The following is a 62,836-nucleotide window of genomic DNA, read 5'->3' on the forward strand; positions in this document are numbered from 1 at the left end:
ATATGTTTGTGTGTCTGTATTTGTCCCCCTAGCATTGCTTGACAACCGATGCTGGTGTGTTTACGTCCCGGTCACTTAGCGGTTCAGCAAAAGAGACCGATAGAATAAGTACTGGGCTTACAAAGAATAAGTCCCAGGGTCGATTTGCTCAACTAAAGGCGGTGCTCCAGCATGGCCATAGTCAAATGACTGAAACAAGTAAAAGAGTAAAAGAATAAGCGGCTGCAATGCTGTTGAAACTAAATGACAGTAATGGATCCTAATGTTTACTATATATAACTAGCATATATAACATGCTAGTTAGGTGTTTATATACATATATGCATACAAGGGAACTTCTATATAAAACCTTGCCAATGTAGCTATGACATCTTCAACAAAATGGTTACTATCTTTTTAAATGTAAGAATGGTTAGATATTAAATATTATTACAATCATCATTTAATTATTATATTCCATTCATTTTCATAAACATTAGCATGGGTAACATGTTGGTTGGTTGGTTGGGGCAATAGTTTCCACAGGTAATACAAATGTGTATCTGGATTTTTAAGAAACCATATAAGTGCAAGCATGGCTGTGTGGTAAGAAGGTTGCTTCCCAACCACATGATTCCAGGTTCAGTCCCACTGCATGGCAATTTAGGCAAGTGTCTTTTACTATAACCCCAGACTGACCATAGCCTTGTGAGTGGATTTAGTAGACAGAAACTGAAAGAAGTCCATTGTATATATACATATATGTGTGTGTGTCTGTGTTTATTCCAAAATCATCAGGAACATAAACACACTGTACTGGTGTGTTTATGTTCAAGTATAATCGGCCCTTGAATATAATACGCAGGGGATTTTTAGGGGGCTGTACTTCTAAAAAACTTAAACATTGTGTATAACATGCACCACTTCTCTAACTCGAGTCGTGCGTAATTAAGCAAGCAGCACCTAGTTGAACAAACACTTCCACGCATGCGTAATACAATAATGGTGATGTTCTTAACTGTTATATGGGAATGTAAATATGTCTGCAAATTGTTTTTGTTACATGTTATTCTGTGTTCTGAATAATTTTATTTTAATAAATGTTGCTTACTGCAAGTTATGGATGATTCTTTTGACTTCATTGCTTTCAGGCTTAGCTTAAGCTATTTTCGCACCCAACATCACAAAATGTGTTTAAATAAACATTGCCGGACAGCAAATAGCGACTCGGACATTGCTTAGAAAGTATTTTTCATTTTTAACCTCGTATATAATACGCACTAGGAATTTTGACCTTTAAATTTTGGGAAAAAAATGCAGATTATACTCGAGGATTTACGGTACTAATCAATCAAGCAATACTATGTATTCAGTTTCTAGGAACCTCACAACTACTGGCTATGTCCTTATAACAATGTATTAACCATGTTAATACTATAAGGTTGTCCCAAAAGTTCGTAGAAAGTCTTGGAAAATAATGGTCTTTATTTTGAGGAATAATTTTTGTTGTTTTTGTTAGTACTTGGCGAGTAAAAATTCAATTTTCACAAGTGTTTACGAACTTTTGGGACAACCTAATAATATAACTTTTTGTAGTAAATGCTAAAGTTAACTTAACCTATCTGTATGCATGTTTTATCACATAGAATAATTCTAGTTAGCTACTGGTAGTTTCCTACTTTCAGTATGTTAACACTAATAAAACTATTGTATTCAATGTTGAAAATAACCCTGCTTTGAAATGGTTGAAGTAATGAAACTGAAATTAATTCCTCACGAGAATATTATATGATTTTGAAATGATTTACAATCGCATACAAGAATCACAGTAAAAGAAATATTTAGGGCAAACTATAGAATTCCTCTTCCATTATCAATGCCACAGTTGGTTTAGAAAAAATAAATCTACTTGAAACTAAGTGTTTTAGCAATAAAATTTTATTGTTCCAAGAAAGTTTTTTTTTTATGAAACCATCTAAAATGAGATTTTATTATGTGTTAATACGAAAGAAGAGAAATGAGAAGAATTAGGACAATAACTGGTGGGTCAAGGATATATGTTTAGGTCAGAGATAGGGGACCAGGAATACAATAGAAATGTAGAAGCCAGAGATATAAAAAAACATAGGGACTAGTGATAGAGAACTAGGACACATAAGAAATCTAGAAACCAGAGATGGGATCAGAGCACCTAAGAATTATAGAGGCCAAAGACAGGGGACCAGGGCATATAAAAAATATAGGGGCCAAAGACAGGAAACCAAGACACATAAGAAATGTAGGGGCCAATGACAGGGTACCACTGCACAAAAAATGAGTCCAGAGACAGGAAACTAGGACACATAAGAAATGTAGGGGCCAATGACAGGGTACCACTGCACAAAAAATGAGTCCAGAGACAGGAAACCAGGATACATAAGAAATGTAGGGGCCAATGACAGGGTACCACTGCACAAAAAATGTTGAATCCAGAGACAGGAAACCAGGACACATAAGAAATGTAGGGGCCAATGACAGGGTACCACTGCACAAAAAATGTTGAATCCAGAGACAGGGAATCAGGGCACATAAAAAATAGAGGCCAGAAATAGGAGACCAAGACATACAAGAAATATGAAGGTTAGAGACAGTAGAGGTGTCATATTGGCAGAGTTGTTAGAGAATCAGATGAAATGTCTCACAGTATTCTAGTACCTTGAGTTTAGAGTTCAAAAATCTGCTGTCAGATTTGCCATTCATCTTCCCAGGGTAGTTAATTAAAGTAACATCCTAGGCAGCTGACTGGTTTTATTGTCAAAACATTGGATGGAATGCCTTGTGTTTATTTGTTCCAGGACTTTGCATTCTATGTTCAAATCTCAGCAAAGTCTGACTGGTTGGTAGACTTAATCTATCACTTGATTTAACACCATCACCTGCTGTCTTGGGTACCTTTAGTGGAGTCCATTCTGTTGTAACAACTATTTAGGCAGGCCTCAAAATCCTTCCTCCCACAAGTCTCAGAGACTTTGTAAAGGGCCATGCACAACTTTTCCACTGATTATACAGTAACAAGACAAAATGGACAGAAGGGGAAACTGTTTGACCAGCATTGGGCAGTTATTTTACTCTTTTGTTTAAAAAAAAAGGTCTTCTTATTTTGTTCCACAGGAGTGAATAATAAGCTTTTTTTTTTTTTTTTTTTTTTAGCAGATAAACATCTAAAGATCTAGCATCTGTCCATTAAGAAGTTTTAACAGCATTATCTTAATCAGTTTTACATTTAATGAGCATCACATTTCACAGAGAAATGTGAATGCTCTCTTAAGTATTCAGCTTTCTCTGTCAAATGTGACGCATATTTACTCACATTGGCCGATGCCAGCGCCGCCCCGACTGGCTTCTGTGCCGGTGGCACATAAAAAGCACCATCCGAATGTTGCCAGCGCCGCCGCCTTGGCTGGCTTCCGTGCCGCTGGCACGTTAAAAGCTCCAACCAATCGTGGCCGATGCCGGACCCCCCCCCCTGGCACCTCTGCATGTGGCACGTAAAAAGCACCCACTACACTCGCGGAGTGGTTGGCGTTAGGAAGGGCATCCAGCCGTAGAAACTCTGCCAGATAAGACTGGAGCCTGGAGCAGTCCCTGGCTTTCCAGACGCCGGTCGAACCGTCCAACCCGTGCTAGCGAGGAAAACGGACGTTAAATGATGATGATGATGATGATGATGATTGTGATGCTCCTTTACTCAAATGTGTTACCTTGTAGCATTGAAATTTCAATGGCATGATTGTGCTTTTTGTCTTTGTTTTTGTTTTTTGTTTTTTTTCAGAATGACATCACAGGTGTAAGAGGCCAGATCTGGCAGGTTTGAACATAAAATGGGTAAAATATTTGGGCTGGATATGGTCCTTTTAAATGCTAAAAATGCTAACACTACATTTGTTTCTTCTCTTCTTTCTTCCAATATTCTGTCATCTATCCACCCAAGTAGACCCCCTTGAGACACACGTAACACAATGACTTTTCTCTAATTTTTCCAATACAATGCTTATTGGTGTGACTTTTGAAGAAAGATTTTCATTAGAAAGCAACAACATTTTCAGGAAACTCTCTTTACTATTTTACTTGTTTCAGTCATTTGACTGCGGCCATGCTGGTGCACCGCCTTTAGTCGAGCAAATCGATCCCGGGACTTATTCTTTGTAAGCCCAGTACTTATTCTATCAGTCTCTTTTTGCCGAACCGCTAAGTGACGGGGACGTAAACACACCAGCATCGGTTGTCAAGCAATGCTAGTGGGACAAACACAGACACACAAACATACACGCACATACATATATATACATAAATACGACGGGCTTCTTTCAGTTTCCATCTACCAAATCCACTCACAAGGCTTTGGTCGGCCCGAGGCTATAGTAGAAGACACTTGCCCAAGGTGCCACGCAGTGGGACTGAACCCGGAACCATGTGGTTGGTAAAGAAGTTACTTACCACACAGCCACTCCTGCAGAAACTGTGCAGAAAACTTGAAAAGAATTTTGAATTTTCATTAGAGAGGCTGACACTACAACTTAACACAGTCTGAATATTCACATTACATTTATGCCATATCAAAACACGTAACATTTATATAATAGAGTCAATAATCCCTGGACTGAAATGTTAACTACTGATGGTGTATCAGATTTCAGAATGATTGTTTATTTGCATCTATAAAATAGGACAGCTTGTGAATAAAACCCAAGATTAAACGCTCTCTCTTTTACTTGTTTCAGTCATTTTGAATGCGGCCATGCTGGAGCACCGCCTTTAGTCAGGACTTATTCTTTGTAAGCCCAGTACTTATTCTATCGGTCTCTTATGCCGAACCGCTAAGTAACGGGGACATAAACACACCAGCATCGGTTGTCAAGCAATGCTAGGGGGACAAACACAGACACACAAACACACACACGCATACATATATACGACGGGCTTCTTTCAGTTTCCGTCTACCAAATCCACTCACAAGGCTTTGGTCGGCCCGAGGCTATAGTAGAAGACACTTGCCCAAGGTGCCACGCAGTGGGACTGAACACGGAACCATGTGGTTGGTAAACAAGCTACTTACCACACAGCCACTCCTGCGCCTATTTATTTACATTAAGATATAGATGTAAGTGCAACAGTGGAATTGAAAAGTTTGCTTCTATCTAACCATATATCAGCTCAGGTCCAGGTTCAGTCCCACTGCATGGCACCCTGGGCCAGTGTCTTCTACTACAGCCCAAGCAACCAAAGCCCTGAGTGGATTTGACAGATGGAAACTGAAAGAATCCCATTGTATATGGGTATGCATGTGTGCGCATATGAGTGTGAGTGAGTATGTTTGTATCTCCTTGTCCTGATTTCACATGACTATGGTAAGTGAATGTCATTCATCATCATCGTTTAGCGTCCGCTTTCCATGCTAGCATGGGTTGGACGGTTCAACTGGGGTCCGGGAAGCCAGAAGGCTGCACCAGGCTCCAGTCTTATCTGGCAATGTTTCTACGGCTGGATGCCCTTCCTAACGCCAACCACTCCGTGAGTGTAGTGGGTGCTTTTTACGTGCCACCCGCACAGGTGCCAGACGGAGCTGGCAAACGGCCACAGACAGAGGGTGCTTTTACGTGCCACCGGCACAGGACTAATCATTCATTTCCAATATTCTGTGAAAACATGTCTAACCATGGGAAGAAGTTACCTTGCTTGGAAATAGGTAAGGATTGGTAACAGAAAGAGCATCCTGCCATAGAAAATCTGGCTCAAACTCCATCTGATTCGTTTAAGTATAGAAAAGTGAATGTTAAAACAATGATGGTGATGTATGATTTTGCAATATAGCTTATACAAGCAATGTAGTTTATATAAATTTGGCTCTAGTTCAACATCATCATCGTTTAATGTCCGTTCTCCATGCTAGCATGGGTTGGACGGTTCGACCGGGGATCTGGGAAGCCAGAAGGCTGCACCAGGCTCCAGTCTTATCTGGCAGTGTTTCTACAGCTGGATGCTCTTCCTAATGCCAACCACTCCGTGAGTGTAGTGGGTGCTTTTTACGTGTAACAATTTCACATAAGAAACATTTCTTCATCATCAATAACATCCTTCAACATCCATGTTCCATGGCATCTTCAGTTTCACAGAATGAATCTGATGGACCCATCAACATGTTCCGGTGCCTGCTTTGGCATTCAAGTGTCATTTATTGCCTCTCCTGGCACCAACTATTTCACAGTGTGTACCAAGTGCTGCTTTCATTCCACCAGCACAAATGAGGTGACCATGCAGCTTGCAAGTCTATGAACCCCAAAAGGGGCAGCTTTACACTGGGAGATGAGGGGTAAAAATATGAGAAAACTGGCCGGAGCAGAATAGGTCCCTTGCAGTAGAGAAGCTACATGACTACTCACATTTTACAAACGAGGATGGGAGTGATTGGATAGGGCTAAAAAAAGACAAAAATAGTGGTGATGAGGTATCAGGGTGGATCCTCAGGGTACAAGTGGGTAAAAGTGAGTTAGGTAAAGGGGCCAGGAATGTAGGTAGGTGGAAGTTGCAAGAGAGTAAAGAGAAAGTAATAGATGAACAGAGGAGGGGAGGTAGTCTGCCACTGTAAAAATTGGATAGGGTTGAAGGATGGATTACTAATGATACATATGTTAAGAAAAGTAGGGTTGGAAGTAAGAGATGAATGACAGTGTGGAGCAGCAGAACAGTAATGACAATACAGTAGATAGGAGAAGGACAGGAGAAAGTTGACATGTGGTTGGGCAGTTTACCACCAAAACAAATTTTATACTTACACTTCAGCTTATCAACCATATTAAAATGGTTATAGGTGCAGGAGTGGCTGTGTGGTAAGTAGCTTGTTTACCAACCACATGGTTCTGGGTTCAGTCCCACTGCGTGGCACCTTGGGCAAGTGTCTTCTACAATAGCCTCGGGCCGACCAAAGCCTTGTGAGTGGATTTGGTAGACGGAAACTGAAAGAAGCCCGTCGTATATATGTATATATATATATATATACATGTGTGTGTGTTTGTGTGTCTGTGTTTGTCCCCCTAGCATTGCTTGACAACCGATGCTGGTGTGTTTATGTCCCCGTTACTTAGCGGTTCGGCAAAAAGAGACCGATAGAATAAGTACTGGGCTTACAAAAAGAATAAGTCCCAGGGTCGAGTTGCTCGATTAAAGGCGGTGCTCCAGCATGGCCGCAGTCAAATGACTGAATCAAGTAAAAGAGTAAAAGAGAATATCAGTTTTACTTTATATACTTTAATTCTATGCTTATCTACAACACCTCACTTTTTAAAAAAAACTTTTAACAAGTACTTTTGGAAAATTTTTCATTTGTGGTGCTATTCTCAAATATAAAATGTTTTTTAAATATGGAGGTTTGCGGATTTTGGAATTTCAAATAAGGGATTGTCAATTTATTTTTGATTGTGGAACTCAAAGTCGAGAAAGTTATAAATAATAACAGGAAAATACTGGCTTTAAAAAAAAAACCCTTTAGCTCGACAAAGTCAAAGGCTGTCCATGGGATGTAAACAAAGAATCATCAATTATAATCCTTTGTATGATAAGCAGAAGGCCTGAAATTTGGTGGGAGGGAGATGGCCAACTACATCGACCCCACTGCTAAACTGGTATTTATTTCATTGACCCTGAAAGGATGAAAGACAAAGTCGACATTGGCAGAATTTGAACTTAGAACATACAGTGTGCGGCTAAGCATTTTATCCGTTATGCTAATGATTCTGTCAGCACTAATCAACCCAGATTCATTATGAATCAAAATTTTTGTTTGTTAATTTGTTAATATCGTAGACTACTAGAGCAAAATTTTTAGTAATATTTAATTTTTTAACACTATCAAGACAAAATATATTTATGTTTCAAAATTGTAAACATTTTCAGACCACATGTTTAATAGTACTTAATCTTATAAACATTCATCATTATCATTACAATTTTTAACATCTGTTTACCATACTGGAATGGGTTGGACTGTTTGACAGCAGCTGGCAAGTCAGAAGACTGCACCAAGTCCTACTGTCTGGTTTAACATGGTTTCTACAACCAGATACACTTCCTGTGCCAACAACTTTACAGAGTGCACTAGGTGCTTTATATGTGGCACCAGTAGTATTGAGGTCACCAAATAACTCACAGGACAAAACCCTTGCCAAAGTGGGGGGTAGAGGTGGCTTTGTTCCAGGTGATGTGAGGTTTCAGTATGAATAAAGGGACAGTGTCTTGTAGTTAAGATACATGGCTAACCCAAGAGGAGAGAGAGAGAGGGGGGGGGAAGAGAAGATGGTGAAGATATGATAGAGATACACTTGAGTTAGAGGGAGGTGTCTACAAGTGAAGTGGGGCCAAGGACTTGTTAAGGAGTGGAGTGCACAGCAAAGTTCATGAGATGGTGAAAGGAAAGTGAGAGGAGAGAGAATGTTATTATCATCATCATTGTTTAGATGATAATAACATTCTCTCTCCTCTCACTTTCCTTTCACCATCTCATGAACTTTGCTGTGCACTCCACTCCTTAACAAGTCCTTGGCCCCACTTCACTTGTAGACACCTCCCTCCAGGAGAAAATGGCTTGTGTGATATTTTGTTGACCCTTTTTACATTCTGAGTTCCAATCTTGCAGAGATCAGCTTTGCTGTCATTATTCCAAAGTGGTTAATTTATAAAAGAAACAATCAAATGCTGGAATCATTTAATTCAAAGATAAGATCTAAAGAAACTGGTGAGAGTTTTCTTTGTTGGCAACAATTATTCCACAGGACAGTTATCAGAACAGTTTGATGAGATTTCTTCAAAAAAGTGAAGAATCTAAATTCACTTCTCCCAGCAATCAAACTCAACAATCTCTTGCAGGAACTGTCCCAGCAATGAAATCAATTTAGCTCTCTTTCAAGATGTTGGTTCCTGATTTAAATTAAACAAAAAATCAAACACACACTATAAAATGACATTCAGTTTACAAATAGATATTTTCTTTCTTTTTTTTTTTTTCAAATATATTCTTTTTAATCATCTGAAGAAAATAAATATCTGCTTTTAGGATCAAAAATTTATTTAAAAGTTTGAAGAATTGTATTTAAATCTATGTTTTGTGGATTTCTTTACTTGTGTCAAACAACAAGGATGATGAAGATGAAGGGACGGATCACTACAAAGTCAATTTGTCCATGCATAATTAGAGTAAAACATATTTTAGTTCACACTACACACTAAGCTCATGTGTGAAGATGAATTGCTGGTTTGACTGTCTAGCAATCTGTGAGGCAGTCTGTCTAAATGACTGTCTATCTGTTTGTCAATGTGATATCTATCTACACACTAATAGACATCTTTATATATAAGAGTGAAGTTGTGTGTCTGTCTCCTACGATTTAGATTCCTAACTACTCCCACATTTTGCGGTGCAGTTTAACCAAAAGCGGGTATCTTATAGTCGTGATTCATATCGAGCCCTTCTGGGTATTAGTGCGCGTCTACGATGAGTCTACGATTAAAAAAAAAATTTACCATCATTTTTTTCCATTTTAATGCATTTTTTCACTATTATATAAGGGAAGTAACTCTCTAAAAATGTCTACGATGAGTCAACGATTCTAAAAAAAATTTACCATTATTTTTTTTCCATTTTCAATGCATTTTTTTGCTATATTTTGGCTATAAGTCTCTAAAAATGCTTATATAGTTATTTCCCTTACAAACCCGAGCAACGTCAGGTGATACTGCTAGTCTTTATATATAAAAGTGAAGTTGTGTATCTGTCTCCTACGATTTAGATTCCTAACTACTCCCACATTTTGCGGTGCAGTTTAACCCAAAGCTGGTATCTTATAGTCGTGATTCATATCAAGCCCTTCTGGGTATTAGCGTGCGTCTACGATGAGTCTCCAATTTAAAAAAAAAATTTACCATCATTTTTTCCCATTTTTAATGCATTTTTTTGCTATTATATAAGGGAAGTAACTCTCTAAAAAATGCTTATATAGTTATTTCCCTTACAAACCCGAGGAACGCCGGGCGATACTGCTAGTATGTAGATAAATTACTTGTCTGACCATCAGTCAATACATCTCCCTATTTACTCACTAATAGATGTGAACAGACAAATTATATGTCTGTCTATCTGTCTATATGACTGTTAAAAAATCTGTCTAATGGACAGACACACTGTTTATCGGTCAGTCAATCAGTCTTCCTATCTACGCACTAACAGATGTGCATAAGCAAACATCTGTTTTTCTGTCCATCTAATAGAATTAAGTAAAAATATTTTACAAAAATAAACATTCCAACACTTGTGTACATGAGAACACACACACACACATTCTAATACATATATAATCACACACTTGTACACATATCCACACATCAACATATTCACATACACAAATATACACACATATATACAAACATTTACACACACACACCCTTAGATCTACATTTATCTTATGTGGAATAAAAGAAAAAGACAAAAAATAATAAAAATTTTCATAAAAGGATGGAGACAAATATGAAACCAGGTTAACCAGGTTCAATTCCAATTGGCACAAAAATGTCCCACTATCTGGGTTTCTTGCCTCTTTTAGGCTCTGTTGTTCCAAGTTGATTAAAGATTAAGAATAATGAAATATTGCAATGAATCAATGAGTGAGGTATCTAAATATTGGTAAGTTCATTTTGTTATTGGCATGGATCAAAAATAAATACAAAATAGCATTTCTGTAGTCATTTACCAATATAAATTGGCAAATAGTACCATTGTTTTAGATACTGAAATAACAAGTTCTAAAATAGTTTTGGATTCACTTTTAGGATCAGATCTGTTATGGAATAAAAATACAAATAAATATAATTACAAAGATAGAGAAATTATATGTAAAGGTATGAAAATACAAAGATAGTGAAGTATGTGAAAGGATGAAAATTGTTGGTAAAATATAAAATTATCCAAGATGAATAAGGTAATATGTTGGCTCTTGGTTTATTGTTGTTATTGTTGTATTAGGGTTAATTACATCATCGATAACTGTGACCAGAATCCACCCACATCCCTTCAGGGGATTGCTTGTAATAGCGGGGAAGTCCATTTTTGAAGAGAGATTTCATAGGTGTTGGATGTATTCTGATGTGAATAAAAGTATTTCGGAAGTCCTCAACAAAATTGGGTGGCTCTTGTTTAGGAGATGTGGAAAATTTCTGAAAAGAGATACATAAATAAATAAATAAGAGAAAATATAGTAAACAAATAAAGGAAATAGTAAGTAAACACTGAGGGAATTGGTTATTTTGAAGGGTTTCCCCAGTTAATGTCACAATGGTAAATACATTTAAGAAGAAAATACTAAAATCTTCAACTCATTTAAATATGAGAGTGAATCAGTAAAATTCCCATAACACAAGTGATTGTCTGTGTCAACAGTTAGTAATTACAGCTAATTGACATAGTGGAGTAAATTATTTTGCTCTCAGGAAGAAGGAAAGTCTGATGTTTTAAACATATCCTTTTGTTGGCAAGAGAAAGAGAAGTATTGTTTAGTAGATTGGCAAAGAAACAGAGTGAGGACTGATTTGTATACCATTGGATTTAAACATTTAATAAAGATGACTTTCATTGGGAAGAGAAGCAAAAAATTATGCAAGACAGAATGAAATAGTAAACTTGTAAAAATTGCATTAAAGGAGTCACTTTAAGCTTTTAACACTTTAACCCCCTGTCTAACAAAAATGCCTTTTTATCCACATTGTTATGAATCAATCATTTATTACCCTGTAGTTTTGAGATTTAGATAATGTGATAGTTTATTTTTAGGATGACAATGTATACATTGTATAGTAATGAGGACTTCTGAGTATTGCTGAGCGCATGAAACCTCTCTAGTGCTGGTGCCATGATAAAATGTACACTACAGAGTGACTGATAGTTTATTTTTAGGATGACAATGTAGATTAGATGTGAGAGGTCAGATATGGTTAATCAGAGATTAGATGTGAGAGGTCAGATATGGTTAATCAGAGATTAGATGCGAGAGGTCAGATATGGTTAATCAGAGATTAGATGCGAGAGGTCAGATATGGTTAATCAGAGATTAGATGTGAGAGGTCAGATATGGTTAATCAGAGATTAGATGTGAGAGGTCAGATATGGTTAATCAGAGATTAGAGGTGAGAGGTCAGATATGGTTAATCAGAGATTAGATGTGAGAGGTCAGATATGGTTAATCAGAGATTAGATGTGAGAGGTCAGATATGGTTAATCAGAGATTAGATGTGAGAGGTCAGATATGGTTAATCAGAGATTAGATGTGAGAGGTCAGATATGGTTAATCAGAGATTAGATTGAGAGGTCAGATATGGTTAATCAGAGATTAGATGCGAGAGGTCAGATATGGTTAATCAGAGATTAGATGTGAGAGGTCAGATATGGTTAATCAGAGATTAGATGTGAGAGGTCAGATATGGTTAATCAGAGATTAGATGTGAGAGGTCAGATATGGTTAATCAGAGATTAGATGTGAGAGGTCAGATATGGTTAATCAGAGATTAGATGCGAGAGGTCAGATATGGTTAATCAGAGATTAGATGTGAGAGGTCAGATATGGTTAATCAGAGATTAGATGTGAGAGGTCAGATATGGTTAATCAGAGATTAGATGTGAGAGGTCAGATATGGTTAATCAGAGATTAGATGTGAGAGGTCAGATATGTTAATCAGAGATTAGATGCGAGAGGTCAGATATGGTTAATCAGAGATTAGATGTGAGAGGTCAGATATGGTTAATCAGAGATAGATGTGAGAGGTCAGATATGGTTAATCAGAGATTAGATGTGAGAGGTCAATATGGTTAATCAGAGATTAGATGTGAGAGGTCAGATATGGTTAATCAGAGATTAGATGTGAGAGGTCAGATATGGTTAATCAAGATTAGATGTGAGAGGTCAGATATGGTTAATCAGAGATTAGATGCGAGAGGTCAGATATGGTTAATCAGAGATTAGATGTGAGAGGTCAGATATGGTTAATCAGAGATTAGATGTGAGAGGTCAGATATGGTTAATCAGAGATTAGATGTGAGAGGTCATATGGTTAATCAGAGATTAGATGTGAGAGGTCAGATTGGTTAATCAGAGATTAGATGCGAGAGGTCAGATATGGTTAATCAGAGATTAGATGTGAGAGGTCAGATATGGTTAATCAGAGATTAGATGTGAGAGGTCAGATATGGTTAATCAGAGATTAGATGTGAGAGGTCAGATATGGTTAATCAGAGATTAGAGTGAGAGGTCAGATATGGTTAATCAGAGATTAGATGTGAGAGGTCAGATTGGTTAATCAGAGATTAGATGTGAGAGGTCAGATATGGTTAATCAGAGATTAGATGCGAGAGGTCAGATATGGTTAATCAGAGATTAGATGTGAGAGGTCAGATATGGTTAATCAGAGATTAGATGTGAGAGGTCAGATATGGTTAATCAGAGATTAGATGTGAGAGGTCAGATATGGTTAATCAGAGATTAGATGTGAGAGGTCAGATATGGTTAATCAGAGATTAGATGTGAGAGGTCAGATATGGTTAATCAGAGATTAGAGGTGAGAGGTCAGATATGGTTAATCAGAGCATAAAATAGGTAGAATATTTGGGTCAAATATGGCTGGTTTAAATGGGAGAGAGGGAGAAAGACATCTTATAAGGGTTTCAAAGACCCTACTTAAGGGTCTGTCTCTAGAGAATAACTTTTAATCTTATAGATTTCACTCACAAAACCATGGTCAACCAGAAACTTTGGTAGAAGATACTTTACAGTAGGATTGAACTCAAAACTATGTAGTTGCAAAGTGAATTTCCTCACCACTGAACCATGCCAGATCCATTTTGAGTTTAATGGTCATTGATTATAATCAATGTTCTTATCTAGAAATGATTATCTCCTTAACAGTAACTGTTATCAGGACATACTATATGCTCAATATTCTAATATATTCTTGTTGTGTCTCCATCTACAACCTGCTTTGTATTTCTCTCATTTGCCATTTACCATTTCTTCTATTCCCTACCATGACATTTATGTAATAACGGCACTGGACTTGTCCATATTCACCCTTCTGCCATCACTGTTTGTCATTCAACCTCTCTTCTACCATCAGCCTTCATCACAGAACCTTCCTTCCATCATGACATCCATATTAGTGGAGGCACAATGGCCCAGTGGTTAGGGCAGCGGACTCGTGGTCATAGGATCGCAGTTTCAATTCCCATACCGGGCGTTGTGAGTGTTTATTGAGCGAAAACACCTAAAAGCTCCACGAGGCTCCGGCAGGGGATGGTGGTGATCCCTGCTGTACTCTTTCACCACAACTTTCTCTCACTCTTACTTCCTGTTTCTGTTGTACCTGTATTTCAAAGGGCCGGCCTTGTCACTCTCTGTGTCACGCTGAATATCCCCCGAGAACTACGTTAAGGGTGCACATGTCTGTGGAGTGCTCAGCCACTTACACGTTAATTTCACGAGCAGGCTGTTCCGTTGATTCGGATCAACCGGAACCCTCGTCGTCGTAACCGACGGAGTGCTTCCATCCATTGGCCTTCTTCCATTACTCCTTCTCCTACCACTCTCTCACTCCCGTCACTCTGTTTCCTTCCTCTATCACACCCTTTCTCTTCTATTCATACTCATCACATTTGTGTGGAATAAACAAGTACATTGTATAGTAGTGAGGACTTCTGAGTTTTGCTGAGCGCATGAAACCTCTCTAGTGCTGGTGCCATGATAAAATGTACCCTGTACACTCTGTAGAGTGACTGATGATAGGGAGGGTAGCCAGCAGGAGAAACCATGCCAAAAATGGAAAGATGATTCAGACATGGTTCCCAACCAATCTAGGAGAACAGTGGCTTTGAATAAGAACTGGATTGAACAAATACAAAGACATATTCCCTATCCGAGCATGATTGTTGCCAGAGCGGCTATCTGGCCTCCGTGCTGGTGGCACGTAAAAGACACCATTTGCAGCATCGCCTTACTGGCACCTGTGCCGGTGGCATGTGTAAAAGATTCGAGCGAGGTCATTGCCAGTACCGCCTGACTGGCCCCGTGCCAGTGGCACATAAAAGCACCCACTACACTCTCGGAGTGGTTGGTGTTAGGAAGGGCATCCAGCTGTAGAAACTCTGCCAGATCAAGATTGAAGCCTGGTGCAGCCATCTGGTTTGCCAGCCCTCAATCAATCGTCCAACCCATGCTAGCATGGAAAGCAGATGTTCAACGATGATGATGACACACAGTTATTACACTGATTCTGATTGAGGATTATATTAAGTGTACAGATTCCAGCCTCAAATATTCAGTCGCTTACATAATATTGCTTTTAAATTTTGGCACAAGGACAGCAAATTCATGGAAGGGGTAAGTACATTGCATCCACCCCAGTGCTTAACTGGTACTTATTTATATAAGGCGGCGAGCTGGCAGAAACATTAGCGTGCCGGGCGAAATGCTTAGCGGTATTTCGTCTGGCGCAACGTTGTGAGTTCAAATTCCGCTGAGGTCGACTTTGCCTTTCATCCTTTCGGGGTCGATAAATTAAGTACCAGTTACGCACTGGGGTCGATGTAATCGACTTAATACCTATGTCTGTCCTTGTTTGTCCCCTCTGTGTTTAGCTCCTTGTGGGTAATAAAGAAATAGGTACTTATTTTATTGACCCCAAAAGGATGAAAGGCAATGTTGACCTCTGCAGAATTTGAACTCAAAACATAAAGACAGATAAAATTTCACTAAGTCCTTTGCTCAGAGTGGTTACAATTCTGCCAGCTGGCTGCATTTCTTCTATTCAGCTTAATGCCATCCCTTCAAAAGTCATCAATAAGCACCTGGCCAAGGACAAGTAAGTGGCTCTTGAGCCCAGCTCCACAGCTGCACGTTTTCTCACAAAAATGACACTAAAAACGCAGCCCTGACCATGATGATGATGAAAATTACGTCTGGGTCAGACCACTTTGAGAATGTGGCTTGCATAGATGATAAATTTAATCCATTTCTCAGTTTAACATTATCACCTGGAACCTTGGTGCCTTTAGTGGAATCCACTCTGCTGAAAAAAATCAGGAGGGGCAAGTTGATTACATCAACCCCAGTGCTCAACTGGTATTTTATTATATCGACCCCAAAAGGATGGAAAGTAAAGTCGATCTTGGTGGAATTTGAACACAGAACAGATGAAATGCTACTAAGCATTTTGCCCAGTGTGCTTACACTTCTGCCAGCTCACAGCCTTAGTTACTTACATAGTAATAAAATGAGTATGTAGTTCAGTTGATTGGATCAGTTTCCCAACCTGCAGTTGCAAAGCTCAGGATAATTTGGAACTAAGTGGTGGGTACACACAACTATCATACTGTTTTTTCTAAATATTTTCTATTATTTTCTGTAATAAAAGAAACTGTGAGTAAACACAGAGGAAACTGATTATTTTGGAGGGTTTTCCCAGTTAATGTCACAATGGTAAATACATTGTAAGAAGAAAACACTAAAATCTTCAACTAATTTAAATATGAGAGTAAAACAGTAAAATTCCCATAACACAAGTGACTGTCTGTGTCAACAGTTAGTAATTACAGCTAATTGACATAGTGGAGTAAATGATTTTGCTCTGAGGAAGAAGGGAAGTCTGATATTTTGAACAGCCATTTGTTGGCAAGAGAAAGGGAAGTGGTGTTTAGTAGATTGGCAAAGAAACAGCATGAGGAGTGGTTCAAAACACACAAAAACATACACACAATGTATTTCCTACATCTCAAGTTCTGTTATGATAATAATAATAATAATAATAATAATAATAATAATGAAATTATTGTATACAGTGCTCAGGTGCACCACAACTTGTCAGACAGTGTGTATAAAGTATAAGCAGTAATGTACAAATGTCTGGAAAGCGAATAATCTATAAGCAACTCTTAGCATGAAAAAATGTTTCCAAAAGTCATGGGAGCTGTGCTGTTTTCTGACTTTGTAAATATGTCCACGGGTGTTAGACGGGTGGAGTTTGAAAAGGTGCTCAGAGTTATTGTTTGTAAGATGGTTAATAATTTTATGGGTGTCTGCCAAGTCAGCTGCCAGACGTCGGAGTTTCAATGTGTCCATGCCCAGGGAAGTAAGGCATTCAGAATATGGCAAATGCCGGATGGAGGGTATTCTTTTGGTTGCACGTCGCTGAACGGCTTCCAGACGATTAATATCCTGGGCAAGATAGGGGTTCCAGACAGTTTGATAATAATTTATTATTGATGAATAAAGTATCAAGTTGGCATTGGAAAGTCTTGTATTTAATTAAAATATCATATTACTACTTTGAATATCTAAGAACAATTTCTAAGGGTAATTGTTGAATTTTATAATGTCTCTGAATGATAAGCAGCTTGGAGAAAAAGTACAAGCCGCCAAAAGTGACGTATTCTACCTTTCAGATATATCCAAAACACTAAATTTGCTGATGAGCCAGCTACAAGTTAAAAATTAAAATCTTTAATTTGCAAGAGGGTTACTAGTGGTTTCTTTGGAAAACTTAATTACTCAGAGTAAATATTGGGCATATGGAGTTGATGCATCTTCCAACCCTTGCCACTATTGAGGAGTAACAGCAAGAGGATGATACTTTGGTGTATACTGAGGAGATAAAGAAATTGCATAATGATATAGAAATTAGGTTCAAAGATCTCTTGGAAATGAACATTCCAACTTGACCCAAATGGATAGACCCATTTGAGACAAAAGCAACTAATTTTGATAATAGACTACAAGAAAGTCTCATTGAGTTGCAATGTAATCAAACTGCTCAAGCTAAACGTAACCATGGGTTCATATTACAGAAAAATGGTGATATTTTGCATTTTTTTCCTTTTGCTAAAGGATTTTATCTTTGTGCTCAAAAAGTAATCATTTATAAAAAAAACAAAAAAAAACAATAAAAACATTGTGTACAGTGCTCAGGTGCACTACAACTCATCTAAAGTGTATGTATAATCAGGTGTAGTTTTGGCGGATTTCGGAAAGCATGAGGGCCTTAAAGGATGCAGTGTCATGGCAGTCAACAACTGACGCAGGCAGTTTGTTCCATGCTTCAGCAACTCTGAGCGTGAAAAAATGTTTCCGAAAGTCATGGGAGCCGTGTTATTTTCTGACTTTGTAGGCATGTCCACGTGTGAAGAAGTGAATAACTTTCTGAGTATCAATAGCAGTTTATTGTTATGCATGTTGTATCAGAAAGATAATATTTGATTATAAATAGTTGGTTTATTGAAGTCACAAAATATTTTTGGTTTCATTTTCATGAAACCAAACAATAGAGACTGTAAGTGCAAGTAAAAGACACTGATATTTTTATGGAGCTTATTACATAAATAGTAGAAAACAAGACACCTTTGAAAACAATTTTATCTTTAGTGTTTACTAGACTACCCATGATCCATTGGGTCACTGGGGAAGTCTGAGCTTCCCAGCAATGGAGTTTTGTTTCATGGGATTTTTTTTCTTTTCCATGTTTCGCATGCTTTCAACAAATGTGACATTGAAATCGCGCGTAAACGGCTCCTTTCCCCAGAAAAGGAAAGATTTGGTTGTTATTTCTTGCATGCTCTGCTACTACATAACAGGTATTTTGGGTTCTTTATCACAAATAGCTATTACTTAGTAGCAGGGAGTGCTAGAAATAGCAGCCAAATCTTTGGAGCTGAAATACGTTGAATGCACTTGAAAGAAAGCTATGGAAATGAACAGGTCTTTTACGAAATATTTACTGTATTTTTAAAGTCATTTTCACTTTAAAATATTTTGCCCATCATATTAAATGAATGTGACATTGAAATCATGCGTAAACAGCTCCTTTCCCCAGAAAAAGGAAAGATTTGGCTGCTATTTCTTGCATGCCTTCTACCACGTAATAGGTATTTCAGGTCCTTTATCACAAATAGCTGTAACATGGTGGCAGGGTGTGCTAGAAATAGCAGCCAAATCTTTGGAGGTGAGATACTCAAAAGAAACTTATGGAAAAAACTATTTCACATAAAGGTTACAAATGGGTCTTTTACAAAATATTTACCATATTTTTAAAGTAATTTTCACTTAAATATATTTTGCCCATCATGTGTCAAATGCAGTGGTTACCAATCGATTTTTGGCCATGCCCCAACAAATCATTTCTAAAATCCTGATGCCCTACTGTGATATTTAATTTTTGTTATTCAAAATTTGGTTAATGTTTACAATATTACCCGGAAACAAAATAAAAAAATATAGTGCAATGGATGTAAAAAAAATGTGTAGGAAACGAACATGAAAAAAACGTGTGGAAAGCAACGAGGGGAGGACTTCAGAAAATTCACAAGATCCGAGTTTTTCCCTCATAACTTTTAGGAAAATGTGTTTTTTTTTAAATGAAATTTTATATAAATACCAGTTGAAAACTGGCATAGATTACGATTATAAAGAAATTTGTGAGAAAATCTTTTCTGAGGGGTAGGGAGAGGACTTCAGAAAATTGACAAGATCGAGTTTTTCGCCCATAACTTGGTGACAGTTTATCGTGGATATCAGGTATAAATCCAAACTTTAAATTTTCTTCTGAACATTGACGAACTTTTTTTTACTTGCACTACTCATTTTATGTACTTTTAAATTGTCATAACTACAGATTTCTGCCCCACCAACTTTGGATGATCATAACTTTCAGAAAAATGGATGTTTTAATGAAATTGTCTACAAATAGGCGCAGGAGTGGCTGTATGGTAAGTAGCTTGTTTACCAACCACATTGTTCCGGGTTCAGTCCCACTGCGTGGCACCTTGGGCAAGTGTCTTCTACTATAGTCTCAGGCCGACCAAAGCCTTGTGAGAGGATTTGGTAGACGGAAACTGTTGTCCCCCTAGCATTGCTTGACAACCGATGCTGGTGTGTTTATGTCCCCGTTACTTAGCGGTTCGGCAAAAGAGACCGATAGAATAAGTACTGGGCTTACAAAAGAATAAGTCCCGAGGTCGATTTGCTCGAGTAAAGGCAGTGCTCCAGCATGGCCGCAGTCAAATGACTGAAACAAGTAAAAGAGTAAAAGAGAGTAAAGAGAATATGTAGATTCCGAATATACAAAATTTTTTGGGGGAAAGTGTTTTAGGAGGGATTGGGGTGGGGAATTTTGAAAATTTCACCAGAGTCCACTTCAATTCGTCTTAACTTTCAAGAAAATGGATATTTTTTTATGAAATTCTCTACAAATATACCTCAGTCTATGTAGATTCTGAGGATATAGGAACTTTGGAGGAAAACAATTGGGGGCTATTTCTGAGAATTGTTCCTCACTCATAGGTGTTTCTGAATAAGTCGTCCATATTTGTTTCATTTTCTTCATTTTGTGCGTTTGTGCATCCATAGATTTCCACCTCACACACACACACACACATATGTAATTAAAAATATTCAAACAAGGAATTATTCTATTCAATATCATGTTTGTTATAGAGAGAGGCGCAATGGCCCATTGGTTAGGGCAGTGGACTCGCGGTCGTAGGATCGCGATTTTGATTCCCAGACCGGGCGTTGTGAGTGTTTATTGAGCGAAAACACCTAAAGCTCCACGAGGCTCCAGCAGGGGATGGTGGTGATCCCTGCTGTACTCTTTCACCACAACTTTCTCTCACTCTTACTTCCTGTTTCTGTTGTACCTGTATTTCAAGGGGCCGGCCTTGTCACTCTCTGTGTCACGCTGAATATCCCCGAGAACTACGTTAAGGGTACACGTGTCTGTGGAGTGCTCAGCCACTTACACGTTAAATTCACGAGCAGGCTGTTCCGTTGATTCGGATCAACCGGAACCCTCGTCGTCGTAACCGACGGAGTGCTTCCATGTTATAGAGATTATGTAACAAATTATACTTTACACTTCTATATTTAACTGTGTGTGTATATTCCTTATTTTTGCTTCTGGTGTCTTCTGCCTTTCTGTTAAAATTATTTACCTAGGAATTTACTTAAAGTGAAAAAAAATCATAAGCAACGAATAAGTTGTCTTAATAACACATTTCTGTGTACCAGACTTTTAGCTGTTATTTTTCTGATGAGGGCTTTATTTGCCTTAATTGCCTGTTGCATCAGTAGAAATCTACAGATGCACAAAACAGAGAAAATCAAATAAATATGGACGACTTGTTCAGAAGCGCCTGCAAGTTTGGAGCAGTTCTCAAAAATAGCCCCCAATTGTTTTCCCCCAAAATTCTATGTCCTCGGAATCTACATAGTCTATGATATATTTGTAGAGAATTTCATTAAAAAGTAACCATTTTCTTGAAAGTTAAGATGAATTGAAGTGGACTCTGGTGAAATTTCTGAAATTCCCCACCCCAACCCCACCTAAAACACTTTCCCCACAAAATTTTGTATATTCGGAATCTACATAATATAACATATATTAGTAGACAATTTCATTAAAAAATATCCGTTTTTCTGAATGCTATGATCATCCAAAGTCGGAGGTGGGGGCAGAAATCTGTAGTTATGCCTTTCAATCAAACACAAAGGGATTTCAGTTCAAGCAAATTTTTTAAACACTTTCTTCAAAAAAATTTCAGTCTAAACTTTCGGAAAATATGCTCAAAAAGAAACAAAAAATATTCCATGAATCTTCTCAGTTGCAAAAGCCTTTGTATCAATGATGGAAGTCAGTTCATACCATTTTGCAGGATTCACAAACTGACTGGTGGGAATAAAATGACCTGTTAATTTTCATCTCTGTTCCTATATATATATGTGTGTGTATATGTGCATTACCAGTACCAGAAATCTCTCTCTTTCTCTCACTCTGTCTATCTATCTGTCTCCCCTCTCTCTTTCTCTTCCTTCACTGATGCCACCCCTTACTTCCACTCCATTTCAACCCATTTCACACCATTCAATTCTTTCATCCATCACCCCCAACGCCATTTATTGCCCTATCAACACTCTGCAGCACCACATTTTTCTTGTGTACCTAGATTTTTTTGTCACCAGAGATAAAAGAGTCAATATTCTTAGACACACCTGCACACATAAGTCTGTCTCCAGTTTATTTCTCCATAGGGAATTAAGATGGCATACTACATACACACATGCACACACAAACACACACATACATACACACTTGTAATTACCTACATACCACTTTAGTAACATCAGATCTTATGAATATGAGGAAAACGACCTGTTGTCTCTAAAGCGTCCAAAATTTGATAAATTTGTCCACAGAAAAGAATTTTATTTTTTTATAACTCATTCTCGAATTGCCCCCTTGCTCTATTGGTATACAAAACATTGTTGCATGACACACCAAAATATTACCATGCCCCACGTTGGGAATCATGTGTCTAATGGAAAAGTTAGAGTTTCTTCCCTTTCGCGGTTAAGTTATTTTCTGAGTGTTTTCCCAGTATGCACCATTTTGGGTATTTATACCCCAAAACCCTGAATATCTCAATAACTACGGGTTCGATTTATGTGAAACTTGTTTTATCCCATTCATATTCACATTTCAGGGGCACTTTACTTTCAAAGTATTCTCCCATTATGTGCCAGTTTGGCTGTGTAACATTGCATGCAAGCAAGATCGAACTTCACTTTTAATGTATTATAGATTTATTATTTATTTTTACTTGTGTCAGTCATTTGACTGCCTCAATGCTGGAGCACTACCTTGAAGGATGTTAGTTGAACAAATCAACCCCTGGACTGATTTTTTTAAAGCCTGGTACTTATTCTGTTGGTTTCTTTTGCCAAACCACTAAGTTACAGAGACATAAAGACACTAACACCAGTTGTCATGGAGTGGTGAGGGACAAACACAGAAATGAAGACACACACATAGATATGCATATATACAAGGGGCTTCATTCAGTTTCATCATCATCATCGTTTAACGTCCGTTTTCCATGCTAGCATGGGTTGGACAGTTCGACCGGGTTCTGGGAAGCAAGGAGGTGGCACCAGGCTCCAGTCTGATCTGGCAATGTTTCTACAGCCGATACCCTTCCTAACGCCAACCACTCCGTGAGTGTATTATTGGGTGCTTTTTACGTGCCACCGGCACAGGTGCCAGGGGAGGCTGGCAGCGGCCACAAATGGTTGGTGCTTTTTATGATCCACCGGCACGGAAGCCAGTCAAGGCGGCGCTGGCATCGGCCACGTTCGAATGGTGCTTTTTACATGCCACTGGCACAGGTATCATAACTACAATTTCCATTTATCAAATCCATTCACAACTACAACTTCCATCTATCAAATCCATTCACAAGGCTTTGGTCAGCCTGAGGCAATAGCAGAAAACACTTGCCCAAGGTGCCATACAGTGGGACTGAACCTAGAACCCTGTAGTCGAGAAACAAGCTTCTTACTACACAGCCATGTCTGCAACTATTATAAATTTTTGTCCAAAAATAATTTTCATTACAAATTATCAATTTTTAAACATTTCTAAAAATAAATTTCACAAAAAAATATAAAGATTTAAAGCAATCCATATTCAAAATTTCGCAGGTATTTAATCAATTTTACAAATTGTATTTTTATTAAAGTTTTTTCATATTTTTCAAGCGATTTGCTCCCATCAAACCGTTTATTGCAAAACTGAAGTGTATTTTTCACTAACAATGTCTAAGGAGACAAAGAAAAATTAAAGACCCCAAGGTGTCCACGCGTTAAAAAAAAGAAGCTGAGAACCTCTGGATTAGACAACTGGTACAATCATCATCGAAACTGTCATTGGAGGGATTCATTGGAGGGAATTATTTTTCGTTTTGTTTTGTGCTGTGTTATTTAACTTAATGCATTGAAAATGCTTTTATAGTTAAGTCATTAAAGGGAAGTAACTATATCGGAGAGTTACTTCCCTTTCTATATGAATTACCCAAGTACCAAACTACGTAATGATAGTGGGAAATACAGTTGATTAAAACTCCTGAAGGCAGAGTTCCAGCATGGCCAGAGTCAATTAATTAAATTTTGTGACGGAGTCAAATATAAAATATACTTGCTATAAAAGGAGTAAATTGGATCTTTTTGGTTTGAACGGCAGTTTTTTTTAAATAAATGTAAATAAATCCAATCTGTTTCTTAAACAAGGGACATATTCATACGGCACAGAATGTTTTTTCTACCTCAATGGACGTCATTGATTGGTTGAAATTGCAGAAATTGAAGAAAAAAAGCAACAAATATCTTACAAACAATAGAATTTTCTCAATAAAGCCAAGAGAAAAAATGTTTTATAAACACATTCTACCAGTATATGAAGTTTAAAATGTTTTAGTTACCTAGAAATTATGTTAAAAACTGCCATTCAAACCGAAAAGATCCCATCTTTTTCTCTTGGCTTTATTGAGAAAATTCTATAGTTTGTAAGATATTTGTTGCTTTTTTTCTTCAATTTCTGCAATTTCAACCAATCAATGATGTCTATTGAGGTGAAAAACATTCTGTGCCGTATGAATATATTCCTTGTTTAAGAAACAGATTGGGTTTATTTACATTTGTGAAGAAAAAGAGATACCCTTCCCCCTAACTAACCCTAACCCTAAAACAGATTGAAATGCAATAGATCGATACTAGGGTCATAATTATGGGTGACAATTTCATATGACACCGCTAGAAAAAACTACCGTTCAAACCGAAAAGATCCGTAAATCTTCAGTGGATTCTGAATGGAAACGATTTTATTTTATAGACAGGTTTAATAAAAAACACAAAACAATGCTCTAAAAAAACAATGGCTAAATGAAACAACTTACCATAAGAATTTCTTTATCAGTAAGGTTTATAAATTTATCAACACAGCTTACATCATCTACGCAGTAGTTGAAAGGCTGCACAACTATTCTTCGGAGATGAAAGTTATAGATACAAGGAAACTGAAAGTACATGTACAATACATACTAAGATCAAAATGTTACTTAAATATCAGTACAAGCTGTCTCATAACAATTCTTTCTACTATGGGCACAAGGCCTGATATTTTAGGGCATGGAGGTGGTGGGCAAGTCCATTACATTGACCCCCAGTGCTCAACTGGTATTTAAGGATGAATAGCAAAGTCAACCTCAGTAGAATTTGAACTCAAAACATAAAGACAGACAAGATGCTGCTAAGCATTTCACACATGTCTATGCAACAATCATAACAAGCAAACACAAGTCATGTAATAATAACAGGCGTAATGCATTTACACAAAAGTTGCAAAGCATCTACAAAGTAGTCATAGCATGTGTACACAACAGCCGGGTGGAGGTGCAATGGCCCAGTAGTTAGGGCAGCGGACTTGCGGTCATAGGATTGCGGTTTCGATTCCCAGACCGGGCGTTGTGAGTGTTTATTGAGCAAAAACACCTAAAGCTCCACGAGTCTCCAGCAGGGGATGGTGGTGATCCCTGCTGTACTCTTTCACCACAACTTTCTCTCACTCTTACTTCCTGTTTCTGTTGTACCTGTATTTCAAGGGGCCGGCCTTGTCACTCTCTGTGTCACGCTGAATATCCCCGAGAACTACGTTAAGGGTACACGTGTCTGTGGAGTGCTCAGCCACTTACACGTTAATTTCACGAGCAGGCTGTTCCGTTGATTCGGATCAACCGGAACCCTCGTCGTCGTAACCGACGGAGTGCTTCCATCCATCCACACAACAGTCATAACATGTCTTTACAACAATCATAAGTTGACATCAGACTATGTTAATTAAACCAAATGAGCAGTGTTCTGAGACCAGATGGTCAGGAAGGAAGCTTCTTAATCAAAGAGGTCACTTGTTGAAATCAATTTTTTTTTTTTTCAATTGAAGAAATTTGAACAATGCTTACTTGCATGAATGTGCCAGCTAACTGGCTTCTGTGCTGGTGGCATGTAAAAAGCACCATTCGAGTGTGATCATTACCAATGTCACCAAAACTAGCACTTGTGCCGGTGGCACATGAAAAAATATTCAAGCGAGGTCGTTGCCTGTGCCACTGGACTGGCTCCTGTGCAGGTGGCACGTAAAAAGCACCATTTGAGCATGGCCGTTGCCAGTACCACCTGACTGGCCCTTGTGCCGGTGGCACATAAAGGCACCCACTACATTCTCGGAGTGGTTGGTGTTAGGAAGGGCATCCAGCTGTAGAAACTCTGCCAGATCAAGACTGGAGCCTGGTGCAACCATCTGGTTCGCCGGCCCTCAGTCAAATCGTCCAACCCATGCTAGCATGGAAAGCGGACGTTAAACAATGATGATGATGATGACACCATATAAATGACAAAACTTGCACACAAATTTCTGCACACATCTACTGCAAAAGATTGGAGGAAACATTGCAAGGAAGATTGACTGGAAATAATTTTGTATTTTGAAATTAGAAAGTCAACTTACAGAATCCTGCAAATCAAACATTCTCATAGCATTTCTTAATGGATAATCAGGTCCTCGGTCTACGAATGTGGCAGGAAATATTTCTCTATGTTTCATATCCACCCCTGTAATATAAATGCAAACAATATTTATCTAAACATGAGTAAGAATAGTTTTAAAGACACAAGGAAAAATTGAGATTTTTCAAAGTAAAATTTCATCCTTTAATCCACACAGACATGTAAAACTGAGAATAATAGAGAAAATATCAAAATATGACAAAAATTCTGAAACATATTTTTGGATCAGTGTCTTCTTCATGAAGAAAAGTAGAACACAAACATGCAAAGAATGAAGCCAGTATGCTCTGCTGGATGTGTAATGTCAGTGTGCATACTTGACAGAGTGTAAGCACCTTGAGAGAAAAGTTGGACCTAAGAAGCATCAGATGTGGTGTGCAAGAGAGACAACTGTGCTGGTATGGTCATGTGTTGCAAATGGATGAGGACAGCTGTGTGAAAAAGTGTCACGCCCTAGCAGTTGAGGGAACCTGTGGAAGAGGTAGACCTGGGATGAGGTGGTGAAGCACGACCTTCAAATGTTGGGCCTCACTGAGGCAATGACTAGTGACCAAGACCTTTGGAGATATGCTGCACTTGAGAAGACCCGACAAGCCAAGTGAGACCATAACCTGTGGCCAGTGGTGTATAACCAGCCCAGTTATGAGCACCCTTCATTCATTGGACAATAAACTTTGCTTGCGAAGACCTGTTGAGGCAAGTGAAATCAAAATCGCTGACGTGGCCAATGACAGTACTGCCTGATTGGCACTCATGCCAGTGGAATGTTAAAAGCACCATACGAGAGTGATCGTTGCCAGTGTCACCTTACTGGCACATGTACCAGTGGCACATGAAAAACATTTGAACGTGGTCATTGCCAGTGCCGCCAGACTGGCTCCCATGAGGTGGCATGTAGAAGCACCCACTACACTCTTGGAGTGGTTAGCATCAGAATGGGCATCCAGCTGAAGAAACTTTGCCTGATCAGATTGGGGCCTGGAGCAACCTTCTAGCTCGCCAGTCCTCAGTCAAACCATCCAACCCATGCTAGCATGGAAAGCAGACATTAAACGACGATGACGATGATGATGATGATGATTTGTTATTATTGTTCAGCCCTAGTCAACCTTAATCCAGTATGCTTATGATCAAAGGAATTCCAGTCATGACCATTTTATCTTCAATATTTTTCAGGTAAGTACAAGAGTATCTAGGACAACAATATTTTAGTGTTCTTTAGTTGTGATTTGAAGGAGATTTGGCTTGAAGCAATCATATAGAGGTTTTCCTCATTGTCTCATTAGAGTAAATACTATTAGAAATATGTGCACACACACAAACAAACACACACACACATAAATATACATCATAAATATACGTACCAAGACCATAGATTACAGGGAAAGGTGTACTTTCTTTCATAACAGTGTTCATATCTGGATGATAAAGACATGGTATTAGAAATAATTATTATAGACATGTATTACAAACTATTAAATGTATTACCTGGACTTTATTTACCACCTTTTGGGCTGGAAACTCCTCCCAAACCTCACACATACAGGTGTCACCCACATACATTTAGAAACTTCATATGAAACCTGCACTACCACCAGGAACAGAGACCTAATTTTCTGATGGGTCAGTGACAATCTGGTTTATTTCAGCATTACAGGTACAATTATTGCACAAATCCAGGTAACAATCTTTTAGTTCTAGTCTTGGGAAGCACTCCGTCGGTTACGACGACGAGGGTTCCGGTTGATCCGAATCAACGGAACAGCCTGCTCGTGAAATTAACGTGTAAGTGGCTGAGCACTCCACAGACACGTGTACCCTTAACGTAGTACTCGGGGATATTCAGCGTGACACAGAGAGTGACAAGGCCGGCCCTTTGAAATACAGGTACAACAGAAACAGGAAGTAAGAGTGAGAGAAAGTTGTGGTGAAAGAGTACAGCAGGGATCACCACCATCCCCTGCCGGAGCCTCGTGGAGCTATAGGTGTTTTCGCTCAATAAACATTCACAACGCCCGGTCTGGGAATCGAAACCGCGATCCTATGACCGCGAGTCCGCTGCCCTAACCACTGGGCCATTGCGCCTCCACAGTTCTAGTCTTAGACAATACACAACCAAAGTACTCAAAGCCTATAAACGCTAACTTTCGCAAATCTTTCTTTGTAACCCACACCAACACAACACAGCTAAAACTGCATCTCAAACATTAACCTTCCTCTTCATCACCAACAAATACTTCACCTCTGAATGTTTGGTGAGACTTTATAGGTTCGTCCCGCTGTGCTTGAGGAGACCTGTTGAGTCAAGTACATGAACATCGAAATAAATATCAATGGAAATAGTAGTTGTGATACCTGTGCCGGTGGCACATAAAAAGCACCATCCGTACGTGGCCGTTGCCAGCTCCGCCTCGACTGGCTCCAGTGCCGGTGGCACATAAAAAAAAGCACCATCCGTTTGTGGCAGTTGCCAGCGCCGCCTTGACTGGCTCCAGTGCCGGTGGCACATAAAAAAAAAAAGCACCATCCGTTCGTGGCCGTTGCTGGCTGGCTTCCGTGCCAGTGGCACGTTAAAAGCTCCAACCGATCGTGGCCGATGCCAGACCCCCCTAGCACCTGTGCCGGTGGCACGTAAAAAGCACCCACTACACTCGCGGAGTAGTTGGCGTTAGGAAGGGCATCCAGCTGTAGAAACACTGCCAGATCAGACTGGAGCTTGGTGCAGCCCCTGGCTTCCCAGACTCCGGTCGAACCGCCCAACCCGTGCTAGCGCGGAAAACGGACGTTAAACGATGATGATGATGATGATGATGAAAAACTCACAAAAAAGCACAGCATGTTCCTGGACAGTGTTTCTGTAAGACCTACTAAGGTGTACAACAACAGCTTAGATAGTGCTGCTGACACACTCAGAGACACATCCAAAAGAAGGCCATCCAGTTGATTGTCAAAAATTCATTTGCCAACATACTACAACCTCTGGTTCTGCGACTATACTGTCTTCTTTCTCTGCCCATTCTACAGCTACAATAACATCTTCTACTCCTCTGAATTACCTAGGTTACCACACTGCTTATTATCAAAGACAAGACTCACTCACCATCACACTGTGTCTCCTCTCTTTGTCTATTCTACTGCTACTATAATCGCTTCTGCTCCTCTGAATAAGCTAGTTATATATATATCACCTCCACACACACATTTGATACACTTGTCTTTTCTTTCATCATTCTGTGTTGTGCCTCACTCTCAGATTCAACACTAACGATTATACACAATCCTTTCTGTCTAATGCATCATTCTTCTAAAGTGACCACACACCCCACTTCTAGACCATGAGTATAGTCTCTCCTCCAGCCTAAATTATTAAGAAAATTATTAAGAAAAATCAAACAGTTTTACCTGAGATTGTTGCACACATGAGATGGACATCTTGAGGATGACTGTTGAACTCATCTGTAAAGAAGCAAGTTTTGTTAAAGCAGCTATTGTGTGTGTGTGTGTGTGAGAGAGAGAGGGAGAGAGGGAGGCAGTGCAGAAAGGAGGTGATTAATGGAGAGAGTAGGCAGGGGAAGATGATGGTGGATGGAAGTGGTTCGAGGGTGAGGAAGAAAGATAACTGAGAAAGCCAAATGATGTAGTAAGTACCAATTCTTCTGCCAGGTGATAGAGAAGTAATGGGTGTTAGGGCATGAAATGTGAAGGGGAAAGACTGATGGAGCAGAGCCCCTCATGGACAAGCTTTACCATGGTGGGTTTAGGATATTAACCCTTTCGTTACTGTATTTATTTTGAGATGCTCTGTGTTTCTTTCAATTACTTTATATATAACAAAGAATTTAGTAAAATAACTTTGTTATCATTCAGCTAGTGTTAGGAACATAAACTGTGATTAAGGTTTGGTGGAAGATTTTAATTCAAAACTTATGAAAACAAGACATTTGTAGTCAGAGCCTGAACCGGTTTCAGCCGGGTTGATAATGAAAGGGTTAACTCTGCTGTGATTTGCAGATCTTCTTGAGTACAGCAAGGTGCCAGATATCTCAGTCTTTGTCATTTCCTTCATAAGGTCCTGCATTTTAAAAGCAACCATCAATATTTCATCCCATATTTTCCTGTGTCTCCCTCTTCCACAAGTTCCATCCACTTTAAGTGATCAGTACTTCTTTATGCAAATGTCCTCATCCATACACACATCACATGACCAAACCAATGCAGTCTTCTCTCTTGCACACGGCATCTAACTCCTCTTATGAGCTAACCTCTCTCTCAATACACTATTGCTTTGTTACACATGTACACTAACATTGCACATCCAGAGGAGAGGAATATGCAAGCTTCATTCCTCTGCATTCAGGGCCCCACATCTCACAACATTGTGGTATTGATGTTTATATATATTCATCATACAATCTTCCTTTCACTCGGAGAGAGAAAGAGAGAGATCTTTGGTTGCCAACAAAGGTAAAAGGTCTCTCAACTTTCTCCATCCTATTCTTATTCTAGCAGTTACACTTTCAGTGCATACTCCTCCCTTGTTAATTAGATCGTGCTCACCTTGAATGCCAGGTAACAGCTAGCAGGACAGAAGATAAAAGGACTTCCAGATCCTATGCACTCAATGAACTAATGATGTGTGTGTGTGTGTGTGTGTGTGTGTGTGTGTGGTGTGTGTGTGTATGTGTGTGTGTGTGTGTGTGTGTATGTGTGTGTGTGTGTGTGCATGCACATGCATGTTTATGATGAACAACATTTTCTTACAACCATTACTCAAAAATGTTTTTGATAGTATAAGTGAACTTACATAACAATTCATCAGAAATCTGAGAGGATATTCTTTTTTCATCGTTAAAACCACCAGCTAATGTGAGTTCAAACCTGGAAAATAAGATATTATTTATATGTAAAGAAAGTGTAAAGACACAGGCATGACTGTGTGGTGAGAAGTTTGCATCCTAACCACATGGTTCTGGGTTCAGTCCCACAACACTAGTGATGGGGACATTATGCTTCCATTCATCTTCCCACACGGTCCCAGACTCAACACACATGCCAACATCAAGTGCCTGAAGGAGGTACTGCTGCCCTGGGTCAAGAGTGGGGCTGCTGGAGGACCCTATGTCTGGCAACAGGACCCTACACCATGTCACACAAGCAGGAGAACCTAGTCATGGCTGTTAGACAATTTCTGCAACCACGTCACCCCTAACATCTGGCTACCTAACTCCCCAGACTGCAACCTCCTTGATTATTATGCGTGGGGCATAGTTGAGCAAGAGATCAACAAAACTTGCAACACCAAAGATCAACTGAAGGCAAGGATTATAGCAGCATTCACCAACTTAAACAAGGAGACCATCCAGAAGCGTTACAGGAGATTCTGAAGTCATCTGGGGGGCCATGGTTGAAGCCAATAGCGATTTTATTGAATAAATTTACTCTTTAGTATTTCAAGATATTTTTATGCAATTTAGGTAAATATATCTGTTAAAATGAGATGTCAGTGTCATTTTCATTTTTGCATAATATAGACTGACAGTTTATACACCACACCCTGTATATACACATACTCTCACACACACATAGCCATATATATATGTATATGTAGAAATATAAATACATGCACATGTACCTCCATGTATGCCTGTATACATACCCATACCCAAAGCTTAGTTTATACAAATTTACATACTGGTGTATATATGTATACTCATACATCCATATACACAAATGCAGCTACACAAAGTTAGTTACCCACACTTACACACATATATATATATATAATATATATATATGTATGTAATTATATATATATATATATGTATGTAATTCTATATATATATATATTATATATATATATATATATATATTATATATATATATATATGTAATTCTCTCTCTCTCTCTCTCTCTCTATATATATATATATATATATATATATATATATGTAATTATAGAGCTTTTAGATAATCATACTAATATCTGTCCCCCACCAACCAGCCCAGCTGTCGTTTCTCTGTCTGTTCTACAACTATAGTTAGTACAAATAGTCACTCACCAACACACTCCAAGCACTGACCTCATACACCGCTAGCACCCCTCTCTCAGCTTGTTGCTCTACTACTACCATCACCACCACCAGCACCAACACCACCACTACTACTACTTCTACTACTCCTACTACTACTACATGTAGTCACTAAATAACACCCTCTAATACCCAGAGGTGGGGATACAGACAGCTGTCTCCTTTCTCAGACTGATCTACTAGCAATACTACAGTAATATCTGTTCCTAAAAGATGGTTGATCTCATGCCATCTGCTCTCAGATTCACTTGACTCTCCTCCCCCCATGTCCCACATAAAGTGTCCCCACTGCCACCACCACCAGTAGGACTGCATTAAGCAGTTTCCAGGCCTTCCTCCCCAGATATCTATTTCATTACTACCCACAAGGGGCTAAACACAGAGGGGACAAACAAGGACAGACAAACGGATTAAGTCGATTATATCGACCCCAGTGTGTAACTGGTACTTATTTAATCGACCCCGAAAGGATGAAAGGCAAAGTCGACCTCGGCGGAATTTGAACTCAGAACATAACGGCAGACGAAATACGGCTACGCATTTTGCCCAGCGTGCTAACGTTTCTGCCAGCTCACCACTGATATCCTCCCCAGATATCATCCCAGTTCATATTTTTCATGCAGCCACACCAACTTGATGTCATTCAAAAGGGATACCAACTGCATTAATCTTTTCAGTCTGAGAAGATTTGTGATGGCTATAGGGCTCGGCTATTTCCTCCATACTATATCTTATAGATAAAAGGTCAAATTGGTTCCTAACTGAAGCCATTTCTATCCATTTGTCACTAATATACTCTTTTACTCTTTTACACACAAACAAACACACATACATATATATATATATATACATATATACGGCAGGCTTCTTTCAGTTTCCGTCTACCAAATCCACTCACAAGGCATTGGTCGGCCCGGGGCTATAGCAGATAACACTTGCCCAAGATGCCACGCAGTGGGACTGAACCCGGAACCATGTGGTTGGTTAGCAAGCTACTCACCACACAGCCACTCCTGCGCCTATATAGTAATATAGTAATAAATTTTTTGTGTATAGTGCTCAGGTGCACTACAACTCATCAAAGGTGCATGTACAGTACATAGAATTATGTACAAAAGAGGTGAGCTGGCAGAAACGTCAGCACGCCGGGCGAAATGCCCAGCGGGGTTTCTGAGTTCAAATTCCGCCAAGGTCAACCCTGCTCTTCATCCATTCGGGGTCGACAAATTAAGTACCAGCCATGCACTGGGGTCAATGTAATCGACTTAATGTCCTTGTTTCTCCCCCCTCTATGTTTTTAGCCCCCTGTGGGCAATAAAGAAAGAAGAATTATGTACAAAAGTTAGGTAAGTGAACAGTGTATGAGTCATGATATACATGTGTGCATGCGTATGGGGGCGGGCAGGGTTGTATGGGGGGGGGGTGTATAGTCTGAATGACACTACCTTCATCTCTGACAAAGTCAAAAATCAGTTACACACTTAACCTTTTTGTTACCATAATTCAGTTGAAATACACAACCTTTATTTCAATTAATTTTTAAAATAATGAAGAATTTAGTGAAACGACCATATCCTTATCTATCTAGAGTTTGGAACATAAATTAACAAGAACTTTGGTATCACAGAACTATATAAGCAGACTCAGGCAGGTTGGTATCAAAAAGGTTAATAATACATAGGTTGATAGATATTTCATAGACTTAGATGTAACTAGGCTACCAGTGACCCATGGGGTCACCAGAAAACATTGATTTTCACCAGAAATGGGATTTTTTTTTTGTGAGTTAAATTTTTTTCTCATCAAGGTTATTTTGCAAGGTTTCAACAAATGTGACAACAAAATCACGTGTAACCAGCTCCATTCCAATATATATATATATATATATATATACACACACACACATATATATATATATACATGTGTGTATATATATATATATATATACATATATATACGTATGTGTATATAATATATATATATATATATATATATCATCATCATCATCATTTAACGTCCGCTTTCCATGCTAGCATGGGTTGGACGGTTCAACTGGGGTCTGGGGAGCCCGAAGGCTGCACCAGTCCAGTCAGATCTGGCAGTGTTTCTACAGCTGGATGCCCTTCCTAACGCCAACCACTCCGAGAGTGTAGTGGGTGATTTTATGTGCCACCGACACAGGTGCCAGACGAGGCTGGCAAACGGCCATGCTCGGATGGTGTTTTTTATGTGCCACCGACACAGGTGCCAGACGAGACTGGCAGACGGCCACGCTCGGATGGTGTTTTTATGTGCCACCGACACAGGTGCCAGATGAGGCTGGCAAACGGCCACGATCGGATGGTGTTTGTTACGTGCCCACAGCACGGAGGCCAGTCGATGCGGTACTGGCTACGGCCACGTTTGGATGGTTTTCTTGTGTGCCACCGGCACTGGTACCACAAAGATAACAATATATATATATATATTATATATAATATATATATATATATATATATATATATACACATATATACGTATGGATATAATATATAATATATATATATATATATATATAATATATATACGTATGTATATATATAGATATATATATATATATATATATATACATATATACGTATGTTATATATATATATATATATATATATATATTAAATACATATATATACGTATGTATATATATATAATATATATATATATATATATATACATATATATAGTATGTATATGTATATATATATATATATATTATATATCATACATATATAACGTATGTATATGTATATAATCTATATATATATATACATATATATACGTATGGATGTATATATATATATATATATATATATATATATATATATATATATATATATATATATACATATATATACGTATGTATATATATAATATTATATATATATATATATATATATATATAACACACACACACACACACATATATATGACAAAAGAGACCAATGGAATAGGCATTAGGCTTACAAAGAATGGAATAAGTACTAGGCTTACAAATAAGTCCTGGGGTCGATTTCTTCAACTAAAACCCGTTAAGGCAGTGCTCCAGCAGGGCCACAGTCAGATGACTGAAACAAGTAAAAGAATAAAAGAATAGAAAAACAACCAGGACTGGCAGTTTTTCTCTGTTGTTATGAGTAGTGAAGGTGCATAGCTCAATGGTTAGAACATCGAGCTTACGATCGTGAGGTTGTGAGTTCAAATCTTGGACCGGGCTGTTTGTTGTGTTCTTGAGCAAGACACTTTATTTCACGTTGCTCCAGTTCACTCAACTGTAGAAATGAGTTGCGACATCACAGGTGCCAAACTATATCAGCCTTTGTCTTTCCCTTGGATAACACCAGTGGCATGGAGAGGGGAGGCTGGTATGCATGGGCGACTGCTGGTCTTCCATAAACAACCTTGCCCGGACTTGTGCCTGGGAGGGTGACTTCCTAGGTGCAATCATAAAGTCAGTCATGACCGAAGGGGGTCTCAGCATGAGTACCAGATGATAAAGAACAGCCAGAATTAGCAGAAGGTGCTGCAATACACCAGTCCAGCCTATATTAGCATTGAGAGAAAAAAACAGATGTGAACCAGTGAGGAGGTCCATAATAGTATACAGTTCTGAATATGGTATATTGTTATATATATATATATATATAATGTATAGATATATGTTGGCGTTATTATCAATTGTGACATTAGAAGGGATGAAAGCTAGCATCCAACAAACAGGCTAGTGATGCTGGTTTTGGTTTTTCAATGATGTATTAATATTATGAAGGTTTATGTACAAAGGTTTATGTTGGTTTAAATGCCACAATAAACATTTTCTCTCTCTCTCTCTCTCTCTCTCCTCTCTTTCTCCTTTCTCGCTCTCCTGTCTCCTCTCTCTCTCTCTCTTCTCCTTTCTCGCTCTCCTGTCTCTTCTCTCTCTCCTCTCTCACTCTCACACACAGACACATACACACACACATGCACAAAACTGATAAACAGAAAGCACACACACGTATGCAAATATACATACAACACAACACATACAGAAACTACACCCAAAGGTACAAACACACAAATGTATACACACACAAACAGTCACACACACACACACACATATACACAATCACACAACATACAAATGACACACACACATAATCACACCATACACAAACATTCACACATGTGTACCAAATATACACACAGAAGTACACACATACATGCATTGACACAAACACACACCCACACATGCACAAACATGCATGCACATACACACACCTACACGAGCACTAACACATGCATATGTGTGTGCATGCACACACACACACACAACACACACACACACAGGCATGAACACACGCCCACACATGCACACACACAGAAATAGCTGCAGTTTCAATGGCGTCATACTTTCCCAAACACTTTGATGAAATATAAACCCTCAGTTATCAAAACAGAATATCAGTAACTGTCACTCCCTGGTTGAGTTCACCTGGCCCACTGCTGCTGTGACCACCACCATAAATGGAAATTACTGAGTAATGGTCAAACGACTAAAAATAGCACGCAAATCTCTCTTAAAATCACATCCAATTGTTTTAAACAAGGAAGTACATATTGGGTAACATAATCCTAGATAGACTATGCCTGAGCAAAGATGGGATGGTCGTGATGAAACATTATCGACATAAGGTCAGCATGACGCTAGTGGACCTTGGGATCAATAACAACAGGAATACAAAAATAGATTAGACAATAACTGTGGCCACCCGACCATGCTACACTCCATACCGTTCATGTGTCAAATTGTCATGCTATTCACACCATTTATTTGTCACCCTGTATTCAATCCCTCAGTTACACACTCTCACTGCGTACATATCACTCATGTGACATGCTACCACACAGCATTCATATCATTCCTCTATCATGCTATTATATTGCAACCCATATCAGTCAGTTTTTATAGTCACATTGCATTCATACCATTCATCTGTCATCATCATACTGCATTCATACCACTCATCTGTCATACATATATATACATATGTATATATATATATATATATATATATATACAAAATAAGAAAATGGAGAAACATACTTAAATCAATCAAACATCAACCATCAGATAATACCAATCAATACTTTATTACATCATTACATAACAGCAAAGACATTATACAAAATATATTGTAAATATAATTAGACAAGTAAATTGAAATATAAAATATAATTATATCATATCTGACAGCTGTTTCGGCCGTGAGTTCAAGTATGCCTCATTTAATATATATATGTATATATATGTATATATATATGTGGAAACCAGTGGATGTATAATCCTTCAAAAAGACGGTCAGCAGCAGTGCCTGCCGGGTTCGGCTACTCTGCATTGATAAGGGGCAACTACCCTGAAACTAGTCTGTACAGACTAGACATATCCATATGAAAATAAACAGACCAACATACAGATGGATAGGTATATGCAAATGGAGACTGACACACATGATCATATATATACACACACACTTTACTCCACACAAGGATACATATGGAGACGCGGATCCACACATAGAGATGCATCCATACATACAAACATAGTACATAGTTGCATAACACACATACATGCACACATGGAGACAGAGGTGCATACATATACAAACACACGCTCACACACACATACATAGAAAATACACAAACACAGACATGCAAGCACATGAATATACAGGATACATACATACAGATGCACACACACACATATATACATACATACACATGCATACATACACATATATACATACATACACATGCACACATACACACATATATACATACATACAGATGCACACACACACATATATACATACATACAGATGCACACACACACATATATACATACATACACATGCACACATACACACATATATACATACATACAGATGCACACACACACATATATACATACATACAGATGCACACACACACATATATATATACATACATACAGATGCACACACACACATATATACATACATACACATGCATACATACACACATATATACATACATACAGATGCACACACACACATATATACATACATACAGATGCACACACACACATATATACATACATACAGATGCCACACACACATATACATACATACACATGCTACATACACACATACATACATACATACATACATACAGATGCACACACACACACATATATACATCATACACATGCACACATACACACATACATACATACATACATACATACACATGCACACATACACACATATATACATACATACAGATGCACACACACACATATATACATACATACACATGCATACATACACACATATATACATACATACAGATGCACACACACACATATATACATACATACACATGCATACATACACACATACATACGTACATGCATGCGTGCATAAGCACACACACAGAGACCCACACACATGCACACAATCAAAAAAAAGGAACGCAGTGTAAATAACGGACAGAGTCAAGACTATTGAAAAGGTTGCAAGACACAATGAAAATTTTAGGAAAATAAAAATAAGAAATAAGTGGAAATTTTACCGGTGAGTGTGTTACATTATAAGGCACAGAAAGAAAACGACTCTCCCCAGACACAACAGAATATGCTTCAACACACGAACTCATATAAAGAATCTTGCAAACCAAATCCAAAAACGAAATATATATACATATATATATTCATGTATATATATATATGCATGTGGAGGCGCAATGGCCCAGTGGTTAGGGCAGCGGAATCGCGGTTTTGATTCCCAGACCGGGCGTTGTGAGTGTTTATAGAGCAAAAACACCTAAAGCACCACAAGGCTCTGGCAGGGGGTGGTGGCGATCCCTGCTGTACTCTTTCACCACAACTTTCTCTCACTCTTTCTTCTTTTGGCCTGCTTGCTTAGCCAGGGGGTGGCATCATTTGAAGGCTAAAACAATGCGAAGCACATTGTGACCAGCGATGTGTAGCAACATCTGATAGCCTGGTCGGTCACAGTGATATATATATATACATATACACACACATAAAAAACTGTGCTTGTGCGGTGGATTTGAAAAATTAAAATGTATAAGCAAGAGGCACATGCTGGATTGGCGTCATGTTTATATGTTTAATCTTGGCATACCTGTTGACGAAGACTTCGCCTGGCAAATTATTTTATTTGCTAAAAAACGTCAGAAACCATGATCCAGAAAATAGATGGTAAATGTTTTTATTTTTCATTCCCTTCAAGAATTTATCCCTAATTAGTGGTTTGGAATTTAGCTGTTCCTTCTAGCGTAAGGGAGTCCTATGATGGATACCTCTTAATGTATTTAAATGTACACTGTATTTTATATATATATATATATATTATATATATATATATATATATATATATATATATATTTCGTCAAGAAATAATAAACAAAAATTGTGTTTAATCGTTTTCATTAATAAATAGATGTCCAAATATCACAAAACCTCGTACTGCACTGCATAAAGTATGTATGAAAATAAATATGTAAAAAAAAAAAATGTGAGATAAAATATACTGTTTCTGAGATATTTCGGGAATAAACAAACATCTTCTAGAGTTTCAGTATTATTAAGATTAGATGTAAATACTCTAGCTCTGAAGAAAATAAAACTTTTCAAACTGTATAACTTACAACTAAGAGGAATTACTTGCAAAGTATTCTCCTGTAATAACGCTTTCACAGAGAATCCCACCAACCTTTGTTATTACTTTATACAAACAACATACATATGTTGATGCATTTGTAAAATGGTAACATTATTTAAACATGAATGGGAATGTGATTTATACATTTTAGTGTTTATTGTAGGAAAGATTTACAAAGAAAACTGTATTAACCCTTAATCACATAAAGCAGCTGTATGAAGGCAAAATATTCAACCTGTCTTATGTTCAAAAAGGCCAGATCTGGTCTCTCACACTTAGCCTACAAAATTACTCTAAAAATAAGCACTCACATCATTGAAATTTCTAAGCTACAAGACAATGCATGACTAATTCAAATTAGTCATGCATGACTAATTCAAATCGAAGTGAATAAGTAAGTATAACACTTGACAGAATAATCTGAATGTTAATGGGTTAATGACTAGAAGTAAAGTGAAGTAATTAAGCAAAGGGAAAAGAAAGTAAAATATGACTAGATGTAACTGGAATAATTCAATGAGCCAAATCGAAATGGTTTGTAAGCTAAACACCATATGTTTAAATGGCACACTTAGAAATACTGCAACAAATAGAAAACAAACAAACACACACACACACACATATATATATATATATATATATATATATATATATATATACACACACACACACACACACATATATATCATCATCATCATCGTCGTTTAACGTCCGCTTTCCATGCCGGCATGGGTTGGACGATTTGACTGAGGACTGGCGAACCAGATGGCTGCACAAGACTCCAATCTGATCTGGCAGAGTTTCTACAGCTGGATGCCCTTCCTAATGCCAACCACTCCAAGAGTGTAGTTGGTGCTTTTACGAGCCACCAGCACGAGTGCCAGCCAGGCGGTACTGGCAATGCCCACACTCAAGTGGTGTTTTATATGTGCCACCTGCACAGGAGCCAGTCCAGAGGCACTGGCAACGACCTCACTCAAATTTTTTTTTCTCATGCCACCGGCACAAGTACCAGAAATGTGACACTGGTAACGATCACGCTCAAATGGTGCTTTTTTACGTGCCACCGGCACAGAAGCCAGCCAGCTGCTCTGGCAACAATCATGCTCGGATGATGCTCTTAGCGCACCACTAGCAACGGATGCCAGTCATCGAATTTGATTTCGCTTGCCTCAACAGGTCTTTGCAAGCAGAGTTTAGTGTCCAATGAAGGAAAGGTATGCCTAAGTGGGCTGGTTACACCCCTGGCATAGGCTATGAGGTTATGGTCTCACTTGGCTTGTTAGGTCTTCTCAAGCACAGCATATTTCCAAAGGTCTCAGTCACTAGTCATTGCCTCAGAGAGGCCTAATATTCGAAGGTCATGCTTCACCACCTCATCTCAGGTCTTCATGGGTCTACTTCTTCCACAGGTTCCTTCAACTGCTAGGGTGTGGCACTTTTACACACAGCTAACTTCATCCATTCTCACCACATGACCATACCAGCACAGTCGTCTCTCTTGCACACCACATCTGATGCTTCTTAGGTCCAACTTTTCTCTATCAGTAGGTATAGGTTAAAGTAGTGAAGAAAGGAAAACAATTAGTCAAGGCAGGACAAGGACATTTGATTTCATTTAATTTAATCTAACACCTTTTGCTATATAATGAGTGATAAAAATAATAAAAACTGATAAAGTTTGTGCAATTTTTACCACTCATTAAGTAGCAAATTTTTTTAGATTGAATTAAATGAAATTAAATATCCTTATCCTGCATTGCCTAATTGTATGCTTTTCCTCGCTACTTTAACTTATACCTACTGACTCACTTTTTGAACAAGACAATCACAAACCACAACTTCAACTGCTGTTCTGACTAGAATTTTAGTGACACACCTATTTGAGCACTCAGAACACATACCTTTTAGGTTGAGTCATCCTGATAAAACTTCCTCATATCCTCTATATACATAACCTTGTTTTAGTCATTAGATTGCAACCATGCTGGAGTTTTAGCCAAACAAATCAACTCCAGTACTTATTTTCTTAAACTCAGGTATTTATTTTCTTGGTCTCTTTTATCGAACCACTAAGTTATGGGGATGTAACCAAACTACTACTAGTTGCCAAGTGGTATGGGGGTACAAAGACAAACTTATATACAAATATATAAGACTGGCCGATGCCAGCGCCGCCTTGGCTGGCTTCCGTGCCGGTGGCACGTTAAAAGCACCAATCGATCGTGGCCGATGCCAGACCCACCTGGCACCTGTGCAGGTGGCACATAAAAAGCACCCACTACACTCGTGGAGTGGTTGGCGTTAGGAAGGGCATCCAGCTGTAGAAACACTGCCAGATCAGACTGGGTCTGGTGCAGCCCTGGCTTCCCAGACCCCGGTTGAACCGTCCAACCTGTGCCAGCGCGGAAAACGGACGTTAAACGATGATGATGATGATGGCTCTTTTTTTGGGGGGGTTTCTCTCCCAGACAACTCCTTTACTCCCAACTATGCAAGGGGAAAGGAAACCATGGAAGACCTAGACCAAAAACACTGCAAAAAGGGAATATGAGGTGGAAAGGAATTGATCGTAATAAATGGCAAACTCAAGCAAAAAAAGCCAAACTTATCAAGTCGTGCCAAAGCCATGAGCCGTCATAGTCACGACGATTGACTGTAGATACCGATATCATCATCATCATCATCATTTAGCGTCCGTTTTCCATGCTAGCATGGGTTGGACGGTTCAACTGGGGTCTGTGAAGCTGGAAGGCTGCATCAGGCCCAGTCAGATCTGGCAGTGTTTCTACGGCTGGATGCCCTTCCTAACGCCAACCACTCCGTGAGTGTAGTGGGTGCTTTTTACGTGCCACCCACACAGGTGCCAGACAGAGCTGGCAAACGGCCATGAATGGATGGTGCTTTTACGTGTCACCGGCATGGGGGCCAGGCGAGGCTGGCAACGGACACGAACGGATGGTGCTTTTACGTGCCGCCAACACGGGGGCCAGACAGAGCTGGCAAACGGCCACGAAACGGATGGTGCTTTTACGTGTCACTGGCACAGGGGCCAGGCGAGGCTGGCAATTTATCTATTATACTGCGGCTCTCCACCACCCTGCATTTTTGTCATATTTATATTGCCACTTATCACCTCTTCCTCCCTGACCTACTCCTATTTACTTCATCTTCCCATCCAAAACTGATATTCAGAATTAACCATGCCTCCACTCATGTTCACTATTCAATACATTTACCTCTTCCCCATTTGTCACTCCCCTTTCACACTCTGGCACACATACCTACCCAATCTTCCTGATTCTTTATCCTTATTCTCTCTTATATTCACCTTCTTGTGTCTTGAGTGTATTTCCTGATACCTTGTCACCACCATCTTTTCTCTTTCAGCTGGGATAGCCATGTATCTACCCTATAGCAAGACACCTGTTGCTATCTCTATCATACTTCTTGACACCTGGTACAAAGTCACTTTCCTCAATACTATACTACTACTCAAAGGGTCTTGTGAATTACTTGGTGACCTTACATGTGCCAGTACTACAAAAATACCTACTCCACTCTGTAAAGTGATTAGCATTAGGAAGGGCAAGCAGCCATAAAAACCATGCCAAAGCAGACATTAGAGCCAAATGCAGCTCTCTGGCTTGTTGATTTTGTCAAACTGTCCAACCCATGCCAGAATGTAAGACAGTTAATAAATGATGATGAAGATCGTGATGATGATGATGATGAATTCTGCTTTTGCCCTCAAATATTCCTAAGCATTTCTTTTTCTGTACTCTAAGACTCGAATTTTTTCTTAATTCAAAGAACTCACCTGCCAGTCACAGATCCAGCAATATCCATTATATTTTTTAACATTCCATGAACTCCTTTGTAAGTAGCTGACCCATCAAAATGACCAATACAGGTGGCTCCAGAGCCTAAATAAGCAAAATATGAAATATATTATTTAAAATACTTAGATTCCAATATAGATAAAAACAATACAAACAAAATGTGAAGGATCATTATATGAGAAAAAAACTGTAATAACCAGGCCAGATACAGATATGTCTGCATCACAGTAGTTAGCGTCATCTCTACACAGTAGTTAGTGGTGCCTTGACAGAGGCATACAATGACAGATAATGACATACAGAAACATAATGGCATGCAATGACAATGATCCACAATGACAGATAATGACGCACAATGAGATATAATCAATGACACAAAATAACAGTCAATGACAGATAAGGGCACATAATGATACACAATAATAGATAATGATAGTGACAGATACTGAAAAGTAAATATAGAAAATGATAGATGATGACAGAAACAAGATACTGGACTGGTTAATAATGTCTTTTGGTTCAGATTTAGCCAAATGTATTTGAAAAGAAATGTCATTTTCCTTGTTTCAGATTTTGTTTTTTTGGTTTCAAATAAATCTTTCCAAGAAATTAAAAGACTGGAAACCAAAACAGACAAATTTTAAAACAGATAAATTTTTAAAATTCAAATTCAAAATCAAGTCAAAATTAGATTTTTCAATTCAAATTTAAATTTCAGTTTTTATGTTAAAGATTCAGTTTTAATTTTTTTTTTTTTTCAATTTGTGTGATTCACTTCCACCTGCATTAACCAACCATACTCTTGTTTTCAGTTTATGGAAATATTTCCATTTTAGTAATTTGAACATTTTTTGCCTCAAAAATTTTTAATTAAAAAAAATTCTTATTCTTGGAGTTATATAAAACAATGTAAGAATTTGATGCAATTTTATGAATCTACAACTCTGGAATAAACATCTTATTTTATAGGGCTGTAAAATAATAAAGAGAAGGCAAGTGGCTTCGTGGTTAGGACATTGCATTCACAATCACTAGATCAAGAGTTCGATTCCCAGACTATGCAGTGCTTGTGTTCTTGAGAAAAGCACTTCGTTTTACATTGCTCTGTGAATGGGAGAGTGGCAGAATTGTTAGTGCATCAGCAGAAATGCTTTACAGTATATCTTCTGCCTCTCTACAGTCTGAGTTCAAACTCTCTCTTTTTGGAGAAGACAACAGGAAACCAATCCAGTATACATCTCATCCAGTCATGGCAACTGAAGTTCCAGTAAACTACATAACAGTAGCAGGAAAGGGTACAGGTACACCCAGGTCATATAGGGAATGCTGGAGAAGGTTTCCATGCAGAGGACCTACCCAAGGGCAGACCACTGCTAGACAAGAAAATAGTAAAATGATGGAGTAAAATAGTATGATGATGATGGTGATAAACAATGATTTCCTTTGCTGCTTTCAACACATATTCATTATATTCTTTGATCTAAATATAAATAATTTACAAACCTGTCTCCCTTAGAACTGCAATGTGACATGTTGTAGCACTATCTGTTCCTAGGTATGATATGGAATCTGAAAATAGGAAACATAAGAAGTTTTAACAAATTGACTCCAGCTGATTTTAGTTAGTTAACCCTTTAGTGTTCACATTATTCTGCCAAAACTAATGGTTTTTTATCCACATTGTTTTGAATTAATCGTGCATTATCTTGTAGCTGTGAGATTTTGATGAGGGAGCTGTTAATTTTTAAGATGATATTGTAGGGTTGGTGTGAGAGACCAGATATGGCCAGTTTGAACATAAAACAAGCAGAATACTTTTGGCCGGATATGGCCAGTTTAACCCTTAGTGTTCTGATTATTCTATCAAACATAATGCTTATTGATTCACATTGATTTGAATTAATCATGCATTATCTCATATCTTCAAGATCTTGATGGTGTAATTACTTAATGTAGAATAACATTGTAGGGTAGGTGTGAGGGCCTGGATCTGGTCAGTTTGAACATAAAACAGATTAAATATTTTGGCCAGATATGACCGGTTTAAATACTAAAGGGTTAAATGCTAAAGGGTTAAAGCTTGGTTAGAAGAGGAAGGTCAGTACCTCTGTCCCTTTTCAGTACCTCTGTCCCTTTTCAGTACCTCTGCCCCTTTTCAGTACCTCTGTCCCTTTTCAGTACCTCAGAAACTGATGGGACAAAGGAAGGGAGGTAGATTTCAGACCAGTGAATGCATACAAGAGCAGACTCTACTAAAGACAATTAAAGGCCAGCAGCTGCTGCTGAAGATGATGATGATGGTGATTATAGTGGAGGTAGTGGTGGTCACAGTATTAAACCAAGTAACAGATTATGTCAGCCACTTAAGTACAAGAATGGTGCCACAAGTGAGCTTCTATGATTCCCACTAATCAAATTTCACTCACATGGCTTTAATTAACTGAAGGTTTAAGTAAAAGACATTCACCTAGGGTGCCATGTAATGGAATGGAACCCAAAACAATATATATTTCTTTACTACCCACAAGGGGCTAAACACAGAGGGGATAAACAAGGACAGACAAATGGATTAAGTCGATTACATTGACCCCAGTGCATAACTGGTACTTAATTTATCGACCCCGAAAGGATGAAAGGCAAAGTTGACCTCAGCGGAATTTGAACTCAGAACGTAACGGCAGACAAAATACGGCTACGCATTTTGCCCAGCGTGCTAACGTTTCTGCCAGCTCGCCGCCTAACCCAAAACAATATAGTTGTGGAGTGGATTACCTAACAACACAGACATCCTTTAGATATTTAATTTTGAAGAAAATGAGCCTCAGGCTGACCAAAGCCTTGTTAATGGATTTGGTATACGGAAACTGAAAGAAGCCCATCATATATATATATTGTGTGTGTGTGTGTCTTTGTGTCTGTCTGCCACTACCACTAGACAACAGGTGTTGGTGTGTTTACATCCTCATAATTTAGCAGTTCGGTAAAAGAGACCAACAGAATAAGTACTAGGCATAAAAAAAAAAGGAAAGAAGTATTGAGGTCAATTCATATGACTAAAATTCTTCGAGATGGTGCCCCAGCATGGCTGCAGTCTAACGGCTGAAACAAGTAAAGATAAAAGATATGTGTAAGCATGTGAGAGTATGTATGCTTGTGTCTCCTCATCTTGACATCATGTGGTAATTGTAAAATGACTTATCACTGTTATACAAGCAGTGTCATTCACTTCCAATATCCTGCAAAAACATGCCTGAACATGGGAAAATATTACCAAGATTGAAAATAGATGAGGGTTGGCAACAGGAACAGCAACCAGCTGTAAAATATCTGTCTCAATAAACACTGTCCAACCCATGCAAACATGGAAAAGTGGATGTTAAAACGAAAATGATATCAAATATGTATCAGAATAAATCAAATATATACAATATATTAAATGTTATATATGAAATATATACCAGTAATATATTTATATTAAAAGGCAAGAAAGTAATATACATCACTTTTAATGTTTTATATCCATGTTTTTATGTTTACCTATGAGGGATTAGTTGTTGGTTTGTTTTTTCAGCTGGATGCCCTTCCTACGGCTATCCACTCAACCGTGAAGTGCAAATGGAATTTGTATTTCTATGCCAGGTTAAACTAGGGCAAACAGAGTGATTGACTGAAGTTTACTACTATCACTAAAATAAATACTTTACTAACTACGTAAATGAACAACAATACTAGTATCCTTTCCAACGTGTAGAAACACAAACAAGTTTTAGACAATCATACCATCTTCTTTTTACAAGCCCACCTACAACATATATTTCAAGAAAACTCGACAATTTTTATTTGTAATTTACTAAGAAAAAAAGATGTTAGCAGTTGTTCCAACACAGAAATTAGGTTAGAATTAAAAAGATGATCAGGTTATCTTCAGCATCTGAGACCATTTGAGAAAGGAAGCAAATAATACTGGAAAGAATTTATCAAAACATTTCATAAAAGAAGACATACTAAAGATGAAATCCACACTTCAGTGTACCAGTACAGTTTGATATTTTATGACAGTCAAATCAACAAAAGTGATACGTGAGATTATTACTGGATGCGTAGGTACTTGCTAAACAGAACACACTTAACTGCCACATAACCAGTGAAGGATAAAACTAGTGTAGCTTTATGCTGAACCAAATAGATTTGTCAGTTTCTCATTTAAAATCTGAACATGCAAGGTTCACAGAGATTAGATGAGTTTGCTAAATCATGTTACCATGATAGCTGTGTCAAGCTGTGATACCACGTTGAATACCATATGTTCGAGAATGTTTTGCAAAAACTCATTTCACTGCAGAAGAGCCAGTCAAAATGTAAGATAAACATTGAAGATAATCACAACTTACTGTCGACAGGAGATGTCCCAGCATATTCTTTCTGTCCAACATACAACAAACCTTTTGGGTTTAACAATTTCACTGGAATATCTCGGAGTTTCATTGAAGCTTCCTACAAATTATAAAAGAATGTTACTTGAAAGCTGCAAAAATGTTAAATAAATAATTCGTACATACATACACACGTGTGTGTACATGGATATATGCATATGTATGTATATACTTATATAAATATACATATGTATATTTACATAAGTATATACATATATATATATATATATATATAAGTATATACATATATATATATATATAAGTATATACATATATATATATATAAGTATATACATATATATATATATAAGTATATACATATAGATATATATATATATAATATAAGTATATACATATATATATATATATATATATAAGTATATACACACACACACATATATATATAATATATATATAAGTATATACATATATATATATATATATAAGTATATACTATATATATATATATATATAAGTATATACATATATATATATATAAGTATATACATATATATATATAAGTATATACATATATATATATAAGTATATACATATATATAAATATATAAGTATATACATATATATATATAAGTATATACATATATATATATATATAAGTATATACATAATATATATATATAAGTATATACATATATATATATATATATATATATTATATATATATATATAATATATAAGTATATACATATATATATAATATATGCATGCATGTATGTATGTATACTCTTTACTCTTTTACTTGTTTCAGTCATTTGACTGTGGCCATGCTGGATATACCGCCTTAAGTCGAGCAAATCGACCCTGGACTTATTCTTTGTAAGCCCAGTACTTATTCTATCGGTCTCTTTTTGCCGAACCACTAAAGTGACGAGGGACGTAGAAAACACACCAGCATCGGTTGTCAAGCAATGCTAGGGGGACAAACATATACACACACATCCACACACACACACACACACACACACACATATATATATATATATATATATACATATATACGACAGGCTTCTTTCAGTTTCCGTCTACCAAATCCACTCACAAGGCATTGGTCGGCCCGAGGCTATAGCAGAAGACACTTGTCCAAGATGCCACGCAGTGGGACTGAACCCGGAATCATGTGGTTGGTTAGCAAGCTACTTACCACACAGCCACTCCTGCGCCTGTATATATACACTCCTGTATATATACACTCCTGTATATATACATACATTCCATAGACTGGGGTGGCTCCTTGGGCAAGAGCTAGCAACTCCTTAGCCTCCCATAACAGGAATACAGTGAAGATGTTGGCAGCAGGCCGTTGGATAACTGACAAGGCAGAGGAGTTGTAGACCAACAGTTTGAAGGTTATTGCAGCCAAATGGAAACTCTGTACCATCAGACAATGGTTGGGCATCAACTAACAAGTGAGCTGCAACTGCAGGTCAGTCCCACCATCAACCTTGCTTGTTGCACTCTTGTACACCACTTGGGACCTGGCGTGGAAGCCCAGAGAGGCAGTCTGGTTGGGGAATGATGCTAACTGCCTTACTCACTGTCCTAGGTGTTTTGTTCAGAGAATAATAATGAAATTATTGTATACAGTGCTCAGGTGCACCACAACTTGTCAGAAAGTGCATATAAAGTACATGCAGTAATGTAGAAATGTCTGGAAAGCGAACAATGTATGAGTCAGATACATGCTTGTGTGTGTATGGAGGGGAGAAAATCAGGTGTAGTGTTGGCGAATCTCAGGAAGCATGGAAGTTTTGAAGGATGCAGTGCTCCAACAACTAACAACTGATGCCGGCAGTTTGTTCCATGCTTCAGCAACTCTCAGCGTGAAAAAATGTTTTCTGAAGTCATGGGAGCTGTGCTGTTTTCTGACTTTGTAAATATGTCCACGGGTGTTAGATGGGTGGAGTTTGAAAAGGTGCTCAGAGTTATTGTTTGTACGATGGTTGATAATTTTATGGGTGTCTGCCAAGTCAGCTGCCAGACGTCAGAGTTTCAATGTGTCCATGCCCAGGGAAGTAAGGCGTTCAGGATATGGCAAATGCCTGATGGAGGGTATTATTTTGCACTCCCAATAGTCTCAATCAGTATCAATGAGGGCCATCACCAAAGAACTTTAAGTGGAAGACATAACTTTCTATTTGACTCTTAATTACATTTCTCATATGACAAACCTAATGAATATCTAAAATATATTAACCCAATTGGTTTCTATGCATATTGTAAAAGGCAACTAAAAGAGATTGAGGTAGGATTGGCACTCTGACCTCATAAAACCCTCACCAACAACAATTACCCAAACAAACCCATGAGTTGGTGAGTGGTCACCTGACTGGTGAACAGACATCATCCACCAAGAGTAGTAAGGAATCACCAACAAATGGTGGATATAGCAATGCTTTGTTACAGTACATACCTCCATACTATTACTAATACTCTCAATACTGGTGGACCATATCTGGGTACAAATACCCATGTTGGTTATGCTTAACTCTTTAGCATTTAAACCGGCCATATCAGGCCAAAACTATTCTGCCTGTTTTATGTTCAAACTGGCCAGATCTGGTCTCTTACACCAACCCTACAATATTGTTTTAAAAATTAACAGCTACCTCATCAAAATCTCATAGATTCAAGATAATGCATGATTAGTTCAAAACAATGTGGATAAAAAAGGATTAACTTTGGCAGAATAATGCGAACACTAAAGGGTTAAAAGAGTTTATACAAATCCTATAGCATAATTCACAGCAATTACTGAGCAGACAAAATGAAGCATTTACCACTTGTGTCTACAAATTCTTCAAAACACACTGATTTTATCACAAATCTAAATGTAGTGCTCTGAATCTCTCCACACAATTTTCACCCATGTAAATTAGAAGTACATCATATGCTTATTTAATTTAAATAAGTCTGTAGTGCACCTTGGTCCCTTATCTTTCACTATGATTATCATTCAACATACTTTGGCATTAGGAAAGACATCCAGCTGTAGAAACTCTGCCAGATCAAGATTGGAGCCTGGTGCAGTCATCTGGTTCGCCAGTCCTCAGTCAAATCGTCCAACCCATGCTAGCATGGAAAGCAGAAGTTAAACGGTGATGATGATTCTTTTCTTAAATCCTTATTTGCTTCTCCTATTCCTAATTCACCACTTACTCAAACTCTGTATAATTTCACATTCCATACTTCTTCAGTTCACTCTACATTCCACTTGTAATTCCATTACAACAATTTAACTTAATATCATTTTGTTGCAAATACTTAATCGATGGTTTCTAGTTTTGAGAGGGGCTGTAGCTCGCTCGTGCACGCACACATTTCAGATAATATGTCTGATGACATCAAGTAATACGCATATAATGACTGTGCAGTTTGACTTGGTGTTGGAATGTTATAGTTACTTCCTGAAGATATTCTCAGCTAATACTCTTTTACTTGTTTCAGTCATTTGACTGCGGCCATGCTGGAGCACCGCTTTTAGTCGAGTAAATTTCATTTCACATTTTAGCACAAGGCTAGCAGCTTCACAGGAGAGGGTAAACCGATTACATTGACTCCAGTGCTCAACTGGTACTTATTTTATCGACTCCTGAAAGGGCAAAAAGCAAAGTCAACCTCAGCAGAATTTGAACCCAGAATGTAGCAATGGACAAAATGCTGCTAAGCATTTTGCCCAGTATGCCGTGGATTCTGCCAGTTTGCCACCTTAGCTAACATACAAATTTTTTAAGATCTGTTTACTCCTACGCTACTCCTATACCCACATTCAACCAGATTCATACTTTTCATTGAACTTACGATTTTTAATATTACTTCCTTATTACTCTCTCTTTACTCTTTTACTTGTTTCAGTCATTTGACTGCGGCCATGCTGGAGCACCGCCTTTAATCGAGCAACTCGACCCCGGGACTTATTCTTTTTGTAAGCCCAGTACTTATTCTATCGGTCTCTTTTGCCAAACCGCTAAGTGACGGGGACGTAAACACACCAGCATCGGTTGTCAAGCAATGCTAGGGGGACAAACACAGACACAAACAAACACACATACATATATATATATATATATATATATATATATATATACATATATACAGCAGGCTTCTTTCAGTTTCCGTCTACCAAATCCACTCACAAGGCATTGGTTGGCCTGGGGCTATAGCAGAAGACACTTACCCAAGGTGCCACGCAGTGGGACTGAACCCGGAACCATGTGGCTGGTTAGCAAGCTACTTACCACACAACCATCTCGTAATAAATGTCAACCAATGCATACATCTAAACCCCACTCACTGTCTCTCTTACATGTAATAAACTTGTGAGCCTGAATCCCTTTGTAGTCAGCTGGTTTACAACCAAATACTTACTTCACTTCTCAACCTTCTTGCCTCTCTCTTCCTCTGTTAAGCATAACCTTTCCTTCCCACACACACATTGCATTGACCACCATACAAAACAGCTATAGGCTAGTAGGCATATTTAATCTTGTATTTCACCCCCCCCCTGCCGCCTTGAAACTCTATACCTTCTCTTCATGTAATGCCTCATTATCTTCCCAGTGGCTAGTCCACCCAATTTGTGGAGGCGCAATGGCCCAGTGGTTAGGGCAGCGGACTCGCGGTTTCGATTCCCAGACTGGGTGTTGTGAGTGTTTATTGAGCGAAAACACCTAAAGCTCCACGAGGCTCCGGCAGGGATGGTGGTGATCCCTGCTGTACTCTTTCACCACAACTTTCTCTCACTCTTACTTCCTGTTTCTGTTGTACCTGTATTTCAAAGGGCCGGCTTTGTCACTCTCTGTGTCACGCTGAATATCCCCGAGAACTACGTTAAGGGTACACGTGTCTGTGGAGTGCTCAGCCACTTACACGTTAATTTCACGAGCAGACTGTTCCGTTGATTCGGATCAACCGGAACCCTCGTCGTTGTAACCGATGGAGTGCTTCCCCCCACCCAATTTATAATTTTAATTTACTTGCCCCATATGATGATGCTATTCTACACATCGCACTTAGCAACCCCTCTTCCCAGCCATTTCTTTCTATATACCTTCCACAAACCCTCAAACTTTATATATCTATCCCTTGTCATGTTTGTTAGTTCCTTATTTCTTTACTGCCCACAAGGGGCTACACACAGAGGGGACAAACAAGGACAGACAAACGGATTAAGTCGATTAGATCGACCCCCCCCCCAATACATAACTGGTTCTTATTTAATCAAGGCGGCAAGCGGGCAGAAACGTTAGCACGCCGGGCGAAATGCTTCGCGGTATTTCGTCTGCCGTTACGTTGTGAGTTCAAATTCTGCCGAGGTCGACTTTGCCTTTCATCCTTTCAGGGTCGATAAATTAAGTACCAGTTACGCATTGGGGTCGATATAATCAACTTAATCCATTTGTCTGTCCTTGTTTGTCCTCTCTTTGTTTAGCCCCTTGTGGGTAGTAAAGAAATAGGTACTTATTTAATCGACCCCAAAAGGATGAAAGGCAAAGTCGACCTCGGCGGAATTTGAACTCAGAATGTAGCGGCAGACGAAATATCACGAAGCATTTCGCCCGGCATGCTAACCTTTCTGCCAGCTCGCTGATGTTTGTTAGTGTCTATCATCCTCTTATTATGGCCTTATAATCTTTACCTCTCTTCTTTTTAAGCTCACCTCTCTATACACCCCACTATTAGTATATCATTACTTCCTATTAAGGTTCTATCTCTTTGTTCCCTTGATGATGGAAAAGACTGCAACTATAATGTTGGCTGCAGTGAAATGCACCATCTGCACATCTATTCTCGAAACAGCTGTAAAAGACTATCTGCACACCTTTCCTCCTTTCTTCTCATCCAGCTTCGGATTCTATCTATGATGACCAGCTTTACCTAATACCAATAATTTAGACTTACCTTTTTTAAGTGTTCCAGGAGAATACTAGCATGTACTATAATCTGTATGAACTGCCTCAACTGATCTTTTATCAACCCCTTGTAATCTATTTACCTGTAACAATTCTAACTTTCATGTTTAAATGTCATAATCTGACTCAGTACTAATTGTTTGTCTGTTTATACTTTTATTCTACCTGCTCAATTGAAAAACTGCTTATAACCAACCTTCAAGAAGTAACTATAACATTCAAACACCAAGTTCCATATTGGCAAGACTTCTGCCTGTCCTCTCCCCCACCAAAAACCACCCTTTTTTTAAACTTTTTTTTTTCGACACAAACCGTTACCCCCTTTCAGCTACGGGGAATACGAATCTGCAAAAAAATTGGCAAAAATTGACATTTCTAAATACCCCCCCCCCCCCCCATTTCCTTCATTTTAAACTTTTTTTCAGATTTTTTTTTCTCAAAATATGCAAGAAATACTGAGATTATGATTGAATCTGAAAAAAATTTCCAAAAATCATTGTAAAATTTTTTTTTAAGAATTTTTTCTTTTCTAAATATGCGGAAAAATACGGACATCAAGATTCGGACAGAAATTTCAAAACATTTCCGTAATTACAGTTTTAGGGTTTGGGATAGGGTTAGGGGGGTTAGGATTTTAAGGTTAGGGTTATGGTGTTAGGGTTAAGGTTTTAGGGTTAGGGGGTTAGGATTCGGACAAAAATTTCAAAACATTTCTGTACTTTCAAATACGGTTTTACGGTTAGGGATAGGGTTAGGGGGTTATGGTTAGGGTTTTAGGGGTATGGTTAGTGTTAGAGTGTTAGGATTAGTGTTGCGAAAAAAAAGTCAAAATCGAAGAAGTTGGGGAGGAAGGGGGGCATTTTCACAATGCCGATTCTTGGCAATTTTCTGTTATCTCCTTATCCGAAAACAATGATTTTTGGCAAAAAAGAATTTTTTAATAAACAAATTTTGGAGAAAATGGGGGGGGGGACGGGAGGAAGTCTTCTCAATTTTTTTCAGAAAAATTCATTTTTCATGGAGTGGTGCGAAACTGCATTACCCCCCCCCCCAATAATCATTTATGCTACGTAACAGAAAAAAAGAATCGATCGCGGGACCTTTTTTAAATCAGAGAGATCGATATAAATTCGTGAAAATATTTATCTAAAGATGCATTAATAATTAGTTTTTTATTAAACGATTATATCAACATAATGGGATTATGCAATCGCTTTTTTCAAGCTCTGAAACAATGGGAATTCAGGAAAATTTTTAAGAATAAGGTTTTGACAATTCATAAAATAAGAGAGAAAACGTAACAAAATCGATAGAAACTGACCTTTAAGGGAGGAAAAAATTCCCACAACTCTTTAAGTGGACGTGGTAGAGCAGCACCTAGTGGTTTACCATAAATTATTAAGGGCATTTTTTAGAATATTTTCAATTCAATTGGCTTAAATAGAAAAGTGAAACAACAAATGCAAAGAAAGTCGCACACCTTGCTTTGCAATAAACGGTGACAAGGCAATCGTGTCCCTCCTAATAATTCAGCCGTGTTTTTTTATCCAATAATGAATTTCCAAGCAGTACGTTTTTTTTTTTGTTTTTTTCTTCGCTATGATCGAAGTCAACATAATAATGTGAAAATCGTGTCGAATTACATCAACAAAAAGTTTTGCCTTTGGCATTTTGCCATCAGAGTAAACATAGAAACATCTATTTATTTGTAGGAAATGTAAACATATTAAGTGAATGCACCGACATTTGACAAGTTAGGTTTAATATACAGAGACGGTCGGTATGTTTAATGAGATACTTCTTACAACAAAGACTGCAGGATGTTTAATTTTAATTCAAATTACGTCTATAATAAAGAGAGAGAACTATTATTTCAATGACTGAAAGGAAACAACTCTAAAATTTGAATACATTAAAATAAAATACATTGGGACTGTTTGACCTAGGAGTGACAACGCTGGACATATATTAGTTTTGTTAGACTTCTTCAATAGGGAATACTGTTAACTTTATTGCATCACCAAAGATCGCAGACAGAATATATGTATATATATAATATGGGCGCAGGAGTGGCTGTGTGGTAAGTAGCTTGTTTACCAACTACATGGTCCCGGGTTCAGTCCCACTGCATGGCACCTTGGGCAAGTGTCTTCTACTATAGCCTCGGGCCGACCAAAGCCTTGTGAGTGGATTTGGTAGACGGAAACTGAAAGAAGCCCGTCGTATATATGTATATATATGTATGTGTGTCTGTGTTTGTCCCCCTAGCATTGCTTGACAACCGATGCTGGTGTGTTTATGTCTCCGTTACTTAGCGGTTCGGCAAAAAGAGACCGATAGAATAAGTACTGGGCTTACAAAAGAATAAGTCCCGGAGTCGAGTTGCTCGATTAAAGGCGGTGCTCCAGCATGGCCGCAGTCAGATGACTGAAACAAGTAAAAGAGAGAAAGAGATATATATAACCAAGAAAAAAGCAACAAGAATGGATTAGTAGTTTAGTACAATGTGTACTAAACTACTAATCCATTCTTGTTGCTTTTTTCTTGGTTATAATCACCCCACATTATTTTATGGTTAATACCATAAAGAATTCTGGTGCATCTAAGTTAAGTACCATTTTCATTTGATTTCATTGGAATTTACTTGAATCTTAATTGTTTTTGGTGTATATATATATATATATATATATATATATATATATATATATATATATGATGTCATTATCACCATTATTTAATCATTTAACGTCTATTTTTCCAAACTTGCATGGGTCCGATGGGATTTGTTGAGGCAGATTTTATATGCCTGGATACCCACCCTGTTGTTAACACCTACCTGTTTCGAAGCAAGGTAATATTTACCCATAGTCAGACATGTTTTCCATTGAAGACTGGAAACAATGAACATTGCTTGTATGACGGTGGGGCTCATTTACATCCATCACATGTTGTTGAGACAAAGGTACATACAAACACACACACACACGTTCTCTCAAAGGTTATGAAATTCATAGGCGTGGCTAAGTGTTAAGAAGCTTGCTTTCCAACCACATGGTTCCAGGTTCAATCCCACTAGATGACAACTTGGGCAAGTATTTTCTATTATAGCCTTGGGCCAACCAAAGCCTTGTGTGAGAATTTGGAAGACAGAAACTGAAAGATGCCAGTTGTATGATGTGTGTGCGTGTGTGTGCGAACTAGATCACACATTGATGAAGTAGTTTAGATTGTGTGAAAGTGAAGGTGTCAAGCTATCATGTGATCTTATGAAGGAACAAGCAAAAGCATTCCATGAAGAACTTAGCTTGCAAGATACACTCTTTACTCTTACTCTTTTACTTGTTTCAGTCATTTGACTGCGGCCATGCTGGAACACCGCCTTTAGTCGAGCAAATCGACCCCGGGACTTATTCTTTGTCAGCCCGGTACTTATTCTATCGGTCTCTTTTGCCGAACCGCTAAGTGACGGGATCGTAAACACACCAGCATCGGTTGTCAAGCAATGCTAAGGGGACAAACACAGACACACATATATATATATACATATATATGACAGGCTTCTTTCAATTTCCGTCTACCAAATCCACTCACAAGGCATTGGTCGGCCCGGGGCTATAGCAGAAGACACTTGCCCAAGATGCCACACAGTGGGACTGAACCCGGAACCATGTGGTTGGTTAGCAAGCTACTTACCACACAGCCACTCCTGCGCCTATGTTTAAAAAAATTGCTAGAAAGTGTACAATAGAGGAGTCATCGCTTGAAAATCTAGTGCCTTCAATATTATCTCACCCAGATGTGCTGCCACCATCACCAACAATTCTTGATATTTCACTCACCTTACAAGATGAAGATGGGAGTCCTGACAGCCCTTCACCTCAAGATGCCAATCCTGATATCCCACTCACCTCAGTAATGATCATTGTGTACATCAACAGAATTAGTGTACCAGTACTTTACCACTTATTTTACCTGGGTTTTATTAAAATTACACTAGAATTTCATTTGACGTTTCTCTTTTCCTTATTAACCAACTTGTTCCGATTTACAGGATGTTTTACCTAACCTACCATTCTTAAGCAATCAATGATCTGGTACTCTCCAGGTCCCAATGATGCCAGATTAATGGTTGTGTACTGTACCAGTGTTTTTTTTTTTTTATGGCACCAGCACTAGTGCTTTTTATGTGGCACCATCCCCAAGAGGTTCACCGAGTACCTTGCAAGACAAAAAAATCCCTCAACTAGAAGTTAACCACATCTGTTTATCAACCATTCAACAGACTGACAGATAGATAGATGTTTATAAACTGGAAAGAAGTGGTATTTAAAATAATAATAATAATAATAATTGTGTAGTGCTCAGGTGCACTACAACTCATCTAAAGTGTATATATAATCAGGTGTAGTTTCGGCGGATTTCGGAAAGCATGAGGGCCTTAAAGGATGCAGTGTCATAGCAGTCAACAACTGACGCAGGCAGTTTATTCCATGCTTCAGCAACTCTGAGCATGAAAAAATGTTTCCGAAAGTCATGGGAGCTGTGTTGTTTTCTGACTTTGTAGGCATGTCCACGTGTGTTAGACACATGGAGATCAAAAAGCTGTTCAGTGTTGTTGTTGGTGAGGTGGTTGAGAACTTTGTGGGTGTTTACCAAGTCCGTCGCCAGACGCCGGAGCTTCAGTGAATCCATGCCCAGGGAAACAAGGCGCTCAGAATATGGTAGGTGTCTGATGGAGGGTATGCGTTTGGTTGCACGTCTCTGAACAGATTCCAGGAGGTCAATGTTCTGAACAAGATAGGGGTTCCAAACTGATGATGCGAATTGCAAGTGTGGTCATACCATAGCTGTATACAGTTTTAAATAGATTTCTGAAATATTTAGTAACTAGAATATATATTTTACAGTTGTTTACTCTTAGTCAGTGAATAATGTAAACCAGGGTTTCTCAAACACTTTTTTTATCTATGTATTGTTTCTTGCAAAACATACCACTACCTATGTCTAAAGCCAAATTTTTCAGGGGCCCTTAAAATCCAGTTGTGGATCCCCGATTTACTATTTAGTTGTGTAGATGCCCAAAAATCTGATGTGAACCCTTAGGCGCCATATGGACTCTGGTTGAGAACCAGATATAAACCATAAACTAAGTTTCTCTACAGTTTAATGTTTCAATCAGTGGAAATCCATAACTAAGAGGACATATATGTTCATCAAAAGACACAATCTTCTCTCCATCTTTCCAGATCATCGACTGACCTCATGCTTTAAAATATCTTCCTTCTATCCATTCTTTGATGTTACTCAACCACCCACTTCATGTTCCCGTACTTCTTTTATCATGCATTTGTCCAAGTTTATGTTGCAACCATATGGTTACAGGTTCAATCCCACTGCATAGTACCTTGGGTAACTGTCTTCTACCACAGCCCCAGGCCAACAACCAATGCCTTGTGAGTTTGGTAGACAAATACTGTGTGGAAGACTGTCATATGTGTGTGGAGGCGCAATGGCCCAGTGGTTAGGGTAGTGGACTCGCGGTTTCGATTCCCAGACCGGGCATTGTGAGTGTTTATTGAGCGAAAACACCTAAAGCTCCATGAGGCTCAGGCAGGGGATGGTGGTGATCCCTGCTGTACTCTTTCACCACAACTTTCTCTCTTACTTCCTGTTTCTGTTGTACCTGTATTTCAAGGGGCCAGCCTTGTCACAATCTGTGTCACACTGAATCTCCTCAAGAACTACGTTAAGGGTACACGTGTCTGTGGAGTGCTCAGCCACTTGCACGTTAATATCACGAGCAAGCTGTTCCGTTGATCGTATCAGCTGGGACCCTCATAGTCGCAGGTGTTCATTTTTTTATGTCACTGCGATTTAAAAAACCAGAAAGGATTGTGTTGGTCAACCAAAACCCTTCAAGGCAGAGCTCCAGCATAGCCACAGTACAATGACTGAAACAAGTAAAAAAAAAGAAGACATCTCCATACCATATTCGTTAGAGGTAGAGTGTCTTGCTGTCTGTCATCTTACAACACCAAACCATTTCGTTTTCCTCATTTTAATGATTTATAGAAACAGCTTTGTGGTTGACAATTTATTTCCTGAAATAAAATGTGAAGGATCTTTCTGTAACAATTCAATTCAAAAACCGTTCTTTGACTATCTTTCACCTAGAAACTTCCAAAACTCATACCAAAGTGTTTAGCTGTATTCACTGTTGGGCCTTTAAAAAATATTTGTTATTATTGTAATTTTATATTTCCCAATATGGTCTAATTTTGTTAAAGTCCGATGCCAGCACCGCCTCAACTGGCTTCTGTGCCGGTGGCACATAAAAAGCACCAACCGATCGTGGCCGATGCCAGACCCCTCTGGCACCTGTGCAAGTGGCACGTAAAAAGCACCCACTACACTCGCGGAGTGGTTGGCGTTAGGAAGGGCATCCAGCTGTAGAAACACTGCCAGATCAGACTGGAGCCTGGAGCAGCCCCTGGCTTCCCAGACCCCGGTCGAACCGTCCAACCCATGCTAGCGCGGAAAACGGACGTTAAACGATGATGATGATGATGATTGAAGTTGCTACAATCCATCATTTAATTTTTTCTGTTATCTCACATCTTCCATTATTCTTCTTCTCATCAATTATTCAAATTCATCATACCCAGTATGATTTCAAACTGTATCCACAAGTGGGGTCTTGGTTTGTATGTTCCAGCATTTTGAGGAGTATGGAACCGCCTCTTAGCCAATATTGTTCCCAGGTCTGCTCCCAATGATGACCATATTCGTCATAAAAAAATCATGTAAAACAATTGCAGTAATGAAAACATTGGAATCCAAAATTTCGGGATTGCAAGTCCAGATTCGACCCAGAATGTTTTTAATTGACTCACAGAGTTGGCCTTTAGATTATATAACTTGTTATCATACAAAAATGTTTGTCGCAAAAAGTCATGTAAAAAAATTGCTAAAAACAATCACAGTAATGCAAACTTGATAATCCAAAATTTCAGGATTGTGGGTCTGGATTTAGCCCAGAATGTTTTCAACCTCTAGGAGTAAAAGTGTGACACACTGACATTCACATTTATTATACTATACTATATTAAGGCAGCAAGCTGGCAGTATCGTAAGCATGCCAGGTGAAATGCTTAGCGATATTTTGACTGCCGTTAGGTTTTGAGCTTGAATTCCGCCGAGATCAACTTTGCCTTTCATCCTTTCTGGGTCCATAGAATTAGTACTAGTTATCTACTGGGTTGATGTAATCAAATTAATCCTAGTCCCCAAAATTTGAGGACTTGTGCTTCCAGTAGAAAGAATGTATTAAAGTTGAAAAAGTGTGACACTGACATTCACATTTATTATATTAGATATGTTTAATTTTGGGGAAACTTTATTTCAATTAAAGTGTATTTTATAAGTGTGTGTGTGCGTATATATCTACTACATATGTGGAAAATGTGTGTGTTTGTTTGTGGCGTTGTTAGCTAACTCCTCCTACATCGTTTTATTGATTTTGATGAAACTTGACATGTGAGTAGAACTCATATCTGGAAACCTCGTGACATACTTAGATTGTTGAAAAACTCGATAATACGGCCCCTGGAAGGGATCTTTATATCTACCTCATGTAACTAAAGGTGATGCATTAGATATGAATAATTATAGACGTATCAAGTTATTGGATCAGGTAATGAAAGTCACAGAGAGGGTCATAGCCCAACTAATTAGAGAGAGAGTCAGTTTAGACAACATGCAGTTTAGGTTTGTGCCAGGAAAAAGCACCACTGATGCTACGTTTCTGATAAGACAGCTGCAGGAGAAATACTTAGCCAAAGATAAACCTCTGCACCTGGTTTTCATTAACATGGAGAAAGCCTTTGACAGGGTCTCCCGATCCCTTATCTGGTGGTCAATGTGGAAACTAGGGATAGGTGAGTGGTCAGTGAGAGCTGTACAGGGATGCTGTCAGTAAGGTGAGGGTTGGTAACAAGTATAGTGAAGAATTTCAGGTAGGGGTAGGGGCCCACCAAGGATCAGTCCTCAGCCTCCACTTATTCATCATAGTCCACCAGAGGAATTTAAGACAGGATGTCCCTGGGAGCTTCTCTATGCAGAAGCCCTTGCACTAATAGCTGAGTTACTACCAGAAATAGAAGAGAAGTTTCAGGTAAGGAAGCTAGGTCTAGAATCAAAAGGCCTTAGAGTCAATCTAGCAAAAAACAGTCTTAATAAATCACAAATCCCTTCAGGTAGATGACCCTGCTCAATCTGTAGAAAAGGTGTAGGTAGAAACTCCATAAGATGTACCTGGTGTAAGC

The 62,836-nt window shown here is 38.4% G+C and overlaps 1 protein-coding gene across 1 annotated transcript; it reads right to left on the bottom strand.

The window, feature by feature from the left end:
* Positions 1-10,983: 10,983 nt before the first annotated feature.
* Positions 10,984-56,036, bottom strand: LOC115211960 (protein N-terminal asparagine amidohydrolase). The gene is made up of 10 exons (XM_036503093.1): positions 55,834-56,036; positions 48,541-48,643; positions 45,653-45,718; positions 44,128-44,233; positions 31,288-31,361; positions 29,886-29,939; positions 27,848-27,901; positions 26,425-26,528; positions 24,818-24,937; positions 10,984-11,217 (listed from the first exon to the last, which is right to left on the bottom strand). Exons 1-10 carry the CDS (start codon positions 55,918-55,920, stop codon positions 11,038-11,040), a joined length of 948 nt encoding a protein of 315 aa, XP_036358986.1. The 5' UTR covers positions 55,921-56,036; the 3' UTR covers positions 10,984-11,037.
* Positions 56,037-62,836: the final 6,800 nt, after the last annotated feature.

Source organism: Octopus sinensis, linkage group LG5, assembly GCF_006345805.1.
Source record: "Octopus sinensis linkage group LG5, ASM634580v1, whole genome shotgun sequence".
Classification (NCBI taxonomy): Eukaryota; Metazoa; Mollusca; class Cephalopoda; order Octopoda; family Octopodidae; genus Octopus; species Octopus sinensis.

What these genes read in the sequence shown, in the direction of transcription:
- LOC115211960 (XM_036503093.1), bottom strand. Translation starts at nt 55,920, where the DNA reads ATGCCCTTAATAATTTATGGTAAACCACTAGGTGCTGCTCTACCACGT. An exon ending in TGGGACATCTCCTGTCGACA is followed by an intron (nt 45,719 to 48,540) that starts GTAAGTTGTGAT and finishes TCCTATTTTCAG; the next exon opens with ATTCCATATCATACCTAGGA. An exon ending in CCCTGTAATCTATGGTCTTG is followed by an intron (nt 26,529 to 27,847) that starts GTACGTATATTT and finishes TTTATATTACAG; the next exon opens with GGGTGGATATGAAACATAGA.